At 48.5% G+C, this 72089-nt stretch overlaps 1 protein-coding gene and 2 long non-coding RNA genes across 3 annotated transcripts in view; 2 read left to right on the top strand and 1 right to left on the bottom strand.

The window, feature by feature from the left end:
* LOC144166711 (uncharacterized) overlaps positions 1-8143 on the top strand; it is a 12097-nt gene extending 3954 nt beyond the window's left edge. Inside the window, exon 2 of the mRNA XM_077696225.1 lies at positions 6942-8143. Coding sequence (XP_077552351.1) covers positions 6942-7916 — 975 coding nt within the window. The 3' untranslated portion in view covers positions 7917-8143. The remainder of the gene's footprint in view (positions 1-6941) is intronic.
* Positions 8144-31824: 23681 nt separating this feature from the next.
* Positions 31825-49734, bottom strand: LOC144166719 (uncharacterized). Its single transcript, XR_013321740.1, has 2 exons — positions 49073-49734; positions 31825-33820 (listed from the first exon to the last, which is right to left on the bottom strand). It is a non-coding gene; the product is annotated as an uncharacterized LOC144166719 (long non-coding RNA).
* An 18142-nt stretch (positions 49735-67876) lies between these two features.
* LOC144166718 (uncharacterized) lies at positions 67877-72019 on the top strand. The gene is made up of 2 exons (XR_013321739.1): positions 67877-68300; positions 71239-72019. It is a non-coding gene; the product is annotated as an uncharacterized LOC144166718 (long non-coding RNA).
* The last annotated feature ends 70 nt before the right edge of the window (positions 72020-72089 follow it).

The raw sequence follows: 72089 nt of genomic DNA, 5'->3' as shown, positions 1-72089 counted from the left end.
AATTATCTCTGCCTCATGGTTGGGATCTGGGGTCACCACTTGTCCTAAGTAGATATATTCGCTTACCACTTCCACTGCCTCACCACCTATCTCAAACTGCTGTGCTACCCCGAGGTTATTGATCATTACTTTAGTTTTCTGCATATTAATTTTCAGGCCCACGGTTCTACTCTGTTCGCCCAGTGCGGAAAGCATGCTTTGCACTTCGTCCCCCGAGTTACTTAGCTAGGCAACGTCATCAGCAAATCTGAGGTTACTGAGGTATTCTCCATTAACCCTTACTCCCACCTGTTCCCAATCCAACGTTCTGAATACTTCTTGTAAGCATGCTGTGAATAACATTGGAGAGATTGTGTCTCCTTGTCTGACACCCTTCCTTATAGGTATTTTACTGCTCTCCCTATGGAGGATGATGGTAGCTGTAGACCCATTGTAGATATCCTCTAGTATTCTTACATAATGCTCCTCTACCCCCTGGTTCCGTAATGCCTGAATGACTGCTAGGGTTTCGACCGAGTCAAATGCTTTCTCATAATCTATGAAGGCTATATATAGGGGTTCAGTATACTCAGTGCACTTTTCTATCACCTGATTGATCGTGTGAATATAGTCCATTGTTGAATAACCTTTACGGAACCCTGCTTGTTCTTTAGGTTGACTGAAATCTAAGGTTGCAGAGATTCGGTTAGCGATTACCTTGGTAAATACCTTGTAGACGACTGACAGTAAGCTGATCGGCCTATAATTTTTCAAGTCCTTCATGTCGCCTTTCTTATGGATTAGGATGATGTTCGCGTTCTTCCAAGATTCCGGTACCATTGCGGTCATTAGGCATTGCGTATACAGGTTTGCCAGTTTTTAAAGTACGACTTCTCCGCCATCCTTCAAGAGGTCTGCTGTTATCTGATCCTCACCAGGTGCTTTGCCCCCTTTCATTTCTTTCAAAGCCTTCCTTACTTCTTCGGTCGTTACTGGTGGGATGTCTATCTCCTCTGAACTACTGTCTCGTTCAACATTATCCTGTATGCCCCGGGTACTGTACAGATCCCTATAGAACTCCTCGGCCACTGTGAATATTTTATCCCTATTTGTGATGACATTGCCTTGCTTTTCCTTGAATTCATACATCTGATTTTTCCCCACGCCAAGACGTCTCTTCACTGCTTTCCGGCTACCTCCGTTCTTTACAGCGTATTCGATACTCTCCATATTATACCTCCGTATGTAAGCTGTCTTACGCTTATTGATTAACTTCGAGAGCTCGGCTAGTTCTATTCTGTCAGCTGCGTTAGAGATTCTCATGGTTTGCCGTTTCCTGATTAGATCTTTCGTCTCCTGTGAAAGTTTACCAGTATCCTGCCTAGCCATAGTGCCCCCTACTTCTACTGCACACTCCGTGATAATGCGTGTAAGGTTGTCGCTGGCTTCCTGTCCTGTCCTGTCCTGTCGCTGGCCTGAAGGTAGCGAAGCTTTACGCAACCTTAACGACCGTTACTACAGTTCAAGTCCACGGTTACCGCCGATCTACTTCTTCGCTGCCGCAACGACCTATACTCCTTCGTTGTTGCTATTAGTGTTAGCCTCCTTCATTTTTGGAAGTGATAGCCATTGGACATCACCTTGGAGTGGCGACCGCTATGACGTGTACTCGTTCAGAGCAAGTGGCGCCACGACTGCGGCAAACGCTCGAGTTCTGGTTCGGCCAATCGTGGGCAATCTCCGGAAGCGGATAAGTTTGGATTGACAAACGTGCGCCGCGGACGCTTTGCGGTAGCCGCGAGGTAGACACACGCGAGTGCTCGGGTTTCTTGTCTTTTAGATGCGGAGAGAGGGAGAGAAAGGATAAACATCTTTAATTTGGAGCTTAATGGTGCAGGATGGTGAGAGCATCACCGGTGGGGGGGGGGGGCATCTCTTGCTCGGGGGGATGTCACTTGTCCGTGCCCCGTCCGCAGCGCCTCTGATGATGATTGTGGTTGGATGCCCCTAGGGATTGGCCAACCAAAACATCCATTACGAGATAGCTTCGCGTTCAACCACAGTCGTCATCTTCGCGTAGGGGAACCGCAGAAGAAGAAGAAGGAGAAGAAGACAAAGCTGCGAAGAGGAGGGCGTGTACGTTGATCTCAGCCGGTGCACCAACGTCAACAACCTTCACCTCACCAACGCTGACGGGGACTACCGATTCTACCACAGAGAGGACAACATCGACAAGAACATGATGAATGAGTTTTGGCGCCTCGAGAACCACCGCCTACTCACCGTAACACAACATTACTTGTGTGCTTTTGCCACCGATGTAGATCCGGACGCGGAATTCCCTCTGACGCTACTAAACACCAGATCACTCAACAGAACGGCGACACAATGGAACCACACGGAACCCCCATGATGCTTCGCGTCCCCATCAGGGTTTCCCACGGGAAGATGGTGTAAGTTTTTTACCCTCCATGCGGTCACCGCAATCTTCGCCAATCTCACTAAGTGGGTATGGTTGGCCTGACAAAGTTGCGGCGGGGACGCTTGGCGGTCGCCGCTAGGCACGCCCACACGAGCACTCGACCTTTTCCTTGTTTTCTGAACTGCCCGGAGGTAACTGCGAGTCACGCGCTCACGTGAGCTCCTTATTTTTAACTGCGGACACAAAAAAATACTGATTTGCTAAACAGCTTCGCTGTTAAAAAAGCATTTCCCGTAGCCGCAATTCAATCTGAGTCTCTCGCTTTATGAAGCCTACATCTATCCAATTGCGCCTTTCCGACAAACGACGGTAGCTACAGGTTTACACACGATATGCTGACACAGTTGTGTACGAAAAAAATATCTCGGTTGCAGGCGTTAAGCTAATGGCACGAAGCTTGTAGTATGAGAAAATGTCTCGAGAGGAAGATACAGTTAGAGGGAGAGAGAAATTCTGATCAATCAAAGTTCATAAAACATGACGCTAATGACATTTCGCGGTATGCAAAGCATTAATACGCCTCCACAAGAAGGATCGATGGGAAAGAAGATATGGTCATTGTGCATGGAAGGGAGCGCCATACACCACGTGGCGCCTTGGTCTCGGAGGGTCCCCTTCTTTTCTGAAAAGAAATCACTGACTGAACACTTATGCTAACGACTCGCGGAGTTTTCCGTCCGATTTGGGTCCCTCTAGCATACTCGCAGTCTATTTGACGTTTTGAACAGAGTGGCACAATTCTGGTTTTTGGCTTTCACCGCACTGAACCGCGTCCACCCGTTCCCACCAGAGGGAGTGCAGACCCAAGAAACGAACACAATCGCGAAGGAGGGAACATTCTGGTTCAGTGTTTAGTTACCTGGTGCTCGAACAGGTTATTTTCCGCCATGTGCCCAAGAATGTCCCCAAGTAGTAGGGAATGTTGCATGGCAGGAACACGTGCCCAGGTGTCTGCGTTTTGTCACATTTGCTGTAGGGCAAACTAAGCTCCAAGATTCATGCCGCACCATAAAAGGCAACACTCCGGTGTGAAGAAGCACGAAAAGTATACCTAGGAAGCGTCGAAGGTGGTGATTGCGCTTCGTCGTCGACACAAACGCTACCCTTGGTAAGCCGCCATGCATGCCGATATTTGAGCCTGTGATTTGAAGTGGCCGAGAAATATAGCATGAGGGCAGGCACGCCAGCGGAAGGAAATTTATGTGACGCAAATTGGTCAATTCAGGTCGGACGGGAAGCAGATCGCTCAACGGCTGTAGTACTTGGGCACAAGACGAAATGAACCACCGGTGGAAGTTTAAGAGCCCGAGGGACTCTCTCAGCTTGCGGAAAGATGTTGGAGCAGGAAACTTCTTGACGGATTCCACCCTCGATTCCAATGGCATAATGCCTTCAGGAGTGATGTGGGGGCCGAGGAAGTTGAGAGCCTCGACACCAAACACGCACTTTTGAGGTTTCAACACCAGAACTTGTTCATCCAAACACTGAAAGAGCTGGCGGAGGTGCTGTTCGAGCTCGCTAGGAGTTCTTCTGGCCGCCAAAATGTTATCCAGGTAGACAAAGACGAAAGGAAGACCCCGGGTGACTTCATCCATGAACCTTTTGAAGGCCTGTGCTGCATTTTTCAAGCCATAGGGTATACGGACAAACTCAAACAGGCTGAATGGAGTTGTTAAGGCTGTTTTTGGTATGTCCTCCTGTTCGACGGAGATTTTGTGGTATGCCGCTATGAGGTAAATCTTGCTGTATGTTTGTGCCTGCCAGCCGCGCACTAAAATCGCGAATGTGTGGCAGAGGATAGTGGTTCAGCGTTGTCGATGCGTTCAAGGCTCTGTAGTGACCGCACGGGCGCCAGTCGTCCCCGTCGTCTTTAGGCACCATGTACAGCGGCGATGAACGGCTACTAAACGAAGGGCGAATAATTCCAGCTGCAGCATATGCTCGAACTCACTGCGTGCAGCTTGAAGCCTGTTGCTAGAGCCGTCGTGGCCGGGCGGTGACTGGCGGCCCGGTGGTGACGATGTGGTGAGTCACATTCAGTTTCACCGGTTGTTCCGTGTTGCGGGGCTTGGTGAGAGAAGGAAATTCGGCCAGGACGTGGTGGTAGGCAGATACTGGCTGGAAGGCGCAGATGCCAGATAACCAGATGTTTGACCCCGAACCACGAACTTTGAGGGATGTGTTTTTATCCTTGAGGCAATGGTCATGTACACCCACATCCTGGTTGAAGTGGCTCAGAAAGTCTGCTCCGAGTATGGTGAAATTAACGTCCGCCACCACCAAGACCCAGCGAAACTGGCGCATGAGTCCGACGTCTGTTGTCAGCGAGCGAAAGCCATACGTAGCGATGTCAGTATTGTTCACCGCCTGCAGCGACGATATGTTCTTGCTACGTCGGCGATCCTCGGGGGTTGCCAGGACAATAGAGATTTCGGCTCCTGTGTTGACCAGTCGGCGGGAGTTGCTGACGCGGTCGACTACGAAGAACAGATGGCTGGGTTAAGGTCCGATGTCGTAAGCCGCTGTTAACGACTGGCCAGAGCGTTTCCCGGAAACGAGCAAGGTTGCGTGCAGTGGCTAGCACCCGTGCCAAAACGACGGTTGCACCAGCAAACTCCGTCCTGCGAATCTCGTGACTGGCTCCTCTAGGAAGAGCTTGGCTGTCTTGAAGGGGATCGGTTGCGTCGTTGCTCGTCCTGTTGGGGAGCGCCAGACAGCAAAAGTTGCTGCATGGTCCCGGAAAGTTGTTGCACTTTCTCCTCAAGGCTCGACAGTCGATATGGTTGTTCGTGTGTTCTTGCAGCAGCTATGGGCGCGAAGTTTGGTGTAGAGTATTCCGTGATGTGATTGGTAAGTTGCGCCAGTCGATCAAGGGACCTCTCATCTGAACCCGCGAGAACCACGCGCACCGCAGGCGTGGCAGAAAACGTTCACGAAGAAGCGGGAACTGGCCGTCCTGACGTGCGTGCACATCGAGTAGTAGCCGCATCCGGTGCAGCAGATGGGAAGGTCGTTGGTCGCCCAGCTGTTCCCGAAATAAGAGTTGTTGAAGTCTGCTTTCTTCAGGCGCATCGAGGCGGACACGCACCGTCTTTTTGAGGGTGTCGTATTCCCCTTGTGGGGGGGGGGGGGGCAGAGGTGAAACCAAAATGTCGATAGCGACGGCGATTTGGGGGGGCAGGGCTGCGGCGACGTGTAGGTACTTTGTTGACTGCGATGTGATGTCCCGGAGCTGAAAACAGACCTCCACTTGGCTGAACCAAACTCTTGGATTCTTAGGGCAAAAATTTGGTAGCTTCAGTTCTGTGGCGAAGAGTGCAGGCGTGGAGGCAGCAGTGTTGTCGTCGGAGCTCATCGCGGTGTGTTCGTTGAAGCGTTGTTCGGGTCACCAATTTTGTAGCAGCCCGGAATTTCGGCTGCTGAAGGAGGCGAGAAAGCAGACGTGGCGCTGGTTTGCAGTTTCGAGACAGGACTGTTTACTTTCCAAAGATGCGTGCGCCGAGAGCTTTCCCCCACGAGGGAAAAAAGGGGAACCCCTGGGTCCTTCAAAAAAGAAAGAAGAAAGGCCCCCCGAGCGAGCAGACGACAAAGGCGCAAGGACTAATCCCGATACCGGCGGTGGCGTCGCCAGTACGCGTCTTCAACAAAGGCGCACTGTTGTCGAGCAGGCCGCAGACCCAGGAGCAAGGAATGCGCGCGGGTGACGAGCGGCTTCCGCTACAGTACCAACCAACCAACCGACGTCTGAAGGAAGGCCGCGAGAGACTTGAAGCTCAGTCTTTAAAACAAAGCTTACTCTCTCTGCCACTTGTAGAGGCAACCAAATCGCTGTCTCCTCCAACCACCATTCGAAAGAAGTAATTATGTACGTTGGAGATTCTTAACACTAGGCCAATGTATACTCTTCACTTTTGAGCTGCGTTTGCCGGCACAAGTTCGGTTGGAGCAACTTTGTTGCTTCAGTCAACAAAAACGAAATCTGAGGCTTCCGTGTTTAACAAAAAGCACTAGGGCATTGAAGGCTCAGCCACCCAGAGTTCACAAGAGACACAAATAAATGACAGAATCTAGCATTTCTTTATTGAGCGCTTCAGACTGTTGGGGGAAATGGTTGTGGGGCTGGTACGGCTGTGTCACAATGACCAAGGCCAGAAAGATGGGCCAGCCGGACGTCGGACGCAACGTGGTACACTTCCGAATCAACCGCGGGGACTGAAAAGAGCTGTACAACTTCTGCGTTAGCACAGAAGATAGGCACCCCACTTCTAACTATATCGCACTACAGCAACATATGCGCCACGTTGGCATTAAATTTTTTTCATGCAAAATTTTGCGACCCATACAGGTTGGCTAATGGCCTGGTCTAGCCATTAGCCCAGCTGGCTACGAACGCAATGCAAGAAAGTTGACATGTAGAAAAAACATACACAAATATGTCGTTGTCTTGTTTTCAAACTGGTTGTGTCTTCTCTCCACGTAGGTTCACTGCTGGAACGAAGCGAACGGCTGCGCTGTCATCCTTGCTGCTTCGCAGATCGCCGAGCACGTTCGCCAAGACTGCAAGCACCACGTGTCCCGCTGCCCTGCGTGCTCGGCAGATGTGCTGAGCCGCGATGTATGTGCACACCTGAAATTCGGTTGTAGAACTCTTGTATTGCACACTGCAGCTGAAAACCCACAAGGGACTAACAACCATGAAAGTTCACATTTGGTAGCATTGGAAAGACAGGTAGAGCAGCGAGCCCGCGAACTAGATGTCAGGCTTGCGCAACTGTCCCTTGAGAGCGGCTCCCACAACGAGAAACTTGTTGAAGTGTGCCACAACATTAATTATTTGAAGGAAGGACAGGCAGAACAGTTTGGAGCACTTGCAGAAAAGTTTGAACGAACATCAGTCCAGGCTATTGATCGGTTAGATCGGAACGTAGCTGAGATAAAAGCCCTTTACACCGAAAAAAGCGAAGCCCTGATGACCGCCTTATACTCTGTGCTGACGTCGGTTCCAAGTGACCCAAGAACGCATCAGTGGGTTCTCAAGGGATATGGAGCATTAAAAAAAAAGGCCCTGAAAGAAGGTTTCTCTCTGAGCATGAGCGACAGAGTATATCTACGTCGCTACCTAATGTCTTGGGGAATCATTGTCAGAAAAAATGGCGACAGCGTGAATCTTCAGTTGGGGATTCAATTGCACGAAGGTAGAGAGGACGAGTTTCTTGAGTGGCCATTTACAAAAAAATTGAAGCTCAGCATCATTAACCCCCAGACGCGAGAAGAACTGCATCGTGTCGGGACGCCGGGTTCGTCTGAGTATTGCAGGGACTGTTACTGTAGACCGATAGAAAGCAGCAACACCCCCATAGGTTTTCCTGAAACCGCGATAGATCTGGGAGACATAGAAAGCGATGGTTACCTAAAGGGAGATCAGCTGCTGCTAAGGCTGGAGGTTTTCTTGTGAGGGTAATAATGGGGGAGCGGTTGGTGATGAAATCCTGCTGAGACAGGACAGTCCGGGCATAACAGAAAATTGTACACCTACACGTGTGTAAAAAGGCAGCGTTTTAACTTTTCGTGTGCATCGTTATTGCGATACAAACACCAATCTACGTGAATATACAGATACGGAAGGTAAAGCACAGTGTGATTAAGGGTAGACCTAGTTCGGAACGGCTTGCTCGAAATAAAGTTCGCAGAAACATTTTGTTCTGTGCGGTGTAGTTTCTTCTTTCGCAATCAATGGGGAAAACTTCGTGTTGAGAAAAAACATAAATCCCCAAACATTTAACGGTTTATTGGGTTAGAGGATAAATGAGAACACAATGTGTCGCTCTCGATACATTTAGTTGGGTAGACTAATAACAAGATAGTGACTTCTGAGAGCCGTAGGCATTGTATCAAGAGGCATAGATAGTGAATAATTGCAAGGAGGACTTTTGGCAGCCCTTGAACATGCCTCATGAATGCGTACAGGCTATTGAAGAATTCCAATTTGGAGTTACCTCATTTTAACAGCGGAGATATTTAAGCCAAGCGTTATCACTAAGGCGCACCAAAATACCTCGCGGAGCGATGACGTTATTTCGCGACGCCTAGCAACCTCTGGCGCAGCTTCGCGTAGCTTATGGATTGCTTATCTATCCTAGGCATGGCTACGGCGAGCCTACAGGCTCCCGTCAAGCCGTGAAGCCAATGCGCAACAGAAGGCACAAAGGCTCGTGTACAGCTGCGTCATCCAGATTTGTGCGTGCGCTTGCGGCACGTGACGTGCTCGCCAAAGATGCCAAGAAAACACACCGAGTGCGAGGGAACGTCCGCCTCGTGGTCAGTGCCCGGCGTCGTTCAGCTCTACCTTCGAGAACACTCTTCCCAGCATTCGTGGCGTCATCTCTCGCGTGCTGCTGTCTTGGCCAGTTCAGGTGCGTTCGCGCCTGAAGTTGGGCGCACAGACACCGAATTGCCGAAGCCGGTTGCCGCGGGTTGCACAGCGTGCTAACGCGGTTCACTGCGGGAGAGAGGTGAAAGGTTGCGGAAAATACAATCCGGGCCTACCAGCCATGCATTCATTCTGCGGTAAGTACGAAAACCCATGTGAGCTGCAACCTCTTGTTCTCTGGGAGAGGAGCCACCAGCTCTTCGGTACCTCCAGCCTTGTACGAATATAGTGCAAGCTGCACCAATTTTTGTGCGTTCTCAGCATTCAAGCTGATCTACAAGCGCATTGTTCACACTAAAATAAAGAAACTCCAAAAGGACTCCACCTATCGAGCACCCGCACATGGCGCGCGGGCAGATCTATCGTACCATATGGGCTCAGCTATCTCTTGACTCAAACAAATTTCGTCAGCGGCAGACCTAAGGCGACCGATTCTTGTCGTGCTCATTTTTCACGCATGCGACGAGTAGGGTAGCCGCATACGCATTTAGATATTGCCCTAGGAGGACAGGATTTCGCGGTAGTCGGGTATTCGCAAGACCTTGAAAGAAGGCCCCTGAACTTCGTGGAGCCAATGCCTGCGTGCAGGACCTCGAGCAGGTGTGCCAACATTCCGGCGCAGACGTACACTCTTTGTGGCCATGCCCTCTGTGAACCATGCTACGAGAGCTGCGCTGCCACATATCAGTGTGTTTGTCTCCTCAATGTCTATAGCAGCCCCAAAGCACACACGCATAACTTCAGCAACTTACTTACGCTGACCAAGCGAGCGGCTGCTCACCACCCTCTCATTGTACTTGGAGATTCTAACGCCCCGCATACAACCTGGGGTTACACGCGTACAACCAAGAAAGGGAGGCTGCTCTGGGAGGTGGTGCAGGCGCGAAGGCTCGCAATCGAATCTGATCCCACCGTCCCCACTCGGATCGGTAACAGTGCCCAAACCTATACTTCCCCGGACCGGACGCTCTCGCACCGAGTCAAAGAACTGAAATGGCAGTGCACTGCTCACACTTTGGGCAGTGACCATTTTATTATTCAGTCCACTCTCCAACTCGATACCTCACTCGCCCCACGGTTACGGCAAACCCACTTCACCGACTGGACAGCATTCAGGGAGACCTGTCAGGGGCAGGAGCCACCCGACGATGATATGTCGGTCCAGAGTTGGCTTAGTCGCCTTCTTGATATAAGAAAACTCATGACCTCCCTTTGGACCCAGACATTCCTTCAGAAACAGTCAACACGCGTTTGCAACATCTATGGGAGGCTTACACAAGCCTCCAAACGCGATGGCGCCGACAAAAACACAATCGCCGTCTACGACTAAAACTAGCCCGCCTCAATAAAACGATTGAGACTTACACAGCCGAATTAGCCCGAGCTCAGTGGGGGCAATTTTGCGACAGCATGAGAGGTAACCTCGGTATGCGTCGTACATGGGCTATTTTAAGGAACGTGCTCGACCCAACCCACTGTAAAACGACTAGCCGAAATCGTGTTACTACAGTCATACATAAATTTGACGAAACTAACGAGCAACTTCTATCAAGACTCCGGGACCTATATCTAGCACAGGGTACTCAGGAGCCCCTCCCTGTTTACGGGGGCTCTGAAAACTCAGGCATGGACCGCGCAATCATGGTTTCAGAGGTTCGCGCCACATTAATAAAAATTCGCCCGGGCTCGGCACCTGGGGAAGACAGCGTTACCAACAAGCTCCTTCGCAACCTGGATGATCAATCCATCGATATCTTAACGCGCTATTACAATCATCACTGGGAAGCCGGTACCATCCCCCCCGAATGGAAGCACGCAAAGGTCTCGCTCATTCCTAAGCCCGGCAAGCCTCTCGACCTCGCGCATCTCCGGCCCATCTCCCTCGCCTCTTGTGTAGGAAAAGTCCTTGAACATGTCATTCACGCACGATTGGTACATCATCTCACCCACACGGGACAATTCCCCCACACCATGTTCGGCTTTCGGGCCGGACTCTCAACTCAGGACGTTCACCTCCAACTAAAGCCCGACATTAAGACTCCCCAGTCTCGTGTAGACTCTGCAGCGATACTCGCCGTCGATTTGAGAAAGGCTTTCGACCGAGTCTCCCACAAAGCCATTCTGCAAAACCTGACAGCCCTAGCCCCGGGGGCTCGTGCTTACAATTACATTCGCGATTTCCTTACCGATCGCACTGCAGTCCTTCAGATCAACAACCTACGCTCTGACATAATACACCTATCCTCAATAGGTACCCCTCAGGGCGCTGTCCTGTCACCACTGTTATTCAATATAGCGATGATTAATCTCCCCCAGCAGTTGAATAACATACCATACCTTCATCACAGTCTTTATGCCGACGACATCACCTTGTGGACGACCGGGGGCAGTGATGGGCACATTGAGGATATCCTTCAACAGGAAGCAGATGTCGTCGCTGCCTACGCTAGTGGCATTGGACTTGAATGCTCACCGGAGAAAACGGAGCTACTAATCCTTCCTGCTGAACGTACCAGCAGAGACACTTGTCCTCCGGACATTAAAATCCGAGTTCACGATCAGCCCGTTCCCTAGGTGCAATGCCTGAAGATCTTAGGCCTATACATACAGAGCAACCGTGCTAATACCACGTTCATAGCACACCTCACTTCTCAGGTGAATCAAACTATCAATCTTATACGTCGTATAGCTACCCGAAATCAGGGGCTCAAAGAGGCAGAGCGCCTTCGGCTGATACAGGCTTTCATTATTAGTCGCATCACTTACTCTCTTCCCTGCTTGCTCCCTTCGCCCACCGAATTAGCTAAAATTAATTGTCTAATTAGGAAAATTTATAAAACAGCGCTGCAGGTACCTCAGAGCACATCCACTGCCCGCCTTGAATCACTTGGGGTCTTTAACACCGCCGAAGAGTTGATTGAGGCGCATCTCTTGAGTCAGCTCACTCTTCTCACAGCCACGCTCTCAGGCAGAATGCTTCTCCGACGGCTGCGCCTTGACATCCCATTTCTTATCGACGCGCCTATTCCCCTTCCCAGCCACATTCATGAGCTAATAACGGTGAGACCCATAAGACCCATACCGCGCAATATGCACCCGACGTTTCATCGAGCGCGCAGGGAGCACAGGGCGAGGACGTTAACCAAGCGGTACCCAATCACCCCCTCCACCATCTACGTCGACGCTGCGAGATATAGGACCCGTGAAGCTTATGCGGTAGCGGTTATTAATGGTCCTGACGCCCCTCCGCTTGCTTCGCTTACTCTGTACACTAACTCCCCGGCGACCGCGGAAAAGGCGGCAGTAGCCCTAGCCTTCACCCTAAGGCCGCCCCCCTCCATCGTACTCTCCGATCCCAAAACGCCCGTTCAAAATTTCGCCAAAGGAATGATCTCGCCTTTGGCCCTCAAAATCCTTCAAAATTCTCCCACCACCCTAGTCGAGCTGGTATGGACTCCGGCCCATACGCGTGTAAGGGGGAACGAGGCAGCACACAGGGCCGCTCGAGAGCTCACCGTCCGAGCTGGTCCTGGCCTTGAGCCCTTCCACGGAGCCCTATCCGCCCGTGACAGACTTGTTACCTTCAACGACATAACCTCGCACTACCGCCACTCCCGCCGCGAACTACCCCCAGCCGCTCCGACCTTCTCCAACGAAGAGGAACGCCTATGGCGACTCACCCAGACACACGTACTCCCCTGCCCACCTAATCTACCCTTCTTTGTACCCCACCCCTTTGTGCCCCGACTGCGGGTCCCTCGATACCCAAGACAACTGCATGTGACAGTTCCCCCAAAACCCATTCCCCCCTTTCACAGACGGAGAGCACTGGGCGAAGGCGTTGTGCAGCTCGGACCATGAGGTCCAGGCTAAGGTCATCCAGCGAGCTGCAATGGTCACCGGCCGGTTACCACCGCCGGTCACCCGCCACCCAGACTAGCCCAATGGGGCTAGAATAAAGTTTTTTTTCTCTCTCTCTCTCTCCACTGGACGGTTATGCTTCGATGACGTCTGATATCAGCAGGCAGACTTATCCAGCTGAGAATCCACTCAGACGAAAGGTAAGGATGCGTGTTGGGCGATAATTCACGGCTGATTGTTGGGATGTTGAACCTGCACAAAGTTCAAACGTTCGGCGCTGGTGTGAAAAGCCCTCATTGCAATAGGAAGTTGTGTATTCGCCATGGAAGGGCGGTGCATACTAGATGGAGTCCTTTCCTGAGGCACCATTTGCTGAAGCCGTATACCTGGCGCTTTAGACTAAATCCTTCATGGCCTTAAGGTCAGAGAAATTTTCACTTGTTTTGCTGATGGTTGATATGCACCGGCACATCGATTTCCCGAAATAAACAGGAACCCAGCACCCAGTAAAATCGAGGCGGGCGGACTTCTGGAGAGCGGGCTCAACTTACAGGCCGGTATGCGAATGTATGATCTGGGTACAAATTGGGGAAATCAACTAGAGCGCACATCGCACGGAATTGCGAGCCCACACAGTGGCTTTGCTGGCGTCAGCTTCGTACGTAGAGCACCAGTATGTTGGCCCATCTAACAGGTCAGCGCCATCATACGGCGCTGACCTGTTAGACGGTCTGTGATTGTGCAGTAATTTGAAGAAATCGGCCAGCTGTAAGTTGAAATCTAGTCATGCCAAGGTTAATTGAGCGTTTTTTTTTGTTTCATTGAAAGAGGCGAACGTTTGTGGTTCTCGTAAGTGCGCGGAACGTATGGCATTCCTCACATGCTCTAAATGCGCAATGGTCGACAGCGGTCAGGGGCGTAGACAGGACGGGGGCTGATGTTTCGGTGTCAGGACACCCACCTAATTTATGCATTGAGAAAAATTACTAAGATATTGTTTACTTGACCAGCGCAGCCTGCCCTGCTTTTTAATTTTGTAGCGTAACCTACACTGGCCGAGGTTGACGCAGTTTCGCGTGGACCTTGAAGGGCCGTGCTGAGCAAGCGCGAGGAGCATTGGGTTGGATGAGATTGGATTTGCATTGGATTAAGTTGGATTGTATTCGATTGGACTGAAAATTGATTTCAATTGGAGTACGAGTGTGTAAAGAATTGGGCCCACACATAAGCTAATCCTAGACAACCAGGAAACCTAAGAATAACCAGCTGAACCTTAGCTCACGCTACATTTATCCTGGCATAGCCGAGCTTACCACTGCTATTTTTTTTATATTCTCGTTGGCGTATAAAATCCCTCAACTATTTTTCTGGCTGCACCTCTGCTGGCCCTTGTTCGGGGCATACTGTAAGTAGCGCAATATAAGGAAGCACAAGCAATAAACCTACTTGGGCGAGGTGTAGAGGCCACGCAGAACTGGTTTCCCAGCATTAACAGTTATCATGAATAAGCACATGACAACCGCCGCACGTGATTACCACACCACGTCCCCATAATTACCTCTAATTACCGTAGGTAATCGGCCAGCAGACCTCGCTGGGGCGATAACGTTGTTCTTTTTGGCTTTACTCAGTTTTTTTACCAATGTGCTTCTCTATTTCCTCCACAAATTTTCTCTCCGGCAATACTAAGCTTCCAAAGTTTTTTTCTAAATGCCTCGAAGGCAGATGGGACATGATCTACACAGGCGGGTGGCATTTATCAACAAAGCCCCGTTCCCCTGGTGTGAGCATGTGATGCCACCACATTTCTCTTAATGGTGAATTGAGGATCGTGAATACTATGAAGGGAAAGTGTTCACAAGCACAGCCTTTTTTCAGCCTTGCATCATTTTTTATTCACAATACCCTTCAAAAGTATGTGCCATGGGACACGATTTCTTCAGCCTTTTTTGCCAAAAAGGGATTCTAAAAGTTTTGTGTTTACGAACGTTATTATCGTTCTCTTTTCTTGTGCACTGCGGTAATTTTTCTAGCCATCGCGGCCTCTTCCCAGCTCCTGTAGCTAACGATCGTATGATCAACATTTATACGTGTTCATGTGCGCGTATTTCATTGAGCATTGCGATCTTCTTCATCAGCTGTTTTCTTTTTATTTATTTTTTATTTATTTATTTATTATTTATTTATTTATTTATGATACCCTCAAGGCCAAAGGCATTACCGAGGGGAGTGGGGGTAGAATACAGGTAAACAAATAAGGAAAAAAGGATGTACAATATTAGCTAGATCAACGAGAGAAAAAAAACAGCAACTCACAGTCATAACAAGAGAAGAGAAGTTACAGATTCATACAATTTCTACAGATTATACAGATTTATAGACTTTATACTATTATACAATTCGAGCAATAAAATTTCGGAACTGTTCGTTATCAGTAATAGATACAGCACTAGAAGGAAGGTGATTCTATTCCCTACTAGTCTTGGGCAAGAAAGAGTGAAATATGATGATGGTTGTGTTTTTATGGCGCAAGGCCGACTAAGGGCAAAGAGCGCCAGAGAAAAGTTTATTTAATGAAGTGACGTGGTTACCACCAAAAAAAAAAAAAAACCATGTCAATCGAACAGAGTAAAATCACTTAAAGATAATGGTGATGGCTGGTGTATAGGGCCAGATTTGATTATGCGTGATAGGAAATGAGGTTTAAAAACTTAACGTCTGACAAATATTCAAACACACGTTTTACAGAAACAATGGCATCGTCACCTAGAAACAGCGATGGATGTAGTGGGATATGTTGTCTGTAGAGTTCTCTGAAGTGTTTGTGTCGTGTTGTGTGAAGTGCCTTGCATGTGACTAGTATGTGCACTACGGATAGGGCCTCTCCGCACCTGCCGCACAGAGGTCTTGGAGATCCAGTGAGCAGGTGCGAGTGCGTCGCATGTGTGTGCCCTATCCGTAATCTGGCCAAGGCGACTTCTGTGTGTCTGTTGTGTGAGTCAGTTGTGTACCGTCCCAAGTGTGGCTTTATTACGTGTAGTTTGTTGTCTGTCTGTTCGTCCCAGTGTGTTTGCCATGTTCTGCGCAGGTGTTGTTTTATGTGAGGCTTGAGGTCTGTATATGGTACGCTTGTTATGTCGACAGTGTTCCTGAGTGCAGCAGCACCGGCCCTCTCGTCCGCCAACTCGTTCCCAGCGATCCCAGCGTGTCCTGGGACCCAGCAGAGGAGCAGCCGATGCTTCTCCGCATACACCGACATGATAGTGTTGAATACAAGATTAATTATGTGGTTTTTGGGGGGTTTATGCGATGATAATGCGCGAACAACACTCAAAAAATCTGTGTAGATGATAGAATTGGGAATTTGATTTTCAAGGATATGTCGTACAATCAGTAAAATTCCGTACGCTTCTGCTGAAAAAATTGTTGTGTGCACGCTCATGGTTCTGGCTGCATTGAAATTTGGACCATGAGCAGCGCACGACACCATAGTGGAGGTTTTAGAAGCGTCACTGTAGAATTCAGCACGTGGGTATTTGAACTACAAAGAAAGAAAGTGCTGAAGTATTGCAGCTCGCGGTACCCGATTTTTGTCAAGCTTTATAAAAGAAAGGTCACAGGACACAGGGCGAACTTGCCAAGGCGGTAAAATGTTTAAAGAGGATGACCTGTACACGTCTAAAAACGAAGCACTCAGATCCGAGGCTCGCTCTCTCGCTCGAAGTGAAAAAGGCGGAGTAACGGACGGGCGATTTACAAACAGCACAGATGTGGATGTATCATTAAGGACAGGATAAAAAGGGTGGTTATTCTGAGATGAAATTTTAAAAGCATAAAGTAAGTCCATGTACGTTCGCTGGTTCTGAAGACTCCACTTATTACATTCAACATATAGACTCTCGACAGGGCTAGTGCGAAAAGCACCCGACGCAAGCCGTAGCCCCAAGTGTAGTACTGGGTCAAGCATTCGCAATGCTGTTTTACTCGCCGACCCATATACCACACTGCCATAGTCCAAACGAGACCCAACCAAAGCAGTATAGAGCCGTAGTAGGAGTTCTTTGTCGGAACCATACGAATGATGGGAGAGAACCTTCAGGATATTCATTGTTTTAAGACATTTTTGTTTTAGTTGTTTCATATGAGAAATAAAGGAAAGTTTTTCATCAAGAATTATACCGAGGAACTTGTGTTCTTTTTTGACCGGAATCGAGACACCGTTCAGTTTGATGTCTGGATCTGGCCCGATCCCACGCCTTTTGGAAAACACAACACAAGTGCTCTTGACAGGGTTCAGCTTAAAACCGTTCTGATCTGCCCAGCCTGCTAGTTTGTTGACACCAAGCTGGACTTGGCGTTCGCAGATTGACATATTGCATGATTTAAAAGATATTTGCACATCATCTACATATATTGTACAGGAAATGGTTCGTGGCAACGCCTTTCGAAGTGAGTTCATCTTGACAATGAACAATGTGCAGCTCAAAACGCCGCCTTGAGGCACGCCGTTTTCCTGCAGGAAAACATTTGAAAGGGCAGTGCCAACTCTCACACGAAAGGTTCGCTTCGCCAGGTAGCTACGAAGTGTATTAAACATATTTCCCGAGACACCGAAGGCTTTTAGGTCGCAAAGTATCCCGTATCGCCAAGCGGTATCGTAGGCTTTCTCGAGATCAAAAAACACCGTAGCACAAAACTGCTTATGGACAAACGCATCCTTGATATACGACTCAAGGGCGACGAGTTGGTCGTTTGTGGATCGCCCCACCCTGAAGCCGGCCTGGCAGCTCTCGAGAAGACCATTGAACTCTAAGAAGTACACAAGTCTCCTGTTGATCATCTTCTCGAGAAGCTTGCCCAGGCAGCTTGTGAGGGCGATGGGTCGATAGCTGGCGGGAGAAGAAGGGTCCTTACCCTCCTTCAAGAACGCCACTACAATAGCCTCCCTCCAAGATTTTGGGATGTGCCCCGAAAGCCATATGTTGTTGTATAGGTGTAGGAGTGTTTCAAGAGTGTCCGGGTGTAGGTGTTGTATCATGGTGTATGTAATCTTATCTGCGCCGGGAGCTGAAGGTTTACACGTGCTCAGTGCAGCCCTCAACTCATAGAGTGTAAATTCAGAATTGTAACCAGATTTTGACCTGTTATTGTCATGTAGGGACTTCTTTTCACAAGTATTTTTATGTTTCAGGAAAGTGTTTGTGTAGTGTGCAGAGCTGGAAACGTGTTGAAAGTGTTGTGCAAGAGTGTTAGCCTGGTCTTCGAGTGTGTCCCCTGTTGTACTGACCAGGGGCAGGCTATGTGTATGTTGTCCTTTAAGTTTGCGTATTCTTGTCCATACCTTGTGTGCATCTGTGTATGAGTTAATGGATGTAAGGAAGGTGCGCCAACTCTCTCGTTTTGCCTCACGGCGCACACGTTTGCCGAACGCCTTGGCCCGTTTGAACAAGATGAGGTTACCCGACGTGGGGTACCGACGAAGGATACCCCACGCCTTGTTCTGGGCCTCTCGCGCCCGCCTACAGTCCTCATTCCACCACGGCCTCCGCTGGTTGCGCGGGGCTCCAGAGGCGTGGGGAATGGACTTTTCGGCGGCGTCGAGGATGTGCGCCGTGAGGAGTTGGGTAGCTTCTTCAACGTGTAGGTGTCCTATGGATGTGTGGTGTAGTTTGGATGTCTCTGTAAATGTATTCCAGTTAGCTCGTGCTTCATTGAACCTATTATGGGAAGATGGACTGCTTGGGCCTTTGCCTATGTATGTGAGTGAGGTGGGGAAGTGGTCACTGCCATATGGGTCAGTTCCCACTCCCCACTCGACAAGAGGAAAGAGAACTGCGGAGCCAATAGCCAAGTCAAGACATGAGTATGTGTTGTGACCTATGTTATGGTATGTAGGCTGTTTATTGTTGAAAAGGCATGCTCCAGAAGATGTAAGGAATTTTTCTATCAGGCGACCTCGGGCATCCGTTCTGGAAGAGCCCCTAAGAGAGTTGTGAGCATTAAGGTCGCCTGTAAGGATGTATGGTTCGGGCAGCTGGTCAACCAGCGCCTCGAAGTCGGAGCTCGTAAGTGAAACATCAGGAGGAATGTATATGGAGCATACCGTTATCAACCTATTAAATATTATTAAGCGTATTGCTACAGCCTCAAGGATAGTGTTCAAGGTGACAGGGTGGCATGCTAAGGATTTCCGGACGATTATGGCCACACCGCCAGAAGAGTGTGTGCAGCCATCCCTGTCTTTCCTGTATACCAGGTAACTATTCAAGAAATTTGTGTTCTTGGAATTCAGGTGTGTTTCCTGAACACACATTACACTTGGCTGATTAGCATGCAGAATCTCATAGACGTCGTCAAGATTATTTAGAAGGCCTCTGCAGTTCCATTGTACTATGTTCTCTCTTCCCATTATGAAATGTTCGGAGCTACTGGACTGTGTTGTTTATGTGTCGTCTTTCGGGGCTGTGACTCTCGTCTTTTTTGGCTTGTCGGGAGGCTTTGGCGTCGGGACGCGTTCCTTGCGGTGCACCGCAGACAAGAACGGACCGACGTCCATTTCATCCTCGGATGTCCTCGGAGCGCCTGAGGGATCAGGCTCCTTGGACCGCGAACCCTTTGGGGCGCGCTTTTCCTTGCCCGCAACCACCGAGGGGTTCAGGAACGCCTCGGATGGCACAGGCGGTGCGGTGGGGGTGGGAGCTGCCGCTGGCTCCCCCAAGTCCATCTCCTCTGCGCCCTCGCCTGTGGCTTGGGACGCTGGAGTGGAAGTGGAGGATGCAGCATCGCTTCCACCAGACGTGGTTGACCCCACAGCCGCTGCTGGCTCAGCGAGCGGTGCGGAGGCGGGTTGGGCTGCCCGAGGCAACCCAGGGGGGGGCGGGGGCGGGACCAAGTCCGACTCGCGGTACTGGGTCCCCGCAGAAACCACACGCCGCTCCGCCCCCCGGCGAGCTGCGTCGGCGTACCTCCCCAGAGGGAAAGAGGCGAACCTCTTCCGCGCCTCTGGGAAGGTGATGTTTTCAGTGACCTTGATGTTAATGATTTTCTTTTCTAATTGGAACTTTTCACATTTTCTAGAGTAGGCCGCATGTGGGCCCTGGCAGTTTACGCAAAAAAGTTGTTGAACGTTACAGTTGTCAGACGGGTGGTCGTGCTGGGCGCATTTTGCGCAGGTAAGTCGCCCGCGACAGGAGTTTGTGCCGTGCCCGAACCGTTGGCACTTGAAACAGCGCCGCGGGTTCGGGATGTACGGCCGGACTGAACATCGGATGTAACCTGCGTTGATGAATTCTGGAAGGATGGACTTGTCAAAGGTTAGGATGAGGTGCTTTGTCGGTATTTCTTTATCGTCTCTGCGGATGGTTATGCGCCTGACCGCTGTTACGCCCTGACTACGAAGGCCCTCCAGCAGGTCAGCTTCAGATTCATTTAGCAGGTCATACTCGGAAATCACGCCCTGGGAGCTGTTTAAGCTGCGGTGGGGCGTGACTCGGATTGGCAGATCGGCGATGCTGGTTTGAGCAAGAAGTTTATTGGCCTGATCCTGGCTACTGACCTCGACAAGAATTTCACCGGTTCGTTGTTTTTTGGCCTTATACGACCCTCCAACAATACCGTCAAGAAACTTTGAAATGAGAAATACAGACTGTGAAGAAAGAGGTTTTGATTGGTCTACAGATTCCATCACGATGAAGCGAGGATAGTTGTTCGGTTTCGGAGGACTCAAGTTAGGAAGTGGTGGAAAAGAAACTTCGGTGCGGCCCCTTTTCGGGGGCCGATCACGTTTGGGGGGGGGTTTTGAAAATGCCATATAGCATAGTATAAAAGCAGGGAGACTGGGGTACTTTCTTCTTTGACCTTACCCTGGTAGCCAAAGAGGTCCCGGAGCTCCCTGCCTGGTAGACAGACAGGGAGCCCATCCGCCGGAGCTTGACCTGGGCTCCGACGGCCACCGTTCGTGGTTTCTAACCCTCCACCTATAAACACATCGCCACGGTTGGATCCAGCTTATGTTTGGGGGCTCGGGGTCCGCGGTATCGCCAGTACCGTCACCAAGATTGCTCAAGGTGCCCCGTGCGGGGAAGAAAGAGTGAGATAAATGCTGGGTGTTGCAAATATCAATTCCAACTTTGTGGCTGTGGTCGATACGATCAGATCGATAATGGGGCGTAGCGATAAACTGGTCATGCAGAACATGGTGGTGATACAGTTTGTGAAAAAGAGTTAGTCGGGAAATTTGACGGCGTGCTGACAGAGACGGGAGGGCAAGTTTAGATTTCATGGCAGTAATACTTGCTGTTCTATTATAGTTGGACAGAATAAACCTAACTGAGTTATTTTGAACAAGTTCTAGGGAAGTTTTAAGTTTGTCCTGACTTGGATCCCATAGCGAGGATGCGTATTCCAGTTTGGAACGTATAAGTGTGTTGTAGAGCATTAGTTTAAGTTGCGATGGCCCCTTATATAAACTACGACGTAAGTAACCGAGCATGCGGTTTGCGTTACTAATTGCGGTGTGAAGGTTCCTGGTTAAGTTAGTATTAATGTGGATGCCAAGGTATTTATAAGATGTAACGGATTCTAATTACACACTGTTAAGATAAAAAGGTGGTGGGACAGTCTTGGTGCGGGAAATACGCATTACTTTACATTTCTTAATGTTAAGTTCCATTTACCAGGCTTTGGACCAGTTAGCAACAGCATTAAGGCCAGACTGTAATATGGTGGTGTCATTGTCACTAACTGTTTCACAAAAAATAACACAATCATCTGCAAATAGAAGAACATTGGAGTTTAAAAGACTAGACAATTCGTTGATATAAACAAGGAACAATAGCGGCCCAAGCACCGATCCCTGTGGAACGCCAGATGCAACGTGACTAAAACCATAACAATATTGATTAGCAACAACAAACTGAGAACGATTAGTAAGAAAAAATTCTATCCATTTTAACAAGGTATCGTCCAAATTTAAGCCGTTTAGTTTATGAAGCAGCAATCTATGTGAAACCCTGTCAAACGCTTTTGAAAAATCTAAGATGCAATCGGCACGAGATGATCGATCTAAGATTTGGTGCAATTTGTGACTAAAACATATTAGTTGGGTTTCACACGAGTATGACTTACGGAATCTATGTTGAGCTGCGGAAAAAAATGAGTTAGACTCAAGAAAGTTAACCAAGTTACTGTAGATGATGTGTTCTAATATTTTGCAACAGTTACTGGTGAGAGAAATAGGGCGATAATTTAAAGGAGAGGTTTTGCTGCCTGATTTAAAGAGTGGAATCACCTTCCCTATTTACCATTGTTTAGGAAGCGTGCCCGTGTCCAATGACTGTTGGAATATTTTTGTTAATAGAACTGAACAATATGCGCTAGTGTATTTCAGAAATTTGGCGTTAATACCATCCAAGCCGGGAGATGACGAGTTGGTCAACCCGTCGATAAGCGTAGCGACACCAGATACATCTATTCGTACTGGAGGTGTAGATTCATAATTCAATGCTTGTGTTGGGGGAATTTCCTTCCAAGAATCAGAGGAAAAATTGCTGATAAATGTTTCGTTGAGAAGTGCTGCACAGAGATTGTTTGGGATGGGTTTGTCAGATGAATCATGCAAGGCAATTGTATCATAAGAAGGAGGGTTAATGGTCCACAAAAATTTTTTTTACATTTGAAGCAAGCATCGATGGAAGGACGTTAGATAGAAAATTTTCTTTCGCCGTTTTGATAGCTGCAAGATATGCTTCAGTTGAGGTCTGGTACGCATTCCAACGCAAGCTGGAAGATGATCGTTTAGCTGCGGAATAGAGACGCTTCTTCTTGTTCGATAACCGTTTGATATGAATGTTATACCATGGTGCGTGAGAATGCGTGGTAATTACTCGCTTTGGAATATATTTTTCAATTAGTTCATGCACTTTGTTTTCGAATGCGTGTCAGTTGGATTGTATTGAGTTATTGTCGAAGTCTTTCAAGAAAACGGCTGTAAATTCATCGAGTTCAGTACTTATTGCGTTAAAGTTTGCTCTGGTGTAATCGAAAACAGTTTTGCATTTTTTGGAGCGTTCGGGCACGGAATCTTTTATATGAAAGTTATGCAGTAGATGGTCACTGATTCCAGGAAAGAAAGTTACAGCAGAGATGAGATCAGGGGTAGTAGTTAGAACTAAGTCTAGTGTGTTTGATGCGGTAGGTGGTAGCCTGGTTGGCTCGGGAACAACCTATTGTCATATAACTGCGCTGCATCAAAAGCGCGGAAGTGTGTTGTTTGGATCTGTCACGTTTTTTAGTTGCTCGCTGCGGGTACCGTAATTATTGCAATGAGAACTATTTGTTGATTAGCTGTACGGAACGATTAGTTCGATGACCTCACCACTAAAAGTGACTCAAGTAAAATAGGAAAATAGCGTTTCTTCCCTAGAGTTGTCACGTGTCTCGGATTCTGTTTGTCGCATTTTGTTTTAGCCAAGGGCAATGCGCAATTGGCCGAACAGCAATCACAGGTTATGAGCACACATGAATAAGTGCAGGAACGGTGGTACAGCAGCATGAATATAATTAGTAGGGCAGAGTGCACACGGCGTGCGTAGCCCGAAGTATACAAAAGGGACCTCTTTCAAGGTAACGTCCGCGCGTAGTAAACGCCTTTTTAGCTGAGAATGTCGTTGATACCATCCGGGAAATTTGTTAAGATAAGGAAGGAAGGAACAATGTAGAAGAAAGGCAGGAAAGTTAACCTGGCTAGAGCCTAGTTTGCTATCCTGCACGTGGAAAAGGGAAAATGGGCAAAAAAGAAAGACGAAAAAAAGAGGAAAAGTTGGACCAGACGCGTACGCCCAGCACTGAGGCACTGACAGTGATTGACACTGGAGGCTCTCAGTCTATAGCCTAGTGTTCAAGTTCGTCGCCCGTAGAAAACGTAATAGTTCCTTAGTCGCCTTCTGAGCCGATGACTGAGAAGGCCAGTGGAACAGAATCTTTCCCTCCGAAAATGGCCGCCGAAAGTCCAGGTTCCTCAGCGCAGATGGGCTATCTTCTGTGATTCGAAGCCTGCACTTCAGTCACTCCAGTCAGCGCTGTGCCGGGGACCTCACGAACAGCTCCTTGTTAAGATAATTTGTTCAAAAACAGAAGCATGTCCTTTTTTAATGCGAGCGCGTTTTGGTTCATAAGAGAAAGGGGCACAAGAATGAACTTGCGGGCTCTAACGCTTCGTTTTGCCAAGTTTTTAATGTTACGTGGGTATTGCCTGAAGCAACAGCTGTTTTAGCGTATTCGATAGGAGTATACTGCATTCTACCTATGGGAGGGCAGCGAGCGAGAGAGGCAGGCATTTGAAGCGAGGTGTCCAGGTGCAGAATGAAGGAAGCTCACACCGACGAAATAAGAATCGAAGGTAGCGAAGCTGTATGCACCCTTCACGATCCTTGCACGGTTGCACCGATTTGCTTCTTCGCTGCCGCAACGACCTTTATTCCATCGTTGTTGCTAAATATTGAGCTTGCTTCCTTTTTGCTAGTCATAACCATTGCACATGACCTTGGATGGGCGTATGCTATGACGCGCCCTCCTCGTTCCGAGCAAGTGTTGCCACGATGACGGTGAACGCGGGAGTATTCTTGTTTTGGCCAGTCTTGGCTAACCTCGCTAAGCGGACATGCTTCGCTTGATGAACGTGCGCCGGGGACGCTGGGTGGTCGCCGCGAGGCGCACACACGAGCGATCGGCATTTTCTTGGATTTTTTTTGCCCGTCGGGTGGTCGACGCTTCTCCGTACCTAGACGCATTTTACCTGCGACGCGTCTCCGCAGAGGGTCGTGTGGCGTGGTATCACACTTGCCACACCGGCGCTCCGGCGGCGCAGGGTCACTGGACGCGGTGAATGAGCTGGCATGACTTGGCGTAGTAGAGCTTTTGCTCGAAAAATACCCTTGCAACTTGTTAAAAGTATTACACGTACTCTTTACACAGTGCTATCTGAGGCACTAAGTATGAATTATCACAATATGGTGCCATCTCTGTGGTTCACTTCTGGACAAAGCGTGATTTGGGTGGCCAAATAAAAGATTGGGCGGAAATGAACAATACAGACGTTTCAACGTCACAGATACGTTCGAACGTGATATGAAATTTTTGTACGCATGTTTTATCGCAATCGAGAAAAAGAAAATATGGCTTTTTCTTTGTATGTGAACTAAATGGGGAAATGCTGTTGGTTCTGACATTTCTTGATGTTTAGGTTTTGTAGGTAAAATTTTCAGTTCCACTATGCAGTTGCATTTTCTGATTAAATCTGTTAGTGGTATTGCTCTTACGACTCTATTGTGCCTGCCAGATGATGGGCTCTGTTCGTCTCTTGTTAGGAAACATCGGGCCAAGTGGAACAAAGAAAGTACTCGATACAGCATGTTAGAATTTTAGAGCCTCCGTGAACAGGGATCCTGATTCTTATTGTAGGGTTTAACGCGCCGACGCAACGCAGGCGATGAGGCGCGCCGTAGTGGAGGGCTCCGGATTAATTTCGACCACCTGGGGATCTTTAACGTGCGCCGAACTCTCGTACACACGGGCGTTTTTGCTTTTCGCCTCCATCAGAAAAGCGGCCGCCGCGGCCGGGAACCAAACCCGCGACCTCATGCTCAGCAGCGCAACGCCTTAGCCACTGAGCCACCGCGGCCGGTAACAGGGATCCTTCGGGGAACGTGGTATGAACTAGTATTGCTCGGGCCCACCCATTCTTGTTCTTTCCAACACTGTGGCAAGAACTGCACAAATCGGCAAAAGTTTGACATAGTTCTTACCGAAGAAGGGGAACGCTTCTGAAAAAAAACATCAAGTCGGTTATAAAGTGTAATTCATAGGACGGTTGGTTGAGGAGGGAGAGTGACGGATCTGTGACGTTCGAAGATGTCACTGGACGAGTACAGAGAAGCTATACTCGGTTACAACTTAAGAACAGCAACGGAAGTTGCCGCTGTGCCTCATCACCGCAGCCAGATGTTACTCCGCGCGCCACAAATAGTGTGTTACTGGAAATATTTTGAACATGGAACAAGCCGTTTTCGTATTTTTCTGTACCTAATATGCGTATAAAGTACTGCAGGGACGGCAGACAAACTACGCGAGGAAATGCAGACGATATCCCGCATTCATAGCATCTCCGTTCAAAACGCGCGCTCGTTGACATCCGGGTCCGTCGCTTACGCGGAGTGATACCGTGTATGAGCTATTGCCGTTCTTAACTTGTTCCTGAGTACAGAGCATATTACAGCGGGGACGGAGAGAACTGACCCTTGAATCCGCCGATCCATCGTAGCATCGTAGCAGAGGGGTAAGAGGGATAGCAGCGTCGACGTGGATGTAGTGGCCGCCTCCTCGCCTCCACGTCTCCCGAGAAACTGCGACACCGGTTGCTACGGCCTGTTCTGACGCGTTTCGATACACGTTTTACGTACGGGTTAATGCGTGGTGTAAAATGCAGCACGAAAAGTGTACAGGGAAGAGTGGGCAGCGGTAAAAAAAGATGGAATAGGAACTGGGGGTAGTGGAGACAACTGAAAAACAAAAGATCTGAAAGGCCCCCACGGCCGCTTGTGAGCGGGATGAGGTGAACACCGACACGGGAGAGGGACGCAAATCACAGTTGGCACGGTTCAAAGGTGAAGCTCCTACACCGGGCGGAAAAAACGGTAGTGTGCGGACCACTGAATCCACAGTAAAGCATCAGCGTGGAGCTTATGCTTACGTTTGCGAGTCTGAAGAAATACGACGCTAACACATTTTCAGTGATCTACTGATGGGTGTTTAAGAAGTTTTCCATGAGATGCTTTTTGAAATCAGCATACGTTTTAAATGCTTTAAATGCTTACATAGTGCAATTGGTTCCATTAAAAGATCAAATTATTTTTGTAATCTCTTCGTCCCACATCCCCTACCCAGGCTGAGAGGGAAGAACAAACACGGTCGGAGTTCCCGGTGGTCAGTCCAGACCTTCGCTGGATGCGGTTCTTTTTCGCGCTCAACCGCTGCCTAACGCTTGCAGGCATAGCCTGAAGGCAGCAGCCAGCGTTGTTCCTTTTCTACAGCATAAATGTCAAGCAGTGCGTGAAAGGGCAGCGCAACTCATCAGTGCGAACGATGCTGAAATCATCCCAGTATAGTTAAAGTCTGAAAACGCTGTAGCCCTCCCTGTGCTCTGCAACAAAAGAAATTACAAGAGATATCGCTGAAGGATGTCACTGTGCCAAGGCCCCACTCGGTAGGCCTATTGCTTAAATATTTGCGAAGGTATGTGAACGTGAACTCAGTAATACTCTCTCTCTCTTTGCAACACTAAAGCAATGTTGGACGCGCCCTTTTTCTGGTATCCCGATGCGTCCCGTCACGGGATCTGTGCGTTGTAAGATTGACCCCGCAGCGAATGCAGGGCCGATGATACGGCAAATTAATGGTCACGACAAAATGCTGATACATCTGGGAAATTAAAGGAGCGACGAACAGCCTATGTCGCTGCTAAAGCTAGCATCACTAGCAAACATCACCACTGAGACAACGTAATGTACGGTAGACACAGTGGGCGTGGGGCTCGTGATAAACGCAGTATTTGAGGTTCGCTGAAGCAGAAGCAAGGCATGCGCTTTGGGCCGACCCTCATGTTCGCCAGTCAGAGCATCGCCTCCTGTATTTTTTCTATGCCAAACGCACCAGCCCCAAGCGCCCAACCTAGCCCTTTCCTTATACTCCGGCCACTGTCCCCCAATTGCTAGCCTTCCCAACGCTTTACTCACGTGAACTGTTAATATCGGGGTGACGAGTGGTGGAAAGCGGCAAGATTGGCAGAACGTACTGTGCAGCGGCACTGAGCTTTCTATCCCTTACCAGAGCGCCTCTACATCGGCAACCTAGAACATCGGTTGCCTTGGTAAGCTGGCACAAGACACCCTCGAATTATCTTCGGGTAATGCTAGTTAGGCCAACTAATGGCCCCGGATCCCAAACATGAGGACGAGATAATTAAAAGGAGAAGAATGGGGTGCAGTGTATTCGGCAGGCATTCTCAGATATGAATAGCAACCTACCATTGTCCCTGAATAGGAAAGCTTATGACAGCTACATCTTACCGGTACTTACCTACAGCGCAGAAATTTGAAGGCTCAATAAAAGGGTACAACCTAATTTGAGGACGGCTCTGCGAGCAATGGAACGGAAGGTGATAGGTGTAACGTTAAGGGACAAGAAGAGAGCGGAGTGGGTCAGGGGACAAATGTGTGTTAGGACATATTTGTAGAAATTAAGAAGTAATTGGCGTGGCAGGGCATGTAAAGCGAAGGCAAGATAACCGCTAGTTATTAAGGGTAACAGAACGGATCTCCAGACAACGCAAGCGTGGCAGGGGATGTCAGTAAGTTAGGTAGCCAGTTGAGATCAAGAAGTTTGCGGGGATAAATTCGTCGCAGTTAGCACAGGACCACTATAATTGGAGATATTTGGGAGAGGCCTTTGCCCCCTGATAAAAATGAATATTGAGTTTTAATTGACCTCTATTGTATTTCTATAGAGTCAATAAAAAGTCAGTTAAAACTCATCGCTTAAAGACTGTGCTCGCTAGAAAGTCAACAAACATTTTATTGCACAAACTCAACCAGCATTATATTGCTTCAAGGCACTGAGTTTTAATACACTTTATATTGCGTTTCTATGGAGTGAGCCAAATCTCCCATCTTAAAAACTGCGCCCAATATAAAATCAATAAACTTTTTATTGCAAAAATGCAACATGCATTTTATGGCCTTCGTTATATTGAGTTTTAACTGACTCTGTGTTGCCTTTCTATAGGGCCGATCGAACTCCTAGTGTGCGGACTTCTGTCATTAGACAGGAAATAAACTTGCTATTATCAACACACCGCAGCATGTTATTGCCTTCATTATGTCGAGTTTCAATAAACTCGGTATTGCGTTTGTATAGCCTACCCACGAAGGTCTAGTAGTTTATCGGTGCATATATGTGGGGTGCTATTGCGCTGCTTTCCCCGCCGCACTTTTTTTATGCCGACTTGATAAGGAAACGAAAAAAGAGCACAAAAAATTAACAGAAAGAAGCACGCCTGTTTTTTTCTTCGAACCCGAACCGAACCCGAACCCGAACCGAACCCGAAAAAATTCTTGTTCGACACCCTGCGGCATAGGTGCCCTCTCCAGATGCGGACAATATGGCGGTGTCGTCGGAACCGCACCATGCATCATGGGCACCAGGGCTCAACAACTGTCGTCCGGCTGCTGCCTCCCTAACGCAGAGCAGCGGCGACCACCAGCGCAGGTCGCTCCTTGGCGGGGCGCCCATCGAGGGCCCCGCGAGGCCCACACCTGAGCAGCGCCATCGTGGTCATCATACCTGCCGGCGTACTGTTCAAGGCACGTCCCCTGCTACCCGGTACGCCCTAGTCACAAGTCTTCACTGGCCTGAGAAGGTGGCCGCTGTCGCCCTGCCGTCGGGACGCGGGTTCACACAAGCCTGCTTGCCCCTGTGTCGGTACGGGCCCGCTGCTGTGTCGACGTAGGGGTGAGCTCGTTCCGGCACTCCTAGCCATTATCTCGCCTTCTGGACGTTTCTCCGAGAACCTTTTGCGCTCCCAATTGCCGGACATTGGCGAGACCCGCTGAACGGACTCGTCGGCATTTTCGCACATAATGTAATTTTGGTAGCAGTTTAGCGTATTTTGTAGCATGCCTGTGTCTTCTGACTTGCCGTGATTAATTTCCAGTTGTAGTGTGGGCTCCTTTATTTTTGTAACCATATGTACCATAGTATCGCAATGCATGTATATATTATTACCGTTATTGTTCTTATTATAGTGTCGCGTTCATTGTAATCATTGTATATTTCAATAGCTTCATTTTGTGTATGCATGTGGAACCGATTACCATGTATTATGTATCTCAGTGTCGCGTGTAGTTTTCTGTGTGTATCATTCGTGCTGGAGGGGGTTAGTGTTGGTAGTGTAGTTTGTAAATATTTTGTATGGGCTGGGGACTGAGACTGCCCTGTGCATGCATACTTTTCTACTCTTCGCCGTCTTTTGCATGCGTGGGCGATGGCCGGTCAACTCTTCTCAGACCGGCGAGGGCATTTAAGGAGAGGGGAGTGTGGGGATCCTGACGCCCAAGCCATTGCGCGATCACTGGGTATGTGGCGTTGCGCGGCGCTTTTCCCCTCTCTACTCGAAATGCCGGCTCGTCTCGGCGCCACTGTGCACAGCCGAGCCGTCTAAAACTCCTTCCTGAGGTGAAGGCTATATATATACAGCGACCGTTGCGGCGATAAAACACTGTCACGCAGCGGGCGCTCCGACCTGGTAGTCGAGCTAACCTCACCTCATTGGTCCTTTTGAACGATTCCCGAACCCCACCCTCGCCGGGACGCGAACGCGCGCCCTGCGCGGGGGTCCGTTCGGGGAGACGCTTGCAGGACGCCGAAGGCGTTGGCCGAAAGTATGTCACGCTTTCTTTACCAGCCGGCTGGAACTCTGTTGCGCCGGCGAAAGCCCACCAGCCCGTCCGGCTGCGGCCCGTGTCTAAGGCTGCTCCTGTTGCCCCTACGCTTGCATATAGTAAGGCCGTACCTACCTCTCGACAATCACGCCGTGCGGTACGCGCCTGTGAGCGAATGGGCCCCGTCTCCCTCGCTGCTGCGAGCCGATCTGGTCAGCACGGCGATGCGCGCGCGCACAACCTGCGCGCAGCTCGGAATTTGCCCTGACCGAAGAGCCCACTGGCTTTGTGGCGACGACGGGCACACTTGCGCGTGGCGCCCCATCGCCTCTTTCACCTCAAGGGAAGTGCGTACTTGTACTTTAAATTGTGTAACTGGGATGGTAATGTAAAATAAACGTCTTCCCTTCGTACCCTGGGCATATTCCTTTGTCGCCCCCTTCTCCACCTGCCCAACAGAGGCGGTGTTAAAGGAGTACTGACACGAAATTTCAAAGCTGAGATAACTATGTAAAACGCTTCCTTTTTATCAGGAGATATCTCCCAGCAAGTTTCAACAGCAACCGTTGAGCGAAACAAATTTAAAATTCATTTTAATCTTCACCCGCACGAGAAAGCCCAGAGCGGGCCGACGTGACATCATCTGCTACGTGCCCCAAACTGCCGACGTCGGGGCTCCCGCGACGAAGCCGACGCGCTGGCTGTGGTTGGCGCGCGCTGCTCGGGCGTGTGTACACGTCATGGTTTTGGGAGTGACGTCATGCTGCCCGGGCCTGTGGGGACGGCGAAGACCTCGGCTGGTCTGGGCGCGCGCGTGCGCTCGCTCGCGCGCGCTTCCAGAGAGGCAGCGATACGGCAAGAATGGTGACGCCATGTCATACATGCTGTCATGGCGGCCGCTCGGCGTTTTTTTGTCGAAACCGAAACTGGCACGAATAAACGACGCCGTAAATTAATGTTTACGCTGCGCTCGACCGTCTAATCTGTCATTCTATGATTAGTGGGCTGGTAGGCGCGCATAGCAGCGAAAAAAACGTAACATAAAAATTTCGTGTCAGTACTCCTTTAAGTTGGCGCGACGGCGTTTCAGTATCGTGAGCGTGCTCAAATAGCTCGAACCCGCGGGGGTTCCTCGCAGTGTGCATGAGTGCATGCCTTGTGCAATGCTAGGGTTATGCATATTGTGAGGTAGAAAGACCACAACCTACATCCACCGAAGAATTGACACTGATGAACAGATTCCGTGGCTCCGGGCCTGTGTCGACATGAAGAATCCAGCAAATTCTTTTCGGAAGCAATACTTTGTTTCTAATCAAGTTTGAAAAACCTGCCTCTGTGGGTGTCTCCCTTTGGATCGGTTGAATAACCATAGTGCGCCCGAATACCATGTAGCAACTGTTGCGTGCGCAAGGAACGCACGCACGCACATGGACGCTGTCCGAGAAATGAGTCCGACACAGTGAAAAGGAATGATTAGCTATATTTGACATTATATTGAATTTGTAACACTAGCAAGTACAATGGCGTCCGCTGATCCTCGTCTTAATCATTTTTTTTTTCACATGCGTCCTTGCTTGATGGGTTCTTCAACTCGGTTGCTTTCCAATGTGCGACAGAATAAATTCAACAGACCGACAGACGCAGTACTCGCAGTAATGCTGTATAGCCAAATGAATTCAAAGCGAATTTTTTTCTCATTGAGAGAGGCGCAGAGATCGGCATTTCATCGTTTGATGACCCCCTGAAATACCATCGTGTTCCGAGCGTGCCCACAACAATGTGCAATAGTTTCGACGTTGAGAGTCGTTACTGCCTTCCAGGTCCGTACACGCCCTTGAAATTTCAGTTTATTCTGGAGACGCACAAAGCAAAAAACAGCTTAATTTGCGTACATATTTAATGTCCTGATTTCGGAGTTTCCTCCTTGCTTGCGAAAGAAAAATCACACCGAAGAAAACAGATTGCTACTACGAACTTTATTTTCAGAGCGAGTTTGTCCGGAGTGTAGGTCTATTATGAGATGCACAGCCGCGACAGCCAACGAGAGAAGAGGAGGGACAAGTCCTAACAATACTACACAGTAAACCAAAACTGGGGTTCCCGGTTGTTTTCCGCTCGTGGCTGGCACCACACTGGCAGAGCGGTGGCGGCAATCATGGGTGGTTGTTTTGCCCCCGCAACATTCACTCTCGTTGATTTTCAGGGTGCGACAGTAAACGACTGCACGTGCTGAGGAAAAAAAACGCCTTGCTTGGGACGTCGTCGTAAGAGTATGCTTTGCGTTTTGAGTGTCAATGTACGCTGCTTGCCGTTTGTACCATGGTGAATACGCAAACGTGTGCTTAACACACTGCCATAAAGAATGCATAATTATGTCCAAAATTAGCTTGCATGCATGAAATGTTTTGCCTAGGCGAATTTGATACGAAACTACCTCTTTAATTGCCATCACCGAACAGCCAGAACCTTGGCATTAGTTTATCTCTCTCAACGTAACCACTCCGTTCCCTGTCGCTTCACTCAATCATGGTTTTATGAGAACTCACCCGTGTATTACCACCGTCTATTGGTCTAGAATAACACTTTTCGGCCTCAGACGATCTACCCGTTCTCTTGAGGTACCCTTCCTGTCGTGTCTCCAGGGGGATGACGCTGAGCTTCAATTCCTTCGTAAATGACTAGTCGAGAAACCGTCCTCTCTACCCTGGTGCAGTTGAATGCACAAAATAAAATTGACGTTGTCACCCTCTTTTCGGATGTAAATTCCCCCAAGACATTTCGCAGTGCAGTAGGTATACTTTGTCGCTTTTTCAGTGCCTCTTCTTTGAGTGCTGCATATCCAGTGAGTACCCGCTGAGGCGTTCCGAGGACACTTGGAACTGGTGTGAATACTGATGTTGGGGTGGTCAGAACGAATTTGCTCTTTTCAGCGTTGAGCGATTTTGTAAAATCGAGGGTCCAGTTGACCTAAATCTTCATATGACTACGTCGTACACTGGTCCCTTCGTGTTTCCTTCAAATGAACATTGTGGTGGCAAATTTCAGCAGGTTTGTTACTCCGACAGCCACTCTTGAACGACAGTTGAGCAAGCTTTGCATCTCGTTCGCCTACGCGTTGTTCTATCCTTTTTTCGTGTGCTACCAAAGTCCTAACCTCAGCTTCATTCCAAAGAAAGCGATCGAGCATTTGAGCCAAGGCTGTTCCATACTGTTCTATTACTGCTTCGTTCAATTTGTTACTGTTGGGGCAAAACGCACGTCCTAGTTTGTTGTTCTGCAGGCCATACTCAAAGAATAATTCAGCAAGCTTAACATCTAATTCTCGTAACCACGTTTCAACATTTTTTTCCAATGTGTATTTTTGCCACCTACTCCCTGTTGTGCTTCAGGCGCAGGTTGCAATACAAGTTCCATACATCGCGACAGCAGGTGTGCACAAGCGTCGCGGCACAGAACCACAGCGAAACACTTTGAGCAGTGGGTCACGTGGTGCTGGCAATCGTAGCGAATGTGTTGGCAGATCTGCGAAGCTGGAAGGACGACACCGCAGCCGTTGGCTTCGTTCCAGCAGTGTACCTGCGTGAAGGACAAAAAGGAAGCGGTGAAGAACACAGAAAACGAAACCTTAATGTTTCGCACTAGCCACTTCTTTTGCAGATGTTTTATCTTCTTGCGCTTCCGACTGGGTTGATTACTGGAAGGACGGTGCCGTAAAAGGTGTTTTCTTGTTAGTCCGACTGAGAACGACATGGTTCGACACGGTCTGTCGGCCCCTGTCGTGTGGGCCGTGTCGGGCCCTGTTGGACACCGAGGCCGAATTCGCTCGGCGATCGTCCGACTCGGCCATGTAACACTACTTGGTTCTGCCCATCGGCCTTCGGCAACATGCCGGCGGCGAGCTGCGGGACCGGTGGGCGTCACACAACTTGATTGGGATATCAAAACCACAAGCACTTGCAGAGCGATGTCCCGCTAGGTTACCAGCCTGTCCCCTGGTCCGAGCCAGCAGCGTCGTCAGGCCAATCCCGGGAGGTGAAACCTCGGGCCGGCTCGTGTGCTAGCTCGTTGCCTGGGGGAGATGCATGGGCCGGTGTCCAGATTATTTGGACTTTGCGCATACGAGTGGCTTGGACGGAGTGTAAGATGCGTAGGGCGGTATTAGAGACCCTGCCAATTTCGTAATTCCGGAGAGCTGTTTTAGAGCCGCTCAAAATATCCCGCAGCGCATCCCACCCTCAACAGACGTCAATCTGTAGCCTGGTGTCGGCTGCAGGCTAATGCCTTTCCAAATCCTGCAGTATTGAGTCACATTTATCCCGACCTTTATAAAGACCAATCCAAGTAGTGCACCCAGCGAGCCACGCTCACTCACATGATTTGGGCTTGTGATGCTCAGCCGCGAACTATACGAGCATGCTAACGAATCACCAGTGCGGAGCAGTGGGAGACCTGTTTGTTTAGCTCTGACCCCGAAATACAGGTTAAGGTCGTCCAACTGGCCGAAGATGCCACTAGCGCCCAAGGGCTGCAGGCCACCGTCTGAGAGGGAGGAACTCAGGAAGGCTCCCACTTCCGCTTCCTCCTTTCACCCAGTTTTGGGCAAAATAAAGTTATCATCATCATCAAGCACTTGCAGACGTTACGACAGACCATGCCGGTCGTGAGTCGATACTGCGATACTCATTTATCGTTGGTCTGTTTCAAATGTTCGTGCTTTGTGCGGTGCCGAGGAAGGAAAGGCACCAGTGCCACCAGCGTCTGTAGTGTGTTGCGCCGTGTTTTCGTTTTTGATCAAGTGTGTAGATATACGCTCGTCATGCTCATCCCCAAATATGATATATATATATTATGTGATATAACACGACACGGCGCTAGCGCGAGACGTTCTGCTCAGTCCAGTTCATGGCGGCCCGGCTCTCGCACGCTCCGAAATGGGCTCCGAGCTGTCAAAATCTGTCTCCGCACTTGAATCGTCAACAACGTTCAAAATACGGTAACTGTGAGTGGAAGCAACGCGAAGTGCCAAACAGCGCTTGTTTACAGTGCAAGTTTTCATATTAAGTGTATACGACGTGCTGTTATCTACGTTTGATATATCGAAGTTTGGGTCGCGCCAACAGCCGTGTGCGCCGAAACCCATCAAAATGCGATTGATGTGTGTGGCACGTCGCAGTTCTCCTGAAGTTGATTGTTTGTGCGAAGCTGCTGGCGCCACAGTCTCCTATAGTGCAAAAGAAACTGCGCATCCGAAAGATGCACGTTTTACATCATTTTATCTGTGTATACCTACACAGTTGGGAGTGATGTGTGGCGGTTTTTCTGCGTTTTCAAATGTGTGGGTGTGCCTAATGTTTTGGTGCCGCTGGTGGACTGCAGCGTTCCCGAACCTTCAACGTTAGTGCTCCGCTAGTTCGCCTATTCTAGTGGCCTCGTGATGGGATGACAACTGTGCTTTGTTTCAGCAGCAAATATAGTGTGGGTCCAGGATGTTTTTCTCGCGTTCTGTACTGCCTTCGTTACAGGACGTGAGCTGCATGCGAGATGCTGTTTCCGTTTGGGGCAAACTTTAGTTTTTGTCGTCGTTTCACTTGCAGCCGTTGCTTGTTTACGCGTGCCGCGTACAGGCACTCGGTAAAGCTCCCATGCACCATTATTCAAAAAAGTTGCTTCACTTATGAAGCACATGGTTACTGTTAACGTAATCGTGCTGTCATGACAGAGGTCTGTATGTAGTGTTTGCACAGTATGCTCACAAAATGGTTTCTATCACATACCTTTTTAAATGCACATTGACACTTTTGTTATTGTTGTTTTCTTTGAGCTACACTAAAGTTGGCTACGTTGTGGCCTTCCCTGAACTCATAAAATGCCACCACTGTCAATCATCAGTGAACATTTTTAAAGGGACCCTGCAACAATTTTGATAAGCGCTTACCCGCTTTCCTTCGCGTCTGCAACCACTGCGAAAGCTATGGTTATCGCCAGCAAGGAGCGGCACTGCGGGATTTGCTCTTCGCACCATGATCCATTTCTGCTTTGTCCTCGTGGATTTTTTTAAAAGATGCTATCGAAAAACATTCATTGCTGCAACTGAAGGAAAACTGGCCAACAGCCGCTACATGGTCGTAGTGACCTAATTCGAGCCGTCGAATAACGTCAAGACCGAGAAAGAGATAAATCTTTTGAGTAAGTTCACAAGTGATCTAATAAGCATAGAGCAGTAATTTGTTGCTGCGGTACTTAGCGACCCCTTAATCTGAGTACAGGGTGTGTCGGGTGACTACGTACTGCAAGCATTTAAGATTTCAAAAGAAGTTGGAAAAGAGTTGCAGGGTCCTTTTAAAGCTGAGTCGGGGATAATTTATGTCTCGTGGGTGACACACGTGACTTCTTTTGAGAATCCCTATTTTTGCTCCCAACGTATCCAGTATTGTTCAGCTTGATTAAGATCGTTGCATATGAGGGACCCCAATTCGCTTTCTTGTCGTTTGGTTCAAGCGATGGACAGAAAAAACCGAGCTGTGAATCTGATTAGCTTTGAGATTTTGCCGCAGTGTTCTAGATATATCACGAGTGACTCAGCAGTTGGCGAGGTCGCGCTTGCAATGACCATGTCTTCCCCCTTACTCGCAGTTCGATTTAACCGTATGTCGCTTTCGGAACCAGTCGAACCCAATCCACGTATGTGGCACAAATCCACAATGCTCTGTTCCACTACAGTATGTTGTTGGCTAGCTGCGTGGTTCAGATCCTGCCGGCTTGATTTTATTTTCCCGGATAAACTCTACATACGAACTTGTCCGCTAAGTGTTGAATTTCAGTGACTCAGTTGCGCACGAACTGCTTCCAGTGGACAATTTTTTCATGAATTCATTAGAGTGCCGTAGTTGAATCCGTCCATACGCAGCTGTTTGACGGCTGTTGCTTGATGGTTTCCAAAATATATCCACACAATCGACCAGCAAGCAGGAATGCCATCAATTACAGTCTCGCCAGTGTAATTTCTTTGCCTGGGGCCCCCCGTTGTTTGCTGACCAAAATTGTCGAACTTGTACCGTTTTCACCCTCCAGGGTGAGGAAGGCAAATGCTCCATATGCAATTGGACCGGCATCGGCAAAAAGGTGAAGCCAGTCCGTCTTCCCTCCATTTGTTTGCGACCTGTAGTACCGTGGTAATTGAACCTCGGGGAGACATTGGATTGTTGCTTATGTGTTTTCTGTTGGTCAACGGTGGTATTCTCAGCTTGTACTCCCTGTTCTGCGGCTGCGCGCGATTGGCGTCATTCTGAACGTGAATCAAAGATAACGCGCTTCACAGCATTTCAACTGTAGAAGTGTGTGAAGATGCCGCGTTTCTGCGTATTCGGCAGGGCTGTTTACAAATGACCTCGTCAACGTGAGCAGTGAGGCTGCTGAAGCGGCAGTCTGGCAACGCTGATGCGCAACAAAATGACCGCCGTTGCTCACTTGCGTGCCTCAGTGACGGTGCTCTGTAGCTTATCTACTGGCACCGTGCTAACCAAGCTTTGCGTTATACCCGCCTCAGTAAGGTTCGCTCCCTTCAGCAGCGACACTGATAGCCTGTTGCTACTTTCATTGGTCCTAGTATTACCACTTCGTGACCATCCTCCCACTTCCATCCTCTTTTGGGGCGCTTTGGAAAGCATTTGCTTCCCACTACAGTTCACGCTGGGGTGCCGAAAGAGGTGTTTCACGAACATACAAAGGCAAATGTATTGCGTTTTTTGTGACAGGCTTCTGAATCTCACGCTAGACCAAAAACATTTGGCCTAGCAATTGAGCGAACATACAATCGTAATTAACTGGGAAATATGCCCTTTTTCCAGGTACAGAGGTTTCTGACTCCTCCGAGAAGCAGAAAGAGTTTGGCTCCGTCAATAATAGAAGATAATGAACCTATTTAACGTTGAAATAAATATCTTGTCAACACGTCGCATTCATTCACAGTAGCGTGAAGTTGCCTACCGGCGAGCATGTCGGCTCGCTAGGAGTGGCGAAATGCCCAAGATTGTCTAAACCCAACCCTGGCTTTGAACCTTCATCACTCTGCACGTTAAAACGTTCGGCGAAGTGCTTTTTCGCCGCAACGTGGCTTCTTTATGTAATATTACATTAACGAATTACATGACATTAACAGACTTCACAACTTTTTGCCGCAAGGCATGAACGTACCGTGGCCTGCCTTGTTTAGCCTTTGAGTGCTGACTAACTTACTGCCTGTAGGTGTGAAGGTCTTCAATACCTTGAGTTTATTCCTTTTCCTAGCTAGTTTGAGCAGGTGATCTGCCTGCGAATTTCATCCACCAAAACACCACTAAAAGCTTTCATGTGGAAATTCCCAACTCACGGTAGACGGAAAGCAAGTTTAATATCGGGTGTGAAAAAAATTCCAGGCCATCTCCACTAACGTGAAACCTGGGGAGGGGCTAAGCACGCAATGGGTAAGTGCATTCTTGGCGCTTTGGCGTTTTTGCCAACGGAGATGAAACCATTGAGAGGTAGAGGAATACAGCTTTGCTGTAAAAGGCTCTTCTTTTTGAAGCACGAAGCGTTCTAGCGCGAGGCGTAAAGGGTGTCCTGGAGTTTTTATTACGCGTTACGAAGCGTTCTAGCACGAAAAGTAACGAGTGTCCCGGTGTTTTATTACTGCGACTACATAAGACGGTTACGACGACGACGACATGAGACGCCAAAAGCCGGAGCCCCTAAGGGGCGTCGCCTCTGAAACACGACACTCATGTCACTTGGAGCTATTTGCCGGGAGGCAGTGCACGCGTAGACGTTTTTTTGCAATGTGTACAGTCGAGGACGCAATATCCCAGACCACGGGAGTCCGTGTCGAGAACTTCGCCCGCGCCCTCTGGACGCACGGCACCTGCTGTCGAGACCAACGCGGTGCGCATGCGGGCCCATGCTTACTCGCATGCACGCAAGTTTTACCCGCTTTTGGCCTCCGCGCTACGATTGCCAATAAGACACCGCTGGCCAACTCATCATCCGTTTCCCGCGACGACCAGTGAACAGCCAGACAGGCCAGTTCACCGGCTTTTGCGCATGTGTTATTCATGTCATAACTAATCGCATTTCGAAAAGGTTTTTCTTTTTGTTTCGATAAAGTTGAGAAAAATGGCCGCGTATCTTCTCCTTTCGTTGCGAATGTCGCCGAAAGATGATAGTCGACTGGCGCCCCAAGCCAACTAAAGGCCTCCTGTCTCCATCCCGCTCACCTCTAATGCTGTTCTTTTCCCGTCTCGTTCCTCCCAAGATAACACGCTAGAGGTTTGCTCAAGTCAATTTAAATTCACCGCGATCTACTGCAAGTCCGGTGTCTCGATGCCAGCGCTGCCGTACGGCGGAGAAGAGCGTGAATTGAGGCACCCTACTACAACATATATAGAACCATGATGCCCTACCGCACGAGCGTTCCAAGCGGAACGTGGATCCCGTCTAGTTGAACCTTTCGTTGCTATTGCGCCTTATTTTTAAAATGCCGCCAGGAGGTAGCGCTGGCAACAGCAGGTGACAGTTTTCTGCCGTTTATATAGTATTTTAGTTTCCATCGCAAAAACCAAGCATCCATAAATTCTTAACAAACACCGCAAATATCACTTGTGTATTGATTTTCTGCCTTATATTTGCGTAATGTAGTAGTAGTATCTGTTTGTTTTATGGCGCAAGGGCAACGATGGCCAAAGAGCGCCAACGCAGTGGTTGATCATTTTGAATGATGTTTTAATAAAATGGTGCTGTAAATGTGACGATATAAAAGAGGTTAGTGTGGGGGTGTATACAGCCCCTCATTTAAAACAACAATAAAATTGGGGAAATGGGAATGGCAGGGTGAGAATGTAAAAAATAGACACTCATAGCTTCCTCCCACTCTGAGGGGCCCCGAGGTTACACGTGGTATGATATGCGGTTCAAAAAGCCAATGTCTCCCAGGTAAGCAAAAAGGCGTTTACTTGTAATTAAGGGTTCATCAGCTAAAAACATCGAGGGATGAAGAGGAATCATGTGAGTGTAGAGTTCCCGGAAGTGCTTTTTCCTTGCCTTGTGGAAGTACCCACACTCAACTAAGACATGGCTGACGGATAGGCGATGTCCGCACCTTTCGCATTTTGGCGGTGGTTTACCCTGCAGAAGGTGCGAGTGAGTAGCGTATGTATGGCCTATTCGTAATCTGCACAGGTATACTTCCGTTGTTCTGTTTTGTTTTTCTGTGTAGTAGCTGCCTAATTGGGGTTTTATAGTGTGGAGTTTATTATCTGTCTGAGTGTCCCAGTGTTGCTGCCAACGTTGTCGGATTGCCTTTCGAATGAATGGTTTCCAGTCAAGATAGGGAAGCTGCTGAACGTCGACGCTACAGCGAAGTGCTGCCACAGTGGCGCTCTGGTCTGCGAGTTCATTACCAGGAATGCCACTGTGTCCAGGCACCAAACACACGACTATGACCTGTTTTAAAGTGTAGGCTGCCATTATCTCTTTAACTAACCTGTTCAGCACAATGTTCCTACTCGGTTTTCCATAATGCAGTGCTGTCACAACACTCAATGAGTCTGTGTATATAATGGATTGTTGTATCTTTGTTTGTATTATGTGTTCTAGCGTAATTAATATAGCATGTGCCTCAGCCGTAAATATACTTGTGTTTCTGTTTAGTGTCCTTGTGCTGGCAAAATTGGGACTGTGTGCAGCACATGCCACATCAGTGGCAGTTTTGGAGGCATCTGTGTAAAAAGCAGTGTATGGGAATTTGTTTTGCAAGTGCAGGAAGTGTTGTAGCATGAGTTCTGTGGGTGAATGTTTTTTGTAAATTTCCTTGAACGACATGTCACAGGTGACAGGGCGCAGTTGCCAAGGCGGCATGAGCTCAACGAAGTCAGTTTTGTAAGATTCAGATAAAATAATCCCAAGGTCCTCTGCCTCCACCTTCACTCGGATAGACAAAGGCAGAGGAAGCGACGGACGGCTCAGAAACAGCCTTTCGGACGCTTTGTTTTCAAGAATAGCATTTAGCGGATGACTATCTAAGGATGTCGCCCTTACGCAGCACAAAAGTGCCATGTATGTACGCTGGTGCTCTAAGCACCACTGATCCGTTTCTGCATAGAGGCTTTCAATAGGACTCGTCCGGAAAGCTCCGGACGCCAGGCGGAGCCCCAAGTGCAGCACTGCGTCCAGCATTTTTAGAGCTGTTTGAGGCAGACCCATGCACTACACTTCCGTAGTCGATACGGGACCTGACAAGACTGTTAAAAACACGTAAAAGGCATGTTGTATCTGCACCGTATGGCTGGCGGGAAAGGACTTCATAGTCCTTCATAGGGACTTCATAGGACTTCATAGGGAAAGATGTTCATAGTCTTCATGCATTTCATTTTAAGTTGTTTAATATGTGGGATGAATGTAAGCTTATCATCTAAAACTACTCCAAGAAACCTGTGTTCTCTTTTTACGGGTATGTCAACTCCCTTAAGTTGTATCGTTGGTTGCAGATGGATCCCACGCTTCCTGGAAAAGAGAACACAAGTGCTTTTCTGCGGATTTAGGATAAAACCATTTTTAAGTGCGAATGCACTTCTTAAGCGAGCCTGAATCGTCCGCCGCCGTAGTCCGCATAGCAACAGCTGCGGGTGCGCGCGCTCCTCGTCTTCCCTAGCAACGGGGGGAGATGGGCGCGCGCTGCCTGGCCGCGTCCCCGTGGCTCATTCTTGTTGTTCCTGCTGACATGGCACATACCCACGTGGGGGATTGGCCAGGAATCTGGCGTGAGAAGGGCTAATGCACCCGCTTAAAGGAGTACTGGCACGAAATGTCAAAGCTGAGATCCGCTCTAGCAATCAAGTACAACAACAACACAAATAGGTGTCTGTGAATAAATGCATCTTTCTTTCTTTGTAGTTCTGTGTGTGTGTGTGTGATCTCTCTTTCGCGAACATTACCGAACCGCGCAAATTCAACTCGTGCATTCGCACTTTCACATTCTTCCCCTCGGGGAAATGCGGGGAATTTTTGTCTGCCCACTTGGCTAGTCTGTTCACAGCAACTTGGATCTGCCGTTCACAGATAGAGGAGTTGCATGACCTGAAGCTGATGTGAACATCGTCTACATAGATTGAATAAAAAATGGTGGGTGGCAGTGCTCTCCCTAACGCATTCATTTTTACAATGAAAAGTGTGCAGCTAAGTACTCCGCCCTGGGGAACGCCATTTTCTTGTGTATACGTCCTGGATAATGCTGCACCAACTCGTACCCGGAATGTTCTATCTGATAAGTAGCTTTCCAGTGTGTTTAACATGTTTCCACAAATTCCGACAGATTTAAGGCCATGCAGGATGCCATACCGCCAAGCGGTGTCATAGGCCTTTTCAATGTCAAAAAATACAGATATACAGTGCTGTTTATGAGCAAAAGCATCTTTAACATAGGATTCAACAGCTATAAGATTGTCAGTTGTTGACCTGCCCAAGCGAAAGCCTGCCTGGCAGTTATCAAGGACACCATGATATTCCAAGAAATAGATAAGCCGTCTATTGATCATCTTTTCAAAGAGCTTGCTCAAGCAGCTTGTAAAAGCAATAGGGCGATAGCTTGTCACAGAAGAGGCATCTTTTCCCTCTTTCAATATAGCTAACACAATTGCCTCTTTCCAAGCATGAGGAAAGTACCCAGTACACTATATCTTGTTGTACAAGAAGAGAAGAGTATTAGGGGATATATATGTAGGTGCTGAATCATTGTGTATGCTATTTTATCAACTCCTGGCGCCGAAGCGCGGCATGTGTTGAGGGCTACCATAAGTTCCTGCAGCGAAAAATTAGAGTTATACCCGTCATTAGATTTCTTGTTGTCACGAATAGGCTTTCTTTCAACAGATTCTTTGTATCGCCGGAATGTCTCAGTGTAGTGGGAGGAGCTGGAAATATGTTCAAAGTGTTGTCCTAGGGTGTTTGCTTGGTCTTCAAGTGCTGACAAGAGGCGTGACATTTTTTCTGCCCCTGCAGTTTCCGTATCCTGTTCCAAACTTTGCGCGTATCTGTATGAGAATTTATTGATGATAGAAAAGATCTCCAACTATCTGTTTTTGCCTGACGTCGGATTCGCCGTCCCATGACTTTTGTGCGCTTGAAGGAAATTAGGTTTTCTGTAGTAGGATACCTGCGGAGGACCCCCCAGGCCTTATTCTGAGCATTTCTGGCCTTCTTGCAATCATCATTCCACCAGGGCCTCTGAAGATTAGGTGTGGTACCGGAGGTCTGGGGAATAGAAACGCTAACAGCATCAAGTATATGTGCTGTGATGAAGGAGCACGCTTCATCAATACCTAAGTGTGTTATTGATGTGTAAGTAAGTTTCGACATCTCTTTAAACGTTGCCCAGTCGGCACCAGATTCTTTAAACTTTGCATGTGAAGTGTAACTGTAGGGGCATTTTTCTAAATATCTGAGGGTGGCTGGGAAGTGGTCGCTGCCATAGGGATTTGTATCCACTTCCCATTCGATGGACGGAAAAACGGGGGAGCCTATAGCCAGATCAATGTGGGAATATGTGTGGTGTGCTGTATGGTAGTATGTCGGCTGCTTTTTGTTAAAGAGACAAGCTCCGGATGACAAGAGAAAGTTTTCTATCAAGGGGCCCCAGGAATCTGTGCGTTCCGATCCCCATAGTGGGCTGTGCGCATTAAGGTCACCAACTAGTAAAAACGGTTCTGGCAGTTGATCTATAAGGGACTCAAATTCGTAACTGGGCAGACGATATTCAGGGGGAATGTACAGTGAGCAAATTGTTAACTTGTTGAAGATAATTGCCCGAACAGCAACCGCTTCTAGGCCGGTGCGCAAATGAATAGATTGACAAGGGACAGCTTTTCGCATAACGATTGCCACACCACCCAAGCAGTGCGAGCAGCTGTCTCTAAATACTGAGTATTGGTTTAGAAAGTTGGTATGCTTACGGTTCAAGTGAGTCTCTTGTAGACACAGGACGGTTGCTCGAGTTTTGTGTAGGATTTCATATATATCATCTAGGTTTTTAATTAATCCCCTACAGTTCCACTGCGTAACTATTTGTGCTACCATAAATGTTTAAAGAAGATTTTGGCTGGTGAAGACTAGGGATGGATGTATCACCTACCACACTTAGGTATGATTTGGGCCAGTGACACGGGGGGCTGCTGGCTTTTTTCCCCGCCCCGCCATGGAGCGCTGTTCTTTCACCGCCTTTGGCGCTGGCTGAGACGGTGCCATTTCCATGTCCTCGTCTGAGTGCTGGGACAGCGACGAGATGGAGTCCTTGCGGCTTCCGACACGGAATATGTTCGAAGTGGAGGAAGAAATCCCTCCCACCAGAGTTTGTTGCGTGTTGGACGCAGAGGTGGTCGAAGGACCCGCCACATCTACATCCATGGCCACCTGAGGTCTGGTAGCCGGAGGAAGGGGACCGACGGCAGAGCCGTCACTCCTGGCATTCGTGGCCGACGCAACACTTGCGGGTGCCACAGGTGTTGTGTCAGCTGGTTGGGCTGCCTTAGGCAGCACCTCGGGGGGGCTGGGGAGGCACCAAGTCTGCTTCACAGTACTGGGTGGCCGCAGTTACTAGACGCCGCTCCGCCCCCCGGCGAGCCACGTCGGCATACTTCGCAGAAGCAAAGGCACTGAGCCTTTTACGCGCTTCTAGGTAAGAGATGTTCTCATTGACTTTAAGATTGATTATTTTCTTCTCAAGTTTGAATATTTCACACGTCCTTGAGAACGCTGTGTGCGGGCCACCGCAGTTCGGACATTTGATCAAAGTGCTGTTGCAATTCTCTTTGGGGTGGTCATGCTCTGAGCACTTTGCACACGTTAAACGCCCACGGCAGTTGTTAGTACTGTGCCCATAACGTTGGCACTTAAAGCACCGACGCGGGTTGGGGACATATGGCCGGACGGTACAACGAAGAAAGCCTGCATTCACAAATTCAGGTAAGTACGTACTACGGTCAAATGTGAGGACAACATGTTTGGTTTTGATTTCCTGATTTTCTCGACGCATAGTGATCCTCCTTGCTGCAATAACGCCCTAGTCGCGCAGGCCCTCGAGGATGTCAGAGTCAGTTTCATTGTAGAGATCAGATTCGGATATGACACCTTTGGATGTATTTAGCGTTCGGTGGGGAGTGACTGATTTTCAGGTCGCCAATGAGGGTTTGTTCAAGGAGCTTTTTTGATTGAGCCGGGTTGTATACTTCTACAAGGATTTCTCCAGAGGTCAGTTTCTTGGCTTTGTAGTGTTTTCCTACATGTTCAATGCACTTAGCTATTAAGAAAACGGATGTAGATGTCACTGGCTTTGTACTGTCTTCGGATGCGATGATCAAGAACCGGGGGAAGTTGTCAAATTGGAACGATAGGGCAGGCAATGGGGGAAAATTCGCTTCGGTGCGGCCCCTTTTGGAGGGCCGATCAGCGGTTTTAGAAAATTTTGAAAGAACCATGCAGCATGGAAAAAAAGCAGGGGGGGGTACTTTCTTCGCTCGGTTTACCCTGATGCCGAGAGAGGTCCCGGAGCTCCCTGCCTGGTAAACAGACAGGGAGCCCATCCGCCGGAGCTTGACCACGGCTCCGACGGCCACCGTTTGTGGTTTCTACCCTTCACCTTAAAACTCCTAGCCACGGTAGGATACAGCATGAGTACGGGGGCTCGGGGTCCACGGTGTTGCCAATACCGTCACCATGAATACTCAAAGTGCCCCGTGCGGGGATATTTGCGTAATGTCTTGTTCTTGTTCAACAATGTTGACAAATATGAACATTGACTTGCGCCGCTGTCGTCTGCTACACTCCGCTTGTGGGGGGCAGCAGTGCCTGCTCTAGAAATCTCCCGCTTAGATGCTTGAGTGCACTGAAAAGCGTGTTTCTAGTAATTCAGTAATTTTTGCCGGCTTGTGACACATCTGAATAGTTTCTAGCTGTATCCACGAGAAGTTTGCAACACACGAAGAGAGAGACAACTTTTTTTTTTGAGTATCGGTCAGAAGATCGGGTGTAACTCGTCCTTTCTAGCTTATCCGCGAGGTTCAACGCTCAAAACTCCTCGATAAGTATTCAAAATGCGTACGCTTCCCTGCAGTAATTTTGAGATGCTGCTATGGAAACTCAACAGTCTGAATGCTACGCGCCAAGCAGCGGGCATCGCACAGGCACCAGGGCATTCGGACATTGCACAGTAGCAAATAAAGCGGCTGTCTTCTATTTCTTTCGTTGAGTTGTATCAGGTGAATGTTTTTTTTTTCCGTGCCCAACGCACCAATTTTTCTGCTTCGTCACGCACGTCTTAGAAGTTATTAGTTGGTTTGATGTTCTTTCCCTTCTTCACAAATTCCTTTCCTTATTGCTGCGTGTTAGAAGGTGTATAATTTTAGCGTGAGTTGTTTATTCGCATCCAAATACAAAGAGAGGGTTTGTGCCACGCCACCACGATCGCGCCTCAAATAACGTTGTCCAGATCTACTGGAAGGCGGCTTTTATGCTCCAAATTTCTATCGTAACCATCGTTATCATAACCAAACTGATTCTCAACCTGAGCAGTCACGACATGATTACGGAGTTGAAGGCTTGATAAAGTCGCTAACGAACGCAATAAATAGTATACGGAACAAGAAACGAAGCCGATGAATATTTCCAATCAGGTCTTTATTATTTTCCAACTTTTATTTCCAGGCGTAAAGAACAAAAATATCTTACTCCCTTGTCCTTGAATGAGGGTCCGATCCACTAATCATCTCGAATTTACGGCTAAATAATGTTTTCTCCTCCTTCCGCTCCTTCTCCCCTTGAGTGCAGCTTTACTGCAACGCATATCTGAATATTAGAAAGATATGGCTGTGGGAAATGTAACGAAATATCCCTCCAGCTCTGAACAAACATAGCGTTACTGTATTTGTACCGTAGACGTGGCTCGTTTTGCTCAATAAACCTTCATACTGTTTAAAAGCCTGTATAAAACCAGCACGCGCCTATACACGCAGTGGGTTATTTGGAACTGAGCCTACAGTTTTTGCGGCCCATAGTGCATTTCGGCACACTTTCGTGCCATGAAATCGTAAAGTGATGTGATACAATACTTTCGAGGGTTCAAAACTAATTTACCTTACATGCGATTACCGGGAATCGTAATGCTATCTGCCAAACCCGACAGCCCCGAAGGCCTGGAATTTGTTTTAGTCTTGTATTTTCGCTGTTGTCGGTTACTAGCAGGTACATGTTCCCTTTGTTCGAAAGATTGCTTAATACAGAAGCTGACGCCTAGCTCCGACTCTTCGCGCTTCGTACAGGAGTGGCTTCGCAAGGAATGGTCACCAGCTCAAGGCGTGAGTTGAAGTATAGTTTTGGATACCGCTACGGAAAAAACATTCCCGGCGTCGCTCCATTCCCGGCGTCGGGTTTTTTCCGTAGCGGTATCCAAAACTATACTTCAACTCACGCCTTGAACTAGTATGTGTGATTTTAGGTCTGTTATAATAAGAAAAAGTTACGCACACCCAAAAGCCGGTGCGGACAAGCATCAGACGTCAACCGAGCGCAAAAAAACAAAAACAGCAGGGAGGGCGAGCCCGAGTGAAGCAGACGACAAATGCGAGAATCCCTAAGCCGACGTCACGAAGCCGCGCGTCGCAGCGCCGCCCGTGGTCGCGCTCACCGCCATTTCAATAGCTACTGCCGAAGGCGAAAAGACTCGCGTGCCTGCGATTAAGCTGAGACTCGCATGCGCGCCTCGCCGGCCTCGAAAGCAGGCGAAGTGCTGCCGAGTGTGCAGCGGCAGTTTCTCACACACATTCGCGTGGTCCGGAATTTTGTGTCTCCGTCTGCACAGCCTCCCAAATTTTTAATAATATAGCGGGAGCGAAGACCGACCGGCCTGTCAGCGCCTTATCACGCTGTTCAGCAGCGAAATAGGCGAGAGGACGCGCACGCGCTTAGGGCTGTCTGCTCTACGAGTGCAGTCTGCTACGCTGTTTCCTTGAGAGTGGTACACCCCTTGCCACTGCATCTGAATGCGTTTGTGTCCCACGCACCCTTGGCGGTAGCGAAACGACCTTGCAAGATAAGAAAAACAGGGAGTGTGTTACCCTGAGAAGAACAGCGGAGCAGACGGCGCTCCCACAACAGATAGTTCTATGCGCATGCCCTGGCCTATTTTGCTGGTGAACACCGTTACAAGGCGTGGACATGCCGATCGTTCGTCGCTCCCGCTGTATTATTAAAAATTTGGAGGGATAGTGCCACAGACACTATGAACGGTAATTATCCCCGCAAGGGTATGCGTCGACTCGGAAACCGCATCATGGGAACAGGTTAAGCGCCAGGCACAACTGGAGGACGGAAAACAGACCCCTTATCTGTCTGTTTTCCTTCCTCCAGTTGTGCCTGGCGCTTAACCTGTTCCCATGATAAAGTACCAACTAGCTCGCATCGATACATTAATTCGGAAACCGCCATGAGCACTACAGTGTAAATATATTTGCTTTCTATCTACGACGGCGTCCTCCCTTGCCTCCCTGAACGTTCTCCACATGGTGCCCAACGCCAGACCATTCACTTGAATTCTCAGAACCGCCCTATTCCTGCATGATGCAACCCCCCCCCCCCCCCGCCCCCTAAACACGTTGGAAATAAGCATCAATTCGTTAGGGAAAGAGAGACCGCGACTTGTGTCGGCTAGCCTTTCCCACTTAACGCCACCACGCAAAAGCGCACATGCGACAAAAGAACAGTTCCGCCTGTCCTTCAACAATCGCTCCAAAATCCGCCCCCGCGCAGGCTTACCTTTTGTCTCAGCAGGTTTTCGGCTGGATACTCCTTACGGCTGACATGGGCCGCGCCAAAAACGACCACGTCCACTGGACAGAGACACTCAGACGGAGTCGCGCAGCACTTGTAGCATGGTTCACATAAGGTGTGTCCACATGGAAGGGAATGGGTCTGCCTCGGAACATTTCTACACGCACTGCAGAATCTGGTGGGAGGAATCGCATCCACGAACTTCAGGGGCCTCCGTTCAAGGTCTTCAGAATATCCTACCAGCACGAAATTCTGTCTGCCGTGAGCCATGTTGAAACAAGCGCAGATTTGTGGGGCTAAGCTGCCACCGTGCTCCTTGAAAGCCTGAGCGAGTACGACGACAATCCTTTTCCTTCAAGTTCTGCAGCGGACTCGGGTCGTTTGCGTTCCGAGATAAGAGACCTGACACGCTTTGATGGTGGTACGGTGCGCAGTCAACGCATGCTAGATAGGAGCACGACAGGCGTTAGTTAGATAGCGATTTGCCCATCGCTAGCCACCATACCATCGCTGCCGGCGGCAATAGAGTTTTCGCTGACTGTTTTCGACGGTCCTCTCCGGTATCGGCGGGCCGGTCGGCACAACAGGAGCCAATGCCGTTCGCGTCCCAGAGCGCCACGCATGCGCAGTGTCGCTCCCCCGCTCGCTATCGGTGCGGAGCGGACCGTAAATAAGGGCCAGCTAAAACTCGCTAATGGCGAACAGCGTGCCCATTATTGCACTGTAGGGACGGCGTGCTCCGTCAGGTGTGGCTAGGTTTAATCCCCAAACTGGCCATATTCGCTTCGCTCACAGTGCGACCTGCGACTGTTCGCATAAAAAATAGCGGCCGTACCAATCAATGCCGATTGTACCAATCACTACCTATAATACCGTCTAGCACCAAGAATTAACGGTTAATGGTACACCCGTTTCTTAGCTATAGATGCAAACGGCAACGTACACAAGTAAACGACACGGCTACCGTATCGGCCTACTGGACTGGCATTCTCTATTTTCGAGCATTTTCGTTCATTTAAGCAAGCGGCAGCTTAGTCGACTTGTGCTTTACGTCAAAAAGCTTTGTTTTTATGCGAAGATCGTCTGTGCACCTGCAAGAGTTCACAGGGAAGGTTCGAATTTGTCTATGCAGCCCAACAGGGCCATTCAGTGCATGGAAGCGTCGTCATTCAGTCGCGAAAACTGATTATTTTTGCAGTGAAGCGAAGCACAAATTGACGTCAACCTTTTCCACGGCTGTGGCGTTTCACCAGAACCGCAGCGCCACGCTTGTACGATCTCCGTCGGGGTGGCTTACAAGCGCACAAAATTTCCAATTTGGTCATGACTGCCGTCCGTGATCAATGTTTGCTGGGAGAAGCACAGAGAGCCACTGCCCCGCTGCCCCCGTACCGAAGCGATCAGAGCCTGATAAAAACAATTGGGGATAAAAACAACCGTGCGCCTGCCAAGTTAGCTTAGCAGTACGCAGCAAATACCATCCCGTACGATATGTTCACCGAAAGTATGATACAAAAATGTTGCAGTATCTTTCAGCAATTTTTTGCAGAATTGTTTCTCTTGGCTGGGTTTGTCACCGAGCCCTCTGGCTAAGTCGACTATAAACTACAACCGCGGAATCAGACTCAGTGCAGCTAATTTTGCAAGGATAACTATTTATGCTGCTGCTGCACTGCCTTCGCTGATACCCAAGGCCAACCAAGATTGCGCGGGAAGTTTCTGACGCATGCACGTTTTTTTTTCTTTTGGTATAATCGTGTACTGACGTTCTGCGTTAAAACTGTCTGATGTCGTTTTTTGAACCATTCTGCCATATATGAAGCATACCTCTACATTTCTAGATTGAAGATGTTTTCCCTATAGAAACGTCGTTTTCGAGAATTTACTTTAACTTTGGTCCAGGCGGCTGCCTCGAGGAACCGAAAGACGGGCAAACATTTCTGGTCGCCTTAGCCCAAGACAGGCTATTGTGTATATTAAATCACAATGGAGCTAACGGGCCGTACCGTGAAGATGCGATCAACCCACCGCTGATCCCGTGAGGACTGCACGGACCGCGTTCGCGTGATTGACAATCCTGGCAACTAGACGCACCAACACCAGCGCCATCTACTGGTTCGATTAGGGCACTCCTGCTATTCCGTTGAGTTACTGCTCAACAATTTCCGCCATTCTGCCTCGGTCGACTAAAGCTAGAGGAGTAGGTTTTCACGGTAACATCCCGTATTAAAGCACAAGTGATAGTACATGTTTTCTTTAAAAAGGCAAGTTGTTTTGCTGCAACAGGTTTTCTTTGATCAACTTTACGCATTATTGCGGAAAATGAGGATAGTTTTTCATTTCAAGAAAGTTTAGCCTACCAGCCGGCGAATTACTTGTTTGATACTCCTAATACGTCGCGAAAATGACGGGAACGTGGGTTGGTGCTAGGCGGCCAGGTTCTGTAAAACACACGCGCCGGCAGGAGACTGCCGGCGCTCGTCTTTCGTCACAAAACATCTAAAGACACCGGCGAGATCACGAAACAGCTAAAGTCAACTAAACATCACACATTTCTCGCAGCTAAATGGGTGCCGAGGGAGGAGCTCCCCGGTGAAGCGGTTCTTTTGAAACGAAAATAGTGCAAAAACGGTGCGGATAATTGTACTCCGTTGCGAGGAAATGTAAGGAGCGTTTTTCATTTAATGTGGATCAATGGTGGTAAGCCGTGTGCGTATACCTATTTCCTGTTCTTACCAGGGAACAGCATACCAGCGCTGTTGTCACCCTGTTTAATATTTCTTTCAACTGGCCCCCAAGAAGTCCGCCTGAAGGTAAGCCATGAAGTATCGGGTCTAATTTCTCCCGGAGGTACGTTCCTTATTAAGCCTGGCTGCCGAGGTTGTAACGTTGACAAAATAAGAGGCGGCGTGCATGTAGCCATCCCTGTTCTGTGATGCAGCGAATTCTACGACAAACTTCGCCCGGTGCCAGCAGGCGCCAGGACGCCGCGCCACGATTCCTCCGCCTATTGATTGATTCTGGGGTTCAACGCACCGACGCTACACCGGCGATGAGTCGCGCCGTAGTGGAGCGCTCCGGATTAATTTTGACCACCTGGGGATTTTTAACGTGCGCCGAAATCTGGAACACGTTTTCGCTTTCCGCCTCTATCAGAAAAGTGGCCACCGCGGCCAGAAATCTGGCCCGCGTCGTTGTGTTCACATAACAGCACAACGCCATAGCCACTGAGCCACCGCGGCGGGTTTCCTCCGCCTATACTTCAGATATTCTGTTTCACTCTACCATGGAGGAAACAATACAGAAGTGGGGTTTATTCAGAGAGCCACGGAACCGAGAGGATTGAGCACGGAGGCCGAAGAAGTTTGAGCAGCCGAAGAAGCGGGGGAAGCTGCAGAACTGAACTCGATCGCGCTGGGCATGCTGCGTGCATGAGGCGTAGGGATTGTCCTGGTTCAGCTTGGATTCAGGCATGAGCTTTAATCCCATGACCCGGACCTCTCTTCGTTACAATCATCCCCGGGTGACAAGGAGCCGTACTGGCGCCTTCATGGCAAGGGCGGCACGATGGGCTCGTGCTAGAACTTCAAATGGTTGACATGGATAGTCTCGCGGCCACGGCGAAGAACATCGTCAGACGGTGCGAGCGGCTCGACGACGTAGTTTACAGGTACTGGGCGTTCTATGATGTGATACGGGCCATTATATTTGGCGAGGAACTTTGAAGACAGGCCAGGCGTTGTAAGCGGTATCCATAACCAAACAAGATAGCCATGGGGGGAAAGAGGGCGGAGATGACCCACCTACGTCATGTTGGTGCTTTTGGCGACTTTGTTCACTGTATGTGAGGGAACGAGCTAACTGGCGAGATTCTTCAGCGTGTCACGCTATCTCGGAGACGGGCTTGCTTTCTGAGGCATCGGGACTGTATGGGAGAATGGTGTCCGTGGGGCATGAGGGCTCGCGTCCGTAAAGAAGGAAAAAGGGAGAAAACCCGGTGGTGGTTGGCGTTGCGGTATTATACGAGAAAGTAACGAACGGAAGCACCACTTCCCAGTTAGAATGGTCGGAAGGTATGTACAGTCATGGACAATTCAAATACGGACCGCGGAGCGCATGGCCGAAGGTATACCGGTGCCGTCACCTGGCAGCGGCCGTGGAAAACGCACGGACATGCGCAGTCCGCCTCTTTCACAACCCCACTGCGCATGCGCAATCCCCTAGCGGCCAAGTCCCTAAGCAGTCCGGTAGGGGCAGCAGACGACATTCCCCACAGCTCCCGCACAAGCGGGAAGGGGTCGTGGTTGTATTTACATCGTTTGATTTTTTGTGTGTGCTCGTTGTGCGCGGAACAATGCCCACAACTTGTGCTGCGTTCCGCTGTAACTCGGAGTGCCGAAAAGGGAACGGTGTCGGCTTCTATCGCTTCCCGTCGGCCGCACGCGATCGGCTACGGCGGCTTGCGTCGCTCGCGTCGGCTGGGGTGATGGGAACTTTGGGCTTAGCATCATGGCGGATATTTGATCGCCGCTATCTGTGCAACTGGGAATGACAATCCGCAACACAACTTTTCACTACACTATCACCCCCTTTATCGCATGAGGAACTCTATTTAAGCTATAACTGCCGTTTGAGCGATCGGTGACCGAGACGTCTGCGTAGCCTGTTTCGATGCTTCCGCGCAGGTATCGCCATCTCTGGGCCGCTCGGCGCACCGCGCGCCCCGGCGACCGGTCAGCGTAGGCTTGCATCGCGGCAGATGTCTGATCGCCGCTTTTAAAATAAGCCCTGACAACAATCCTTAGCACAATTTTTCACCACACTAACACCTACTTTCTCGCATGTGGAACTTATTTTTAGCAATCAGATTGATTCAGAAGAGCAGCGACAAGCGCGGTTGCTACCGTGGTCTGCGCCGGTTCGAGCCGCTGAGTGTGCCGAGCTGGCAGGCGCGGCCGGCGTGTGCGCGGACTGTTTCCGAAGGCAGAAAACGCTTCACGATTGCTTGCTTTATCCATTTCTTGCGAACAAACGCGCAGAATCTACAAATTCAGCTCAGCGATCATCGTAGTTGACCATGGAGCAAAAGCAGTGGGCGGAGCGACGCCGACGACGCATCTCATGCGCGCATCGGGCTGTCTCAAATTCACGCGTACGACTAGTCGGGGCGACAGTCGTAACGATCAGTCGCATGCGAATCGCGTGTACCAATCGTACATGTGTCCAGCGCTTAAAGGCATTTTGCGAACTGCCGGCCTTTGTTGAGCTGGCGATCGCACTTCATGCCAGACGACTCCAAGTACTGCTCGCTCTGCTACTCGGACGGCACACGGATCTGTCCGAGATTTCTCTGCCAGCCCTCATTCAGTGATAAGAAGCCGCCTGGTATTATGTGATGACCAGGGGCTGTCATCTTAAGGCGTTATAACACCAACACAGGAGAAAAACTTCGGCTGCTCCTCGCCGTAATGTGGGATTGCCGTGCATACAACGAGAACGCAGCCGGAGGAAACGCCGGCAAACCCTACCGCCTCAACTTCCGCTAGGCACGCTAGGTGGCAGCACACCGCAATGAAGAAGGCGGGTTGAGATATCGGGTGCGAGGCTGCGTGCCCCACTGCGATATGCCGCCCTCTCAGGGTGAGCCTCATTTCACACATGATTTCTATGACACCCCCTCGCGCTCCTGTCACGTGATCATAAAGGTCGTGACGTCAAGACCAAACGTCACGTGACAAAGATCGTTTCGTCACTTTCTTGTTTAACCCAAAACAAATCGTGCCGTGCGCGTTTTCTTCACGTTGGCGTCGGCGTTTGTCGGTTCGGTGCTATCCGCGTTTGGTGTCAAGGGCGGTTATTTAAAACAAGTGCAGCGTCGATCTGCAAACGTTTATGTCAGGTAAATAAGCGAGCGAGAGAGGGAGAGCTATTTCCCCCTTGTTTCTGTCGTTTCGTGGTTTCGGGCGTCGCGTTCGTGCCTGGCGGTCGATCGTTCCGAGTGCGCGGCTGGCCTTGCGCGCCCGGAAGCTGACGCCCACATGTAGTAGTTATTAACCTTACCTTACCTGTTCTTGCTTCTAGCTCAGAGTACTGGAACAACGAGAAATTTCGCAGCTACTTTGAAGCGGTGTGGCTAAGTGTGAAGGAGCTTTGGGTAATGTTTCACAGGCTTGAATTTGACGTTGTTCTAACGACAAATAACGGCATTGAAGCCCAAAACAGGGTGCTCAAGGCCCACTATGTCAAAAGTGCGAGTGGAAAGCGGTCACTGACGTCTCGGATCGCAGCCGTTGTTCGTGGCTACCTTTCGGACAACGAGAAAAGGTTCCATGAGTCGACGATGAGGCAGTCGTCACTGTACAGACAGTAGAGAGTTTTAGTACAGCGGAAAGCACCACTTTAGCGCGCCCATTGCGTTAGTGGGCACGTTAACTGTCGTGTAACGAGGCGTATCCGTTTGCGATTGCGGCGCGCAATCGTTAACGCCAGTAACAATTTTTGTGGAGGCTTTGTGCAAAGCCCGTGAGTTTTAATTGCACAGAGCTGCAGTGTCCTGGTATCTGTACAACAAAGTGCGAGTGGTCTTGTGTTCTTTGATTTCCATATTACTCCACATTGGATTGTTTACCTGTGTATATATTAGTTTGTCTTTCAGTATGTTATTTGAATTTGAATGCTTGTACACCGACACGTACCTGAGGCCTGCTCTCAAATAAATTGGTGTCTGCTTAACTATCCTGTCTCACAGATCAGTAGCATTGCTGAGAGCAGTTAAGTGGCTTATAAGCTACATCTTAGACAGACATAACGAATGCTTCACACTGTTAAGGCAGAATTACAGGTACAAACAAGAAGTCGGTCACATAAACAATAAACTACCTACCTGCAAGATATTGCTTTTATTGCACTTTTGTGCATAAAAATATTGTTTTTTTTTCTTTTGTTTCAAGTGTACTTATTGAATTCTAATTTTACTTTCGCAGTTAATGGCCTTTTTGTACATTTGCTGATTTTATATTATATTTGTTTTACATACCTGTGACATAGTATTTATGCCAATGGGCATTCTATTGCAATAAAAAAAATGTGGTGTATGCTTGCTGTCATTCTAACTCTACCTGATTAATGTGAAGTTGTGATGTACAGCAGCGGCAATGAAACATCCCAACTGTATGCGCCATAATGCAAGCATAATGTTTGGTACAAAGTTTGTTTACAGCAAGGCATTTTCAGCTGCTGCCGACACACAAAAAAATGTAAAGTTCCTTTCAGGCTTTGGTAACTGTTGTGACTAACAATAGTGCAGTAGAAGTGTGGCAGTTTCACAATTAATTTGTAAAATTGGTTGCGAACTCAGTATTCCAACACTGAAACTATGCAAGTCATTACGTTAGCTTTGTTTCAGTGGATTCAGCATCTAAAGGTCCAACGAGACGAAAGGTCCAATAGTGGATATTCCGTCTCGTTGGTCATTCAGGCTCGATTGGACTTTCCGTCTCAGAGGATCTTTCGTCTCGTTAGACATTGAGGCTCTTACTAATAAATGAATGTCTGGAGCACTCTGAAGTTACCTTGATTGCCCTCTACCGCAATATAGTTGTGGGACCTTCTGCATTTTCACGTGCAATACCTTTTACACGATAATTTGAAGTGAAATGTATGCCTGGCACCTCTGATTTACGTCATAAAATTTGAGTGCGCCTGCAACGCTATTGACGAAAGCAAGCTTGGTCGCGAGTACGTTGCTGAGGGTACCGAAATATGGCTCCAGTTTTTTCATTCGGAACTGTTTTATCATTCGGGCAAACCATCAGGGTTTTTCTCGTCGTTTTGTTGGAGTGCACTAGTATCAGTGAAAAAAATAATTTTCACGACCTTCATGCCATGGCAGGCACACGAGCGCTAAGCAAACAGTGACATGTTCGTCCATCCAAAAAAAGGAGGGTGCTACGACAGTCGCCTAAAACATCCTACTTCAATATCTTCCCTTCTGATATTTCGTCTAAATTTCGTGCCCACTTATAAAAACGACGTTATTGTGCTTCACGCTGTCACAAGAGCAAGCCCAAATACTAACTTCAAGCCTTGGAATTATCATAGTATTCACTTTTCAAAAACCGTCTTCTTTTCATCAATTCCCTTTCCTCATCTGTCCGCAGCAGTAGAAATTTGACGATACCCTCAGCAGCATAGACTCAGCACCAGGACATGTGTTACATCGATAAATGGAACACTTCCCGAGCGTATGAAATAAAAATACGCTCAGGAAATGAAAATTTCCTGAGCGTATCGCTGCTCTGTTCGCGCTCAAATTTCACACGGAGGTCACATTTTGTGGTCTATTTTGTTTGGCGCTGGGAACAACAGTAGATACCTGTTTATTCTGCAAATACATAATATCGATCTTTGACTATGGCAAAATGGCGGCCATTATGGACGGGCAAGCTGATCTTGGATCGGTGGTGCCACCTGGGATATGCAAAATGAAATGAGCGATGACAATTCACGGTGGGAAGGAGCCGAATGAGGTAGCAGAGGATCAAAAAACCTCTTTTGTCGATAGCTTAGGATGGCCACAAATAAGTACATAGCAGCTAGTACAAATCATAATACTGTACTCTTGTGGTTCATTGTTGTCGATACCGGTTACCTGGTTTCAGATAAGCTGTCGTCTTCTGTGCCAGGTTACCCTACTTTCCAAAATAAGGCTTACAATTCTTTGTTCACGTTTGTTGCTTTGTTCTCGTTTTACTTCTATTACTATTCTGTGCGTAAGTGTCTGTGCTTGTGACAAGGTGCCACGAGATCATTCACAGCATACGAAAAGGCATATCCTGTTCACCTGCAGTGATCGATATTATGGCGTCATGTCACAAGTACAGAATGTTCGCCGTTCGGCTGGCTTGAGAGACAGGTAAGGTGTGCCGTACATAATGTGCCTTATGAGAAAAGCTTAAGTCGGATGATGTCTGGTTCCTTCACTCCTGCCCGTTTGTGCTTGGTGCGGTGGATGAATTTGGTTAGCTGAGTCATTGTGCGTTGAAGTTGGAGCCTGATCCGTCCTGTGGGATGGTAAGCACGAGTAGGCTCAATGGCCAATTGCACTCAAGATTTCAACCCCCTGAAAATGTTATTTCCGCATAGTCGGCCTAAAAAGACTGCATGCATGCATAGGCAAAAAAGGACTAAAAGTTGGTCTTCTGGGGGACTACTTGACTTTGCCCCAATCATTACACCCTTTAGGAACTAAATGTGAGCGGACAAATGTTTAATCTGCCACCGGGTTGTTGAGTTTCCATACTCCCCAGGGATGGACAACTATACTTCAAACAAAGGAATGAACAAGAGAGAGCGCCAAGAGATGCTGCTCGAATGCAATTATTTATTTTTATAGCGGGTCAGATGATTTTGTGTGCACGTTAATTCTAGTAAACCATGAGCGCCTGACCCGTCGTCCTTCTTTACCGTCGTTGTCCAAGTCACGCTATATTTTTTGAATCATTAAGGAGTGCTCCAACTAAATCGAGAAGATAGCCCATACGTTGCTAAAAGAATCAATTGAGCAGAAGTTCGTTTTTCTGGCCTAAGAGTAATTGGCGAAATTTTGTGATTTCCGGTCCAGTCTTCACACGCCATTAATCGTATGATGGTACCCTGTGCCGCAAACAAACAGATTTGTCTTATAGATTTCCATAATCACAATCACACTTTCTTGTTTGTTTTGTGGTGGAACTATATTTAGGAGGTTGACAAAAACCATCCGGTACGGCACATTCATGTGCAACGCTTTATATTGACGTAAAGGTGAGGCCCGCACATGACTGACTACCTGCACAGTCGCAACGTTCATTGTATTAACATGGCGCAACATTTGGCACAACACGCTTGAACCTACCGGTATCGGCTTAATCTTCACAGCAAATGCATGTCTTGAATAAAACAGTGGGCCTTAGTATTGTTGGACCCTTCGTCTCGTTGGACATTCAGGCCAAAAGCGGTTTTTAAGTAGCTTGAAATAAAATTCAAGAGAACAAAGAGCAGAATGCACATTTGGTGGATACTTCAGTGCCCACAGGAGGATATATATTAAAAGGCGGGGGTAAGTGCGAAAGGGTTTAAGCGGAGGTTGTTCAGAGAACATGCCTGATTTACAGCATCCCTAAAAGGGCACTTGTAAAGTGGCCTTTTTTAGTCCAGTATAATTGCTGGCTTTTTGTAAATGTGAAATTCGAACCTGTTATTAGATACAGAACCTACTTTTTGTCGTTCCTAAAGCTAAGTTACGACGTCCTAGTAAATTGGCAGAAGTCTAGCCTTCATGCTGGAATAGAATAAGTGCATGGACGAGGGGTAATGAAAACAAGCGTCCTGCTGTCATCATGGTCTCCATACCCTTTCTTTCCCCACCGCCGCTGCCATCTTTCGTCCCCGCAACGCGGTAGCAGCTCCGTTGGGCGAAACAACCTCGGGCGCTAACCGAACGCCAAAGCGATCGTAACTGACCAGCACAACCGCGCGATGCTTGCAGCGGCTGCCTGCAACAATCGCTGCCCATGCAAGCATCGCACTTCACCGCCGAGTGCGCCGACATGAAGAGCGACAGCACAAAGTAATCGGTACATAGGACACAACACACCCTCCACTCCTCCACATCTCATTTGCGCATTTACCGCAAAATCCGAATGTGGTAAGTACGTCGAGCTCTACGCTCCGATGCACACAATCGAACCACACGTCGCCACATCACAGCACGGCGTTTGTTCGTGTGGTGATCTCTGGCACGTTGTTGCATGTCATTACTGATGGCAACGTGACTTGTAGGATAGGTAGTGCAGAACTAGTGGTGGCAAACTTCGTCCTCGATTCTTCACGAGACGGATCGGTGTCGTCGAGGTCACCGTTTCGCCAACGAGGGCTCAGCACGCCGGCTTCACCCGTGAGCTCCCAGCACAGCACACAACGAGAATTCGAGCGTTTCCAGATTGACGCTGCACTTGGTTTAAATAACCGGCCTTGACAACGTAACACGCGGATAGCACCGACGTTTAAAGGTAGACAATGGGGCCTCAAACGCCGACCCGCCGACGCCCACGTAGAGAAAACGCGCATAAACAAAAAAAAAAAAAACGAAAACAAAAAAAATGGCGAAACAATTTTGGTAACGTGACTTTTGGTCTTGACGTCACGACTTCTGCGATCACGTGACAGAAAAAAAGAAAAAGACTTTCTCTCTTTCTTTTTTTCACTCGCTCGCTCGCTCTGGACGGTTAGTCACCTGACAAACTGTCACGTGACTTTTTGTCGACGTCACGACCTCCGCGATCACGTGACAGGAGCAAGAGGTGGTGTAGGGGCGATCGTCTGTGAAATGAGGCTCACCCGCCCTCTCATCGCTTGCATGCTTGCCTTGTTGCCATTCCTGCCGCAAGAGCGCTGCAAGCACTGAAAGTACCAACGCTGGTGCAGCTGAAGGTGTTGGTCGCGTTGAGAGCAATGCGGCACGTATTTGCTTGCAGCTGCGGCCAGTGCTTGCGTCGCAAATGCCTGCACGCTCTCGTAAGGCATGCTGTTGAGCTCATCATGCTTTCTTGAAGAAAACAATCGCACAGATATGGAGCCAAAAGCAATACATGCCGCCTAACTTCTGATGGCGCCTCATTGTTTTGCGTTCGTGGTGCGGTGGCTCGGGAATCGAACAATGAACTGACCTCTAAGAATGCGCCTTTGCTTAACGGAGCCATGGCTGAGTCATTTTGCCGAGTTGCTGCTAGTAGCAAACAATAGATATACCGCTAGAATTCATCTCCAATGATATAAATTAACTGCAAACTGCAAGCATTGTGTGATCTGGGAAAATCACTGGCAGAATTTTAATATTAACAAAAATTAGGAAGATAGGTAGGTCCAACCTTCCTATCAGCCAGTTGCCCTAGCGCAACAATTTTGACGGCCTGCTTTTCTCGTTTGTTTTTTGGCAGGCCCCACAGCGCTTGTAGAAACCTGCGGAGCGGGCAGCACTGAGCTTGGTTTGGGAGTGACCCATGTGTCCATCGTTATTTGCTCAAGTTACTGAACCCCGCATGCAAAGCTATGTCGGCAATGTGACGCCGACACACACGGCGAGCAGGCGCTCATGTGTGCCGAGCATACAGTGGCCGCAGATACTATCTCGCGCCGCATCGCTAACAATTGTTTTCAGCTCTCCTGCGGCATGGCGACAAGGCAAGCATGCGAGAGAGCAGAGGGCTACATATCGCAGTGGGATACGAAGCGTCGCTCCCGTCATCTTAACTGCGCATGTCCGTGCGTTTTTCACGGCCGCTGCCAGGTGACGGCACCGGTATCTTCCGCCGTGCGCTCCGCGGTTTGTATTTGAATTGCCCAGGACTGTATACATGGCAAGCATGTCACCAAGCGTGCGATTGAATCGCTCCGTCAAACCAGTTGCCTGCGGGTGGTAGGCAGTACACGTCCGGTGCACAATCTTTCATTCACTGAGAAGAGCTTCCAGAACTTCGGGCAGAAAGACTCGTCCTCTGTCGCTGAGAAGCTCCTTAGGGGAACCATGACGTAATATGAAGTGATGAAGAATGAACAGGGCGACCTCGCGTGCCGTAGCGCTGGGAAGCGCGGACGGTTTCGCGTAGCGCGTAAGATGGTCTACGGCGAGGATAATTCACCTGTTCCCTGTTTTTTGAGGTCTACGCAATTGGTTTAAAATATACATTTTAAATGATGAGAGGTGCAGTTTCTAAGTGCAACAGCCCGTGCGTCTCATGGTGAAAAAAAAAAGCCAGCACAAGCGAAAAGCGGTAAAAGTCCTTACGGACCAACATGATTTAGGTCCAAAAATAACCACCACGCCGCAGGACGGCTGGTCACAGAAGCCAGTGACCAGCCATTCAGTGAAACAAATTCGCCACAGCTTGCTTACTGCATTTGTTTCTGAAAAGCCAGTGTTCCGCGTATCATTGCAACGCGTGTTATACAATGGGAATGAAATTGACGCCTGTCTCGGCCACACGCCTTAAGGCACGGCCCTAAGCTTAATCACACCAGAGCCCTCTATGACCGCGTTCATGCAACCGCCAGGAAATTCGAGAGTGGCATGTGCCTTGTTACCAAGGCAACCCATGCTTGAGACCGCTAAAGCAGCGGCGATTTGGCCGTCGATATAGAACTAAGCGCCGCTGTTGAGCACGTTATTGGCACGTTGCCATTTTCCACCACTCGTCACGCCATGATTTACCCGCAACGTGGCTAGATCACTGACACGGCGAACAATAAGGGGGGGGGGGGGGTGAAGCAAAGGAGTAGCAGAAAGGGCTTGGGTCGCCGCTTGCCGCTGATGCGTTTGGCATAAAAAAAACATACAGGAGACGATAATCCCGCGTCCCTCGAATTTGTCCCCAAACTCCCATCGTTGTAACAGCAGGAAAGAGAGAAGAAGAAAAATATCGTTGATGGGCAGGCTCTCTGCTCTCCACTTAAGAGCGACGGCAGGTTGTCTATGCGAAATCTGCCTAATGTCGCCTGTATTCTTTTTTTCTTTTTTCCCACTCTTTCTGCACGTGATACTGTGCTGGGTAGAAATTTTCATGGCACGAGGCGTCGTAACGCGGGCACAGCGATGTGGAGAGGGCACAGCCCAGTGATGAAGATAGGAAGAGCTAAGCGCACATGCAGAATAATGAGGGGATGGAGAGCAAGCGCCAAACACCGGAGGAGTGTAGTGGGGAGAAGGGGAGCGGCATCCAAGCGCAGGTGGGCGCAGCCAAGATGCGGGTGAGAAAGCGCCCCGAGCAGAGGCGGACGGAGTCAAGGAGAGGAGTCGGCCCTTTGGACAGCGTGCGTTGAACAGGCAACAGATATTGCGGACAAGCGCGCATATATAGACGAGTGCGCTTGGCGGTCGTTTCTAAAATGTTCGGAAAATGGGCAAAGTCGTGCACCCTCTGGAAAAAGAAGCCGCCCGCCGGGAGCACCGGCGAGAGTTGGAGGCGATCTGCTGGCTTTGAGAAGTTCAATGAAGCCTAGCGTTGCGAGTAGGGAACGCCAAGCAGCTTCCTGATGACACCATGCAGCGTTCGAACCTTAAAGGTGCCATGAAGACAAAATACAAGTTGGGTTTATTAGAAAGACTGCTTAGTCCCGATAACAATGATATCAGTATCATCGCAATCTTCGAACAAATAACGGAGATATTAAAGAAAACGCAAATTTTCTATGACGTCACGGAACCTTGTTTGTGCGATTGGCGGCCGCCTAGCTCACCTGTCGCGACGACACATGACTGGACGTCTGTAATGGGGAATCTAGTTCCATTTGACAACATCCTTAAATGCTAACGTGCGGTTAAAGCACTGAAAATTATGTTTTATTGTTGGCCCGTGCTTTTTTTTTTCGTTAAAAAACATCTCTTGTGGCTGTAATGGAGCCGAGTGAGATATTGAAACCTAGTTCTTTCAAATTAAACGAAGTTGTATTTTTTCTTCATGGCTCCTTTAAGTCAGTGAAGCTTGGCAACATTTTTCTTGCTTTGTTTTTTCACTCCCTTCGCACTCTGTTTTCTTCCATTCCCTTTTACTTTGTACCCCTCCTCCTAACCAGCCAAACACCCTAGAACTCCGGACGAATGTTTATAGCATCTTCATCCCTTATTTGGACTTTGTGACATCAGCAAGGAAAGAAAAACTCGGATATATCCATTCATTCGATTTATTTTCATTGCATCACCCAAATGTGTTGAAGGAAGAAGCAAGATTTTAAGACGAATCTCTTCGACCCACCTAATAGCGCCACTTCCAGTTTCACCTGTGAAGATGAGCTGTGCCGTCGGTCGTGGACGAACACAGAATTCAATAAATACCCGATGGACATTGTGGTATTCGTTCACGGGGCATAGCTCAACATCAGTCGTGCTTTCCACAGGTCCGTCATCATACCCTGCGATGACCTATTGTTCCGGTTTGTTTCCAAGCAAGCCGTCATCTCAGCTACCAATAGCGGTTATATCACAGCAGGAACCAGCCTAAGGCCAAAACTACCCGAACTGAAATAAACAACACTGTAATTGAACCTAAACTGAATCAAACAACCCAGTTCTTCAGAAATAACGCAATATACAGTTACCACTCCCAGCTAAGCCGGCCTTTTTTTGACATATTGGGAATTGATACCTACCTAAAGTAGACAAAACCATTAAAATAGAAAGGAAATGCCATCCAGATACCACCCACCGAAGTCTAACATAGGCACTGTTTTAAAAAAGCCAAGAAAAAAAGCCAAGACTGTCATAGAAGAGACAGAAGCCGAAAAGCGTTCAAAAACAAGTGGCTAGCGAATACGATATCCCTAATGCGAAATTAGGTTGCAGCTTTTTATCTGTTTTGACTGTGCAAAATATGCTGAGGCAAAGAACTTCAGACCGATATATTTGTATGGTTACAGAAAACTTGCATTTGCAGTGGCTTGCGAAGCACATGCACCGTTTGCCGCGCTCATTGTTAAGCACTCACTCAGGGTTCTGGCATCGGTGGTGTTTAACCTCCGCTCTGGCAGCTCGTTTAACTGCAGCGGCTGACGAAGCGCACGGCCGGTTGCCTCCCTCACAGTTCAGCCCTCACTCCTGATTTGTGCAGTGTGCTGAGGCAGCACTCACTCGTGGGTTCTCTCTACGGCAGCAATGGTGAGCCTGTGCGTCGTCGGCGCGGTGTTCCTTCTCAGGAAAGGACCGCGAACTGCGTCTGAGGAAGCGAACACACATCTTCACGCGCCCCCCCCCTCACGCCCCATTCACAAGAAAACCACCCGAAATTTCATTTTGTGCCGGTCGAATGTTCCTTTACCCTTATTTCGCTATAAAAACGCTAGAAAAAACATTGACGATGCCAGACAACCGCCTGTATTGACGCGGTATGCTTTAGCTGCATTGCGAGAAATCAAAAAGTGAGGGGCCACGAGCGTTTACATAAACAACTTTGTGTGGCGCGCGCTAACAAGACAGAAACAAGATTATCATGGCCCGGGCTACGAAGGTTACCGCGCTGCTGCCCACCGTTCGCTTAAAGGTATTTTTAACAAGTTTTTCTTTCTGTCTTTCTCTCTCTTTATACGAATGGTGCCCTGACGGATAATTGCCTGTGCAGGAAAGATAGGTCATTCCCAGGCAGGACTGGACTGTTAGGCCTAACTCAAGTAGATGTACTTTGGCCATTGATTTTCTATCCGGCTCTTTTCCGGCATACGTGCTCGGCCTGTGTCCAAATGTGGGACTTTTGGCCGCATACGGCCATGCTCCAATGGCTATCCAACGGCCAGTCTCCGTCGGCCGGTCTACCAGCGTACGTTCATAACGCCAGACTACAGCCATAAACTCCGGCCATTCCACAGCCACCCGTGCGCGGCAGAAGTAGGGTTACTGGAGGTCAGCCGAGATGCGGTCGTTGAAGTCCAGCTGGATGAGAGCTGCCGGAAGTTGCTACGGACATTGAGGTTCAGCCACACTACGTGCACGACCATCGCATGCAGCGCAACTAGATGACTTAATAGCACTGTGCACCTGCACAAACCCACCATTTTAGGTCCACTTCACTCGCATCAAAGTAATCCCGCACCACACACCCAGCCGCCCAGCCTTCAGCGCAGCTCTGTTCAGCCTCATTTTTCAGTAAAATTCATTTAATAAACACTGCTCACAACTTGCCGTTCCTATAATTGCTGTGGCCCTTTTACTGTCGCATGCAGAAAATATTCATTTATTTGCTATAGATGAAATATAGGTGAAATATAGATCTGCATTGTCCAGGACCTGATATCTTCAGTGCGGAGGTCCAGCTGTAATAAAAAAGGGGCGGGCACATACTTTAATGTTTCATTTCGCAAAGATGACTGCACCACTTTTAACCCATTTCGTTTAGGACAATGTTCCTGAACACTTCCATGCTCGGACTAAATAAACTATTTTTGCAACAGTTGCCTGGCCAGTTTAGTTGTATATAAAACCGGCGCGCATGCATTTACGAAGCGGTTCGGCACTCCACAAAACACTCACGACCATTTCATATAATTATCGTAACAAAAATGTGTCCAGTTTTTGGCCCTTTTTCTTAGAAAGAACTTTTATACACGGTAACCTTCCCTGATGAGCTTTCACGGGGCTGATTCTAGGAGATATCGAACAAATTCCTTCATTTTCAATATATGTTTGACGTGGTTTTTATGAGTTACGTGCACACCATTTATTAGCCACAATAACTTAATTTTCCTGTAATGTCGTATTTATTTCAAAAAATTGTAGACGTGTTTCGAATGACACCTTACTTCTGGTAAATGCAGTTCTATCCAACTTTGTCTTCACGCAAGGAAAGGTGTAAGACTAGAGTTTCATAATTTGTTTCAAGCCAATAACATAGCAATGGTAGTATGCGTACAGAAAACCTTGCATACGGCAACGAATAAAACATAAGCACTATTTCGTTGGTCGAGTTTGATTGCGTAAGGTTCTCAACCCTCGTAGGCGAACTTGCGGCTGGGCCCTATGTATGAAGGCCTTCCTCCCGCTTTAGAGTGTAACATGACATTTTTCGCACGCCCCTCGAAAACAGTGCCAGCTGCGCTTTGCACTCTAAGCTTACCAGTGGCCACGTTTTCGCACTTTCAGCAGCGTCAATGGCTGCGTGTTTGCCCTTTTTTGTTGCGGCAATTACCACTGAGAGAAAAATGTTTGTACCCTGCTATTCCAATTTGCCAAAGAATGCCCTCAAAGAGGCACTTTTCACTGGGTCTCTCTTTATATTTTTATTTGATACTTGCTTCGCCTTGGCTTTCATTACAGCAGGGGGATAGATAAAACAAAGCACCAAATTTGAGACCAAATAACAAAATAATTCAACAAAGCGTGGTGAAAATAGCCATTAGGAACAATGAATACAATCATAGGTGGATGATAATTCCACTCCCGTATTGATCTAAAATATGAATTGCACAAGGCGTCACATTTAAAGAGAGGTTAATTTAAGATTGTGGTCCCACTTTAAGACATGTATAATGACGCTTGGATATGCTTCTGCTTATCGATTCCAGTTTTTAAATGATATATATGAAAAATTTCAACCTGAGGTGTAGTCTGCGATCTTTGACGCCATACCATTTAGGTTTACCTTTGATTTCCCTCAAACAAAGTGGACGATCCCAATTACTTAAAACGAATCCCAGGGCCCTATTCTGTAGGTTTTCGAGCGTATGCACCCTAGCAAACACATGAGTACTCCAACATTGAGCCAACATGAGTGGAATACGGTTGTTCTTGGAAGTTAAATGGAGGCTCGCTGAAAGTTTGTCTCATAAAACCCAAAACACATGGATCCTTAACTTTCATGTTTGTAAAGTGCCTAGTTTTCCCTGGGCGTTCTTAGAGCAGCGTCATTTACGCTACACGTATAAAGCTGCTAGGAGCGTTTCCTTGTAAAGTTGGCGTGAACACACTTTTTAACATTCAACGACATTTCTTAATTGGCCCATCAGGATGCTATTACATTCAAATGAAGCCAGGTACACGGAATCACGTTCATTCTTTAATGTCCGGTAAACTACACAGTCATTCGCTGTTAATTTATGCACTCAAGGATAAGACCTTCGGTTCAACGTTTCTGAAATCACAGTCGACGCCCCTTGGATGAAAGCACGCCACATGGTTGCTACGATTGTTCAGAAAGTTCGCCGAAGCACTCATCTTATCTAGCAGGCGTTGGCTGTGTGCACCGCACAGCCATCGAAGCATATCGACGCGCTTATCTCAGAACGCAAACAACTCACGTCAGCGGTAGACCACGAAAGGGGAGCGATTGTTGCCGGGCACAGACAGCAGCCTCACAACGAGCGCGATACATGTAGCGTATACGCCCTCAGTCTTTGCACGCCTTCGAACATGGCTCATGGCAGCCACGAGCTCGTGCTGGTCGGATATTCCGAACACCTCGACAGGAGGCCCCTGAATTTCGTGGATCCCATTCCTCCGGCCTTAATCTGCAGCGCGTGTGCACACATTCCGAGGCTGACGTTTTCTCTTCTGTGTGGACACGTCTTATGCGAACCATGCTACCAGAGCTCCGCTACAACTTCGGAGTGCGTCTGTCCACTGGAAGGGGATGTTTCTGGCGCAGACGATGTCATCAGTAGGAACTATCCAGCCGAGAACCTGCTCAAACGAAAGGTGAGACGTCGGGATCGGCGCGTGCACAACTGATTGTTGGCAGATTGGGCAGATTTACCACGTCGTCGCAACAACAATCCGCATCTGTGCGCTTGTTGTTGTTACAGTTAATCCTTGATTATTCTGTGTCCGCTGGGCCTTGTCCTGCAATTCCTGCGTTTATTCTTGCGCCTCCCGCATTTCATTGATGTTGCCTTTGAACATGTTCATTAAAAGGTGCTGGCCAGTTTCGGACAGTTCTGAGCACCCGGAGGAGGCGCGCCTTCACAAATGGCAGTGAGCATCTTATACTATTCCCTGCGGTTGTAGGACCTCCGAAAAGTGCAGGTGGTCGGCAGTAAAAAGCGAGCGACATGTTTTAAATCTGTTCGTTTTAGTAACGCCCGCTACTGAACATATTCTGTGGGTGTGTCGGTGGGTATGCATCTTCGTTCTCACAGAGTTTATGCCGAAGTACAGTGCATAAGGCCGTTACAAGGAGAAAAATACTAGCGCTTCGGTGCTCACTTGTCACTATCGGGTGACTGTGCCGCTGCCATATGTAACAGGCTAAAAATACAGCCGGGTGCCTTAACTCGTATTCGCGTAACGATGGCCGGTGATAGTTTTGTGCGTACGTAGCTATGCTCACCCGTTCCTCGACCCCAAGTCGTCACCAGTCGCAGATAGTGTGGCCCGTAAGCGTTTACCGGTTACTGGGAAAGAACTGGCTACTTGTAGCAGTAAAATTAGTTACTGCATGCATAATTATCTTCTTATCGCTTTTTGAATGATGGAGGTGAACAGTAATCTGGTGTTGTGGGATCCGCAAACAATTTACTGGAAACCCCACTCCCGTGTTTGCGTAAGTTGATAAAAGGTGATACATTGTGCCAATACTACGTACTCCGTACGTCGAAAGTTGCTTGATCTTTTTCGAAAGATAAATGGCGCTTAAAATGCCCCCATGCGCTATGTAGACATGGTTAACCATGGGAAGCTGTGCTGCTTAGCCCAAGAACGAGGGTTCGGTTCCCGGCCGGGACGGCCGCTTTAAGATGGAGTTGAAAAGAGAAAACGCCCATCTGATGAAGGATTCGGCACACGTGAGCGATCCTCAGTAGGTCAAATAATCCGGAGCCCTTCACTAGGGAGCGCCTCATCGCCTATGTAGCGTCGGCCCGTTAAGCCTCGTAATCAATCAATAAATCAAACCAGAGAAGCTGCAGCATGCAGCCGGTGTTTTACGTATGACTAGCCATTTCGAAGTATCTGGCGGGTGGTGGTTTACGTTGCCACGGTGACTCTGCTCCACTGTTGTCGCTTGAGGTGTGCTTCATGCAGTAGATCGCTGCGCAAGCATCATCAAGGCATATAGCTAAAACGCTCGAACAGCGAGTGTTCAATATTTTGACGCACATTAAATATCCTCAGATGGTCAAAATTAATCTGAAGCCGTCCACTACGGCGCGCCTCATCACCTGTGTAGCGTCGGCGCGTTAAACGCCATAATCAATCGATCAATAAATAGCTGCGGGCGCACTCTTTTGTAAGCGATATATGGCTCCCTCCCCTGACTTCTAATACCTTTCTGTTTTGTTTATTTTTTTCCTGCATGCGCACACAATGGGGCCGGAGGATTTTTCTGCCGTAAACAGTACACCCAGAATTTCTGTTTGCCTAGCCATATAAGGTTTTGCTTCGAAAGTTTGCGCAATAAATGAAACTGGCTTCAGCACATTGTTGCTGGTTCATTTATCAATACGAAAACCAGTAGCAACAATCAGGCTTAAAAGGCTTGAACATGAAATGGCTTGAGAAACACAATTTTAGGGCTACATTTTGAGTTGACCGCTTTTAAAACGTCCGTTTCGTGTCAGTTTCATTGTGGCGTACTTCCGGTTGTAGGTGGGCTTGGGTTAACTTTTGCTGAACTTTGATGCAGAGACATTTTCAAGAACTAAACCTATTTTAAACTGTCTTATATTTGTTTTTCAACGTTGTCCAAACACCTAAAGATCGACAAGATTTTTTTATGATAAAGTGGAAAGTTTTCAGTGCAGGGGGATGAATTTCGGAAGATAGGCAAGGGTAGCCGGCTGCGTCCTGCGGCAGTAAACCGTAAACAATGCTATCCCGGTCACATTTATCACGCTTGTAACACGATTTTTATGCTCGTGAAAATGACCGGGAACACGATTTTTGTGTCCGTGAAAGTGGCCCACTCTTAACCCACTCTTACGTATTTCGGCGTCGACAAACTTGCGGTATTCTGACGCGAGCTGTTCGAAAAGCAACAAACGGTGCTTTCAAGCGTTGGCATTTCTGGTGTGTTCTCCGTGCGAAAAATGAGTGCTGTAGCCCCGCCGTGCTTGCATCGCGTAAAATCTGTTTCGCTTTTAGCCAAGCACGACTCCCTCAAAACTGACACCGTGAAACGGACACGAAACGGACAAAAAATGAAAATGAGAATACTTTGTCGGCTTCCAATCCTCGCAACGAAAGTGAAACAGGCTTTTCCGGTTGTGGCAACGATAGAGTAATGCAGGGCTCCACCACGATCTGGGCTCTTTGTTACGTGCGCTTCAACGTCGGGCGACAATAGAAGTGGAACGACAGTGAGCAATACCAGCCTAAATTCTGTATTGGGAAACCACACATCGCTTGGCGCCGAGCAAAAGCAGAGAGAGTTAAGAAACGCGTGATTTCTTGCGTAAAATAAGATGTTGTGCATCCTTTAGTGCCCCTTTCATTATTCTCTTGCGCGGTACGGCTGCTTCAATAATTAATATATAACGGGGAAGTACGGTGACCACACCACCATCTAAATGTTATCGGCCTCAGCGGTGAAAACCGGTCACAGCTGCCATTGAACGAAAAGCGATTATGTAACTACAAACAAGTGACACCATCTCATATGCTTGTTTTCTGACTGCTTCCTTTTCTGTTCTTCACGTAGGTGCACTGCTCGAATGAGGTCAACGGATGCAGTGTCGTTCTTCCAGCTTCGCAAGTCGCCGAGCACGTTCGCAACGATTGCCAGCACCACGTGACCCGCTGCCCCGTGTGCTCGGCGGTGGTGCTCAGCCGCGACGTGTGTGCACACCTGAAATCCCAATGTACAGCACTTGTACTGCATGCTGCGCCTGAAGCGCGAGTGAGGCCGGATGGCAACGATCGCACACATTTGCTAGTGTCCGAAGACACAGTAGAGCAGCGAGTACGTGGTCTAGATGCTAAGCTTGCCCAACTGTCACTGGAGGCCACGTCGCTAAGCGACAAACTTTGCCACAGCAATAATAATTTGAAGGAAGCACTAACAGAGCAGCTTCAGACAGCCTCTGTTCAAACTCTACATCGTTTGGCCAAGAATGAAGCTGAGATTAAAGCCCTGGTAACGTACCAACAAAGGTTAGAACAACGAGTTGGGGAACTAGATGCTAAGCTTGGTCAACCTCCCACGGGTAGTGACACTCTTAGTGACACACTCGTTGAAGTTACCCGCAAGATTGATCATTTAAAGGAAGCGCTAACAAAGTTTGGGACAAACTTAGATCACAACGTAGCTGACATAAAAGCTTTTTACACGGAACACCGTGAATCCTTCATGACTGCCATAGCATCAGCGTTACCATGGCCTCCAAGTAACGCGAAAGCCCGTCAACGGGTTATGACGGAGTATGCAGCACTCAAACGGAAGGCACTGGAAGATGGTTGGTCTGTTAGCTGGAGCGACAAAGTATATCTACTGCGGTATTTAATATCTTGGGGAATTGAATTTAGAAAAGAGGGTGACAGCGTGTGGCTTTA

Source organism: Haemaphysalis longicornis, unplaced genomic scaffold (assembly GCF_048455015.1).
Source record: "Haemaphysalis longicornis isolate Haplotype H1 unplaced genomic scaffold, Haemaphysalis longicornis Haplotype H1 scaffold_187, whole genome shotgun sequence".
Lineage (NCBI taxonomy): Eukaryota > Metazoa > Arthropoda > Arachnida > Ixodida > Ixodidae > Haemaphysalis > Haemaphysalis longicornis.
This window is presented reverse-complemented; position numbering and strand designations above follow the sequence as displayed.